Source organism: Megalobrama amblycephala, linkage group LG5 (assembly GCF_018812025.1).
Source record: "Megalobrama amblycephala isolate DHTTF-2021 linkage group LG5, ASM1881202v1, whole genome shotgun sequence".
In the NCBI taxonomy this organism is placed as follows: Eukaryota; Metazoa; Chordata; class Actinopteri; order Cypriniformes; family Xenocyprididae; genus Megalobrama; species Megalobrama amblycephala.
In genome coordinates this window covers 14,060,984-14,133,072 of record NC_063048.1, presented here as the reverse complement: position 1 = coordinate 14,133,072, position 72,089 = coordinate 14,060,984, and the positions used below count along the sequence as shown (strand labels likewise).

Sequence of the window (72,089 nt, the reverse complement as noted above, 5' to 3'; positions counted from 1 at the left end):
CAAACATCTTGGATGTGTGTTTGCTTGCAGAAAGTAAAGTTACTAAAACAAATGTGCTGACAGAAGAAACCGAGAGGGACAAAATCTCCCAACATTTCAAATCAGTTTTTGGAATTCAGGAACAAAACCTAAACTAATCAACTAAAAACCACAATGAATATGAATACACATCCAGCATATCCTCATCATAGAGCTCATTAGGATCAGTCTATGAAGATTCATCTTATTTCATCTGTCCCCAACTCTCTCTCACCCCTGCTATGTCACCATCAAGAGAGAAACATTAATCTAGTGAATCTGAAGGAACGTCAGCCTTAATTGCTGTTCATTGGGGAAAAAAGAGATAAAATGGAAAGACATGGCTTTGTCAAGCAATAAAAGATGTGAGCGATAAGACTGTCTGATAAATCACATCTCAGCCTCCTGTCATCGCTCAGCTCAAGGCCTGGTGGCCATCTTGTGGGCGGCTCTCACCTCAGGCCTGCAAATGAAACCAAACAGTTTTGTTTCCGCCCAGAGGCTTTCAGGACGTCTCCTATCACCGATCCCTATTGGGACGGCACATCCCCTGCACTTTCCAGGACCCGGCGAGTGGGTCCGGGGGGTAAAACATGACTGTTTGAAAAGAAAAATGGCAACAGAGTGTGACTAAATCGGTTTGCTTGGCAGCCGGACAAAGGCTTGATTCCACCGCTCCCGAGAGAAAACGCGGGGCCCGCGAAACCTGGCATCAGATCGGAAAGTTGAATGTTGCCAAAGGCGCACATTCACAACAATTAGCTACCTTTTCAGTCCCAGCCCCATGGTTATCCATCCCCTAGGTGGTTATCTAATCGCTTGCTTTTGTTTAGAGGAACAGCTCTCTTTCACTCTGGGCTGACATCATTTACGGCTGCCGGCTGGCGCTTTTCTAAATCTGCAGAGGAGCGCGGGAGTGGCGGCCCATCAAGGAGTCTAAGTAGATAAACAGGGACGTACCCAACCTCTTAATGCAACTTCATAAGCCTCTAGTGCTCAAAGAGCACCACAAATGGGGCGATCGTCTAGTTTCCAGCATGCATGCAAGGCGAGCTTTGCGGGGAAACTTTCAGAAGAGGTGTAAGAGTGCCGGCCTGTCGACTTAAAACCACCGAGGGGAGGGAGAGCTGGCGTTTGAGGAGACCACAGGGATTAAACCGAAGAAATGTGAAGAAGATCTCGTCTTTATCCTTCAGCTTCTTGGCTGATGTCAGGCTGACTACAGAGTTTTGCTCAGCTGTCCCTTTTCAGTTTTCCCCTGGCAGCACATTTCATCACTGTGGTTTTTGTAGCATAAAGCTGTCCATCATTAAATCTGCTGTATTCTAATGGCCCATATCCTCTCCTTACTCAGTGTCGGTCAGATGACCGTGTGTGCTGAGGTTACCGCGAGGTGTGCGTCTTTACAGTGATGAATAGTACGGTCGCCATCTCCTGCCGTCCTTACACAGAAGTCACTCGCGGTTCACACCGATAACGCCGTTCCAGCCGTAAATACGGGGCTCGTTTACATCAAGAGATGACAAATGCGTGTGTGTGGGATTGCGTGCGCGCGTGTCCTCCCACCGAGAGCTCGCGGGATGGTTCGGGGCTGTACCGTATCAAAAGGCCTGACACGCTTTAAACAAGAAGACCAGGCGCAACTGCTGCAAAATATAAAAATGATGACACAAATTAGTTCTTATTGTTTTCTTGTGGGCATGTTGCAATGATGCAATCATGAGCAATGCTCACACTGCCATTTTTGAAGTGTCAGGGTACAAGAGAACGTTGGCAATCCAGTTACCTTGCTATCATCCCTTCAGGAACGACTGAGAAACAGCTTTGCAAAATTGAATTAATAAAGCAGTAAGCGACAAGAGGTCATGCATTGCAATGATTTTACCAAAGTTAAGCACAACTTAAAGCTTAACTGTGCAATTCCTTTTATAAAACAACATGAATAAAGATCCCTATGTTCAACGAATCATTTCTGCATCACTAACATCAAACTGATTTGCAAAAAATAATGACCATCACTGTATTGAAGTCAAAACAAATTATTAAAATATTATCTGGAGAATATTTACTTTGAATTTTGACAGTGCATCTTTTTTCCACCCACTAATCAGGTAATATGAGATGTCTAAATTGAATAAATACATGTGGAAAACAATGAATTATTAATTTATACATAATTTCCAGATAAAAAATAACAATACAATTTGAAAAGAAAGAAAGAAAGAAAGACAGAAAGGCTTTTCACAATGCACTTAACCCCAAGTCTTCGTTCTAAACACCGTTTTTAACCCCAGGTAAAGGAACGTTTTTTTTAGCACCGCTCCAGAGCAGGGTTAGCACCGGTTTTTGGTGTTAACTCTTTACTGCGGTACCAAACTTGTACAGTGTGAAACGATGCGGTGTTAGGCCTAGTCCACATGTATACAAGAGTTTTTCCTCCTTCGTTTAAAAAAAAAAAAAAAAATCACGTACACATGAAAATGCAAAAACACACAATTGGCAAAAGCATGCCAAACCTAACAGGTGGCGATATAACCCTAAGCATAAAGCCATGTTGGCCAATCAGAGGCCTACAAAAAAGGTCCTGGTTCCGACGTCACAAGCCAAAATCTCCGGTTTCACCATCTACATGACAACACTGCAACCGGAGTTTCTAAAAATCTTCAGCCTGGCAGGAATTTTCAAAGAAGTTCAGTTTCAGTGACTGGATACTGCGTTTGCATGTGGACGAACGGCCAAACCGCAAAGAAAAAGCTGCGGTTTTGAAAATACCCATGTTCATGTGGAAAGGGCCTTAGAATGTTACAGCACGTATCTCATATTCACATGCTTTGGACAGTCACGGAAACACAGTTCTCGCATTGTATATAAACAGTAAATTCAGCGTTTGAGAGAAAAAATGTCAAATGCTGAGAGAAAACGCAACAATTTGAGTGAAGAGGAGACCGTTTCATTCCAAAATGTCCATTCAGTACAAACCCAGGATTCATTTTACATGGGGTTTAGAATAACAAAGGGGTTATCTATTTAAATTGCGAAAAGCCCTAAAGAAAGAAAGAAAGAAAGAAAGAAAGAAAGGGCTCTTCACAGTGAGCTTAACCCCGGTTAAACACCGTTTTTAACCCCGCGAAAAGAACGTTTCGCGCTTGTAATTTAGAAGTGGGGTTAGCACCGCTTTTTACTTATGAAAGTAAAAAGCACTGGTTTTGCGGTGTTATCCCCGCATTGCGGTGCCAAACTTGTGCAGTGTGAAACTATGCGGTGTTAGAATGTTACAGCTAGACGCTTAGCAACAGACAACCAATCGCGCGCCTCATATTAGCGTGCTTTAGATAGTCATGGAAACACCTCGCCTTGTATAGGCCTATAAACAGTAAATTCAGTGTTTCAGAGGAAAAATGTCAAATCCTGAGAGAAAACGTGACAATCTGAGTGAAGAAGAAACCGTTTCATTCTTACCTTTACAGTTCGAAATGTCCATTTAGTATAAACTTGATAGTACAGTCTGCAGTATGAGGATGCGCAATGCTAAAGCTTTAATGTAAACAGGTCGCATGCTGTGTTCATCCACTGAAAATATGCAAATAACAACATTAATCCAAGGTTTAGGAAGGTACAGTGTGAAATGTCATTTTCAAATATCCAGGATTAACTGTTAACCCCGGGTAAATTTTGAGCAGTGTGAATTTACCTAGGGTTAAGAATAACCCAGGGTTAACTATTTAAAGTGTGAAAAACCCAAAAGAAAGAAAGAAAGAAAGAAAGTTTCGTTAAAATGGTTGCGTTAAACAGATTTAATAAATATCTTAAATTAACATGTTAACTTTGACAGCATAAAAAATATAACAATCTTTTTTCTCCCTCAAATGATCCACAGACCCCAAGCAAACCCTCACAACCCCACTTTGAAAAACTGGTTTGAAGCAAATTTGGCAAATAACATTGAATTCAATTAATCTGTGGACACAGGTGTGCGTACATCAGGACGGCTTTGAATGTGGCTCATCCAATCAGATTGCAACTTTAAATTTTATAGCATAAATCATGTTTTTGGCTATATCATAATGTTCAGACTGCCATTTGAGCAGTGATGCAGATTCTTTCACACCAGACTGTAAGCGGTGGACAGAGTTAATCAACATGTCACACACACACACACAGTGACCCCACAGGCTGAACCTGCTGTATTTGTTTGTCGCCGTGACTTGTTATCAGGAATCAGCGTTTCGAGGGACACCATACATACTTTACACAAATAGGTCTTTGCGCACACACTATCTCTTAGACGCACACACAGGCGTACAATCTTCGCGGGCCCTGCACTCTGATGGTGAATAATGGCGTCCTTTTTTGAAAGCGGCAGTTCCAGTCGTAGTCTTCTCCATCCAGCACCATCAGCACTTTAGAAGATTAAGTCCTACCTTCCCTTATCACGCTACGCTCCCTCCTGCAGGCTCGACACGGGGTCCTCGCAGACTGGCCATGTCCCCCTCTGCCAGCCCCGCATCGCCATCTCGACAGGGCCTTAATTTTGGCCTCTCCGCCGACTATCTTCTTGTTTCACATTTCTTTTCTCCGTGCTCCAAGCTCATCTCTCTCCGGTCGTGTGATTCATCACCCCAGGATCAGCAGCAAACGGCCTCTCCGTCATTGAGCGTTATCTACCATCTCAATGTCAGCCCCTTCAGCCAGACTGTGCCACATTGTACTGGGAGGAACGAGAATAAGAGAACAGACATACAGGCTTGATTAGGAACTTTTAGGCTAGATCTAGAATAAAAGTGGATATTTATGGTTCTGGATGCTGATTGGTCAATACAATGTTCCAGCCATGCAGCTAAGTAAGATGTTAAAAACGTGAGCATCTATCTCAAAACACAGAAAAACACTGTGTTACAGTAAAAGATCCTCTTTCAGGAATGGATAAATCAACCTTTTTAGCCTAATAATGTTTGATAGAGACCACAGAGCGCGCGTCTCGTCTGATGCGTTCGTTAGAGGAAATGTACTGCCTTGTATCCGAGTACGCTTTAATCCCTTATCAATACAGTGCTTGCCCTTAATTATGCAGAGGTGACTGATAAATTAGTTTAGACAGAATTGTGATTATCAGTTCAATCTGCCTCTATCTGGAATTAAAATCGATGGCTCATCAGCACACTACATGCTACACTAGCCCAAAAGGTGGAATACACAATACAGTGCACAGCGCTCGCAGGAACCGTGTGATATCTGTTCACACTCCAGTTCGCACACTCTTTTTCTAAATAGATTTTCCTTGTGATTATTTATGTAATCGGTTAAATGGATGTCACTTTGTTTTAAAAAGTAGTGGGGAGTAATAAAATAATGACTTGTTGGTCTAGAGGTAAGCGTTCTGCTTTGAGCACGAGGAGACCCGGGGACGGTTACATAAACATAGCCACTAATTTCAGAATTTGTCTTAAAGGGTTAGTTCACCCAAAAAATAAAAATTCTGTCAATAATTACTCACCCTCATGTCATTCCAAACCTGTAAGAACTTTGTTCATCTTCGGAACACAAATTAAGATATTTCTGATGAAATCTGAGAGCTCTTGGACTCCTGCCTAGACAGCAATTTAACCACCACTGTTAAAGGAACACTCCACTTTTTTTGAAAATAGGCTCATTTTCCAACTCCCCTAGAGTTAAACAGTTGAGTTTTACCATTTTCGAATCCATTCAGCCGATCTCCGGGTCTGGTGGTACCACTTTTAGCATAGCTTAGCATAGTTCATTGAATCTGATTAGACCGTTAGCATCTCACTCAAAAATGACCAAAGAGTTTCAATATTTTTCCTATTTAAAACTTGACTCTTCTGTAGTTACATTGTGTACTAAGACCGACGGAAAAAGAAAAATTGTGATTTTCTAGGCCGATATGGCTAGGAACTATACTCTCATTCTGGCGTAATAATCAAGGAACTTTGCTGCCGTACCATGGGTGCAGCAGGCGCAGGTGACCCCCTGCTTGCACGGGGAGCGTGCCTTGCAACCATGGAGACATTTGTGAGAGGCGCTGCGTAATATCATTGCGCCTGCTGCACCCATCGTACGGCAGCAAAGTTCCTTGATTATTACGCTAGAATGAGAGTATAGTTCCTAGCCATATCGGCCTAGAAAATCACGATTTTTCATTTTCCGTCGGTCTTAGTCCAATGTAACTACAGAAGAGTCAAGTTTTAAATAGGAAAAATATTGAAACTCTTTGGTCATTTTTGAGCGAGTTGCTAACGGTCTAAAAAGATTCAATTAACTATGCTAAGCTATGCTAAAAGTGGTACCGCCAGACCTCGGAGATTGGCTGAATGGATTCGAAAACGGTAAAACTCAACTGTTTAACTCTAGGGGAGTTGGAAAATGAGCCTATTTTCAAAAAAAGTGGAGTGTTCCTTTAAGGTCCAGAAAGGTACTAAACACATTGTTAAAATAGTCCATGTGACTACAAGTGGTTCAACCTTAATGTTATGAAGCAACAAGAATACTTTTTGTACGCAAAAACAAAACAAAAATAACGACTTTATTCTACAGTCTCTTCTCCTCCATGTTGGTCTCCTACACAGTTGATGCAGTCCAGTGCTTCCAGATTCTGGAGGAGTCCGAGAGCTCTTGGATTTCATCAAAAATATCTTAATTTGTGTTCTGAAGATGAACGAAGGGCTTACAGGTTTGGAATGACATGAGGGTGAATAATTAATGACAGAATTTTCATTTTCTCAGTGAACTAATACTTTAAGAACTAGTCTGACCCATGAGCAATCAGTTAGAGCTAATAAGTCTTACTTTTTGTATGTAACTGTATTACCCGTCTTGTAGAAAAAAAATTGACGACTAAAATGTAAGACTAGTCTAAGCAGTTTACACAACTGGCCATAGGCCCGGAGCAGGAGCGAGACAGTGTCAGGCCATTTGACAAAACTGCCACTTGCACTTCCAACGATCTGCAAACATTCTCTTGCAAATTTTGCTGATGTAAATATGCTATCAAGTTAACATCATCTAGCAGAACCTGATTTTGCCATGTAGAACATGTTCCTGGATCATCAACTTTGTTGATCCTGGAACAACATTCAAATCAACCAATCAGATTTGAGGGACAAGTTTACAGTTTATGTCAAGTTTAGGCTTAAAACCAGGGGTTTGGTGCTTCTACATCAGTGTTATTCAGTATCATTTCTCTCTGATTTTAGGGATAACTTGTGGTTAGGGTTAGGTTTAGGGGTAGGGATAGGACTAAATTATCAGATAGGAATGTTGTTCCAGGATCAACAAAATATGATGACCTGGGAACGCATCTAACTCTGCAAAATCAGGATTTATCATCATCTATGTTAAGACAGATAAGGAACTGTTACAATTGCAAGAGTGAATTTTGCCTTGGAAAGATCAAATAGAAAAAGTGTTAATCAGTAATATTTTGCACATACCATAACTTTCTAGCTAAATAAATATTTTTAATCAGAAAAGTTTTTTTTATCATTTATTATGTATCATTCATTTATTTAATATGAATGAATTTGTGTGTGTGTATATATATATATATATATATATATATATATATATATATATATATATATATATATACACACACTCCTGGGCAATTAAATAAATAAATAAAATCAGGCCAAGCCCAAAAATAGCTAAACACTAAGCTTGTAATTGTCTTAACCATAAATTATTGGTCAGGAAATTGGCAAAATTTAAGCAAATGCTCTACTTAAAAGGCCATTGCTGTCTCAGAAAAACATCAAAGACAGAATGAAGTTATTGGCAGAATATGAGAAGTTGTGTGTGGAGTGATGAATCACAATAAAACACGAGTTGCATGATGATGCTCCAGAGTGGCGTCTTTGAAAATCTGGTGAGAAATATAATAATAAATGCATCTCTACCACAGTGAAGCATGGAGGAAGATGTGTCATTGTGTGGGGAGCTTTTTTAGCTGCTGGTATTGATGAACTACTAGTCTTTTAATGCTCCTGCATGTTCCTGCCTCAAATTGCAAACACAACCAAGAAGTGGCTTGGTAGGTTGGTAGGTGCTTTGAATTTTCCCATGTTTAAAATGCATGCATTATTTCTTTCAACTTTTTCAGCCTTTGAATCAGAATTGAGCTAGACACCTTAATTACAGGATTTGACTCATTAACTACCCGCTACTGCCCTCCTCTGGTTGAATGCTTCATAGTGGTGAAAACGACAAGCTCTACTGACTGTTTGAGAAATAAGAAAGAAGTCGAAGAGGAATAATCATCTTTTAACTCAAACACGCACTCCCGTATTGTATAATTTAGGTATTATAGAGCGATTTGCAAAGGCAACAAGCAATCAGTCCTGTACAGAGCCTTAACAAGCCCATTGTATGATTGCTCCAGCCCATCTAATGCCAGTTGTGTTCATAACTCCTGCTGGCGTGTGTGCTTAGCACCACTCACTTTAATTAACAACAGTCGAGGTAGCACAGTCACATTTAAAAGGTTGCCATTCCACCAATATGAAAGCACAATTAAATATTAATTGCCTACTGAATAATAGATGAAGAGTATCTGTGTACAGTTCAGGAGCCTAATTCCTGTTAAAGTACAAGTCTTTAATCAAGCAGTAATGAGCACTGCTATGTCAACAGGCGTTGTGCCCTATCAGCAAAGAATAGAGAGAATTACCATCGAAGGCTCATGCTGCCGAGAGCCTGTATCAATTTTAATGTAATTATGCTTTACTAATAACAATTCAACTCATTATAACAAGCGCTCGCAGAAATTGATTCTGTAAACAGCAGACACGCACAATTCTATTGTGATTATTCTCTAGAGGTTTGTTCCTGCTGTGTGGTACTTCGCGGTGAGGACTATATGCAAGTTCAGACACAACACAAACTGGCGGTCTCCAAGTCTTCCGTTTTTCTGAGCTATAATTTACCTGTCGGCTATCATTTTACCCATTATTATAATTGCATGTGGAATAGTTCACCCAAAGAAAGTAGCCATTAAACCAGTTCCATTAAAGTAGTCCATATGACTTGAGTGCGCTTCCAATCTGGAGGAGAGAGGGAGTCTCATTCAGACAGAAAAGTGATGTATCTTTATATAAAAAGTAGCAATGTAACACATTTTGTGGTATTTTTAATAAGTAACACGTTTTTGAAAATATATTGTATGTTTAAAGGGATAGTTCACCCAAAAAATGAAAATTATTCCATGATTTACTCACCCTCAAGCCATCCTAGGTGTATATGACTATCTTCTTTCAGATGAACACAATCGGAGATATATTTAAAAATATCCTTAGTCCTCCAAGGTTTATAACAATTGTGAATGGTAGGCCAAATTCTGAAGACAGAAAGAATGCATCCATCCATAATAAAAAATGAATCCATACGACTTCTGAGGGTTAATAAAGGCCTTTTGAAGCAAAGGGATGCGTTTTTGTAAGAAAAATATCCATATTTAAAACTTTATATAATCAAACAACTGGCTTCCGGCGTAAGACCGCACGCAGAATGCGCAAGTCGACTTGCGCCAAATGAGTAATCCTCTGACGCGATGTATGACGAAGGATGTAGGAGTATCGTAAGCTTAGACACCTCTCACGGTTCAAACAAATATGGATTAAATATGGATATTTTTCTTACAAAACTGCATCCCTTCACTTCAAGAAGGCCTTTATTAACCCCCCTGAGTCGTATGGATTCATTTTTTTATGGATGGATGCATTTTTTCTGTCTTCAGAATTTGGCCTACCATTCATAATTGTTATAAACCTTGGAGGACTAAGGATATTTTTAAATATATCTCCGATTGTATTCGTCTGAAAGAAGATAGTCATATAGGATGGCTTGAGGGTGAGTAACTCATGGGATAATTTTCATTTTTGGGTGAACTATCCCTTTAATATATTTTATAAATTAATGTTATCTCTTCCTGTTATGGCAAAAGCATACATCATTCTAATACTAATTTGGTTCTCAACAAACATTTATTATTATCAATTTTGAAAACAGTTGTTCTTAATATTTTTGTGGAAACTGAAACATTTTTTCAGGATTAGCTGATGAATGAACAGTTTTAAAGAATTTATAAATGTCTTTAATGTCACTTTTGATCAAATTAATAAATCCCTGCTCATTAGATTTTTTTAATCAGTGTCAGCAGTATTGTATATTTAATTGTCCATGCTCATATCCCCAATTTTTACATTTAGATTAGACCTTTTTTGTCATCTAATGTTCACTCACAATTATTCTTTGCTAATAAAAACGAATCATTTAATAGCATTAAATGTAATCTTCCGAAAATCCATTTTTTATACTATGCATTATGATGCTGTGATGCCTAAATTCACTCATACACTGTAAAAAAAAAATCCTAAAAAGTTGAAAAAAAAAGTTTAAAACTTAAGTTAAGTTGATGCCATATTTTTTTTTTTTTTTTTAAGAATAATCAATGTCATTTTAAATTAAAGTATATTACACTGACTTTTGAATTTTTTGTATAACTTAAAAAGAAGTTGAAATTACTTAAATTATTATGAGTTAAAGTAATGTAAAAACATGTCGTCTTGACTTAATATTAATATTTTACAAGGTTTTAGCATTTAAAATGATTGATTTTCAGAGCCCCTAAAGGGACATGGTGATGAAAAAAATACAAGATGGGAGAAAAAAAAATTCAATGCATTCAATGCATTGTTTGCATTCCTCTCGCAAAAGTTTTGTGTTCCCCCGAGAGTTTTTGCGTTCTTTCTCAAAGAACTTAAAATGAAAAGTTTCATGTGGGAATGCAAAAATTGCTTCTTATTTGTCCCTTTAGGAGTTTTCAGGCTTTTATTTTTAATTCATTTAGACACAACAGTATAGAACTGTATTATTGCCAATTTATCAGTTATCAGCTATAACATAAAAATAATTATTGGTTTATCGCTATATAGGCCAAAATTTTTATATAGTTGCATCCCTACTTTGTATGGTTTTAGACATGAGCTGCATGACTTTATATGTTATGTCTTTTTGGGAGGCTCTACAGAGTAACTCACCATCCACTTTTGTTGTATGGACAGGAGAAGCCTTGACATTCTGCAAAACATCTCCTTTTATGTTCCTAAGAAGAAATTAAGGCAAATGACACAAGTAAATGGAATTTAAAATTTTGGATGAACTATACTTTTTTGACATAAAATGAAAAATAATGTAAATTACTGAGAGCTTTTGTGATGCGTGACTCTCTGCTGCCCGGTCAGTCTTTGGTCTTCCTGTGAAAATCCATTAAGAAAGATCTTGTGTCCTGCCGCACTTCTCCTTGAGCTAGAAAAGGAGATAGAGACAGAGAGGAAGAGAGACGAGGTGACGCCACATTCACCTTTGATCAACTATGATTTTTCACACCGCACCGGTGAACTGCACTTTTCACAGTCCACTGATGGAAAACAGGAGATGCCTTAGTGTCCAACCATATATGCATCACAGCCACTTTCCCGCCACCCTGACCTAGAAACGGAGGACCCGGTGAGTTGGATGACCGGTGAAGGGGGCGAGGGGCCCCGGCTGACAGGAGCTGGCCGCTCAGGTGGAGGCACCAAGGAGAGGAAGACGAGATGGCTTGTGGCACGCTGGCTTTCCAGCTGGCCAACTTGTCCCACTGTCAGGACCAATGTCTGTGGAGGAGGAATGCAGAGAAAGAGAGAGGGGAGAGAGTTCATCGTAAAGATAGACCTGATGAAGAGAGGCCAGTAGAGCTGAAGTCACACCTCAGGGACTGGTGCTCCTCAGCAGGGTCAGAGTGTTCGACTACAGGGGGTCAGGAAAAGGTGAAGGAGAGTCTGATGCTGCAGCTGTAGCCTTGTATAGCCAGACTTTTTAAGCCTGGAACACATTAAAATAGCCAAAAACTGTCCAATTAGCCAGGAAACATTTAGGGCGAATTTTAACAAGCGCATGGTCTAAAGTGCACAGCGCAAGTGCACTTAGGGCATGTCCAAATCCACTTTTGCTAGTTTAACGATGGGAAAAATGGTCGGCACATGGTCTAAAATGGTTGTTCCTAGTCTCTTAATGAGTCATGGGTGTGTTTTAGGCGTAACGTGCAATAAACCAATCAGAGTCTCATCTCTCATTCAATTTAAAAGCCAGTTGCACTCACGCCATGTCGGATTAGCTATTTACATGGAGGAATTTGCAAGCGGAAAAACTGAACGCTTCTCTAGCGAGGAAACGGATCTGCTTGTGTACAAGGTTAAAGCACGTGAGCAGACCATCTACGGGACAAGCTGGATTCTACCAAAGCATTTTTAACTTTATGCACACAATAATAATCTTTTACATTGTAATACTTTTATTTTTAATATCTGGCATGTTTGTGTGCTGCTGCACATCTCTGTGTGTGTAATAAGCAAAGTGTACGTGCGTTGTGCACCCGGATATAGGCGCACATTACTAATGCTCTTTAAATAACAACAACAACAAAAAATAATATATTGCGCCATTGACTTTAGACCAGGTTTCAGTTGGTCAATGGTGCAGTCTAATTCAGTTGCCTTAAAATAGCAATGCGCCAACAACGCACCTGAACACACCTCATTTTCAGACCAGCACGCCCATGGGCGCACAAATGGACGGAAATGCATTTGCTATTTAAACAATGTGGCGAATGTGATAATGATAACTGCGTCGTGCTGAAACTAGCAAAAAACACTTGCGTCACGCCTGGCGCCGCATTGCGCCGGGTGTATGATAGGGCCCATAAAGTGAACAATCACAGTTTATTTTTATAGGAGTCTAGGGGTGGTTCAATCTAAAATTGGATTTTAAAAAAACACTGTTTCAGCTCTGATTGTTCTTATTGGATGAGCCTTGTTCAAACCTGATGTAAAATGAGAAATGCATGTTTTATTGTTTAAAAGGATTATTATGAAAAAGGAGTATTATTATTAAAAAGGATTATTATTAATTTAATATAATCTAATATATGATCTAATCTAATAATATTAATAATAATAATAATATGATGACTTATCCTCATCTTTTATCATATCATTGCTGTTATTGTTAACTAAAACTATTAAAATTGTTTTAATGTTAATCTTAATGTTAGAGAGTCAGACTGGTAACCCAAAGGTTGCGGGTTTGATTCTCAATACCAGCAGGAAATGACTGAGGTGCCCTTGAGCAAGGCACCTAACCCCCAATCACTCCCCGGGCGCCACAGCAAAAAATTACTGCCACTTGCTGTGTGTGTCCACAGTGTGTGAGTGTGTGTGTGTTCACTACTCACTAAACCTAATGTGTGTGCAATAAGAGGACAAATTCAAGTATGGGTTACCATACTTGGCCTTCACATGTCACTTTCACTTTAATTGATGACGAACTTCCACTGGACTGAAAAACACAAAGAGAATAAATAGAAGTGGGCATAAGGAGGTTAATGAGGGAGAGAAGGTGAACCAATAATCAGGTAAAAAGACAATAGACAGGAGGGCACATGGCACATAGAAACAAACATGACAAAGCCATGTGCTCACACCAAACATGACAAAAACAAGAGCACAAGCCATGTGCTCAAACAAAACATCACGCAACCAATGAGAGCTTTCACTGACTGCGAGTCTACACAAAACATGACAACATGAAAGCACATGGCTGATGAAAACACAAGCCGCGTGCTACCCAGAACAAAACAACAGAAGAAGGCTGTGTCATCGCATACACTCGAGTAGGTACTTATTTTGAAAAATAAAATACTCTGCGACGGCTAAAAATGTACGTTCTAGAATGAATGTGTGTAGTATGAATGTAATCTGGACATGCTACATTTGCCATGTTGTCATTATCATATGACCTACCAACGTTACCTTGTTTCACTGCCATTCACAAATCCTTTTCCGTGGCCTCATGGGATAGTAAAGTGTCCATCATATGTAGACTTCAGAATCTCACCAGGAGTAGTAGGTCATCCATGTACTTTTGGCCTACTCTTTTATGAGTACTGTGAATTTGGACATACTTCTGTCACATACTGTTTTTCGCCTACTATATAGTATGGAAGTATGCGATTTCAGATACAGCCAAACCCATGAAGCATGAATGTCTGAGCATTAGGGCTGTAACGATATGCGATATAAAACCGAAATCGCGATACGCAGGTCCACGAACCTGTATCGCGATGTGAGAAGGCAGAATCGCGACACACCCCTTCCAACTCCCAGAGTTATCCTGTCTCAATCAGCTCTCTAGTTCAGTAAGTGTTTCGCGCACACATTGAATCTTGCAAGCAGGTTTAAACGTTTCTCATGTCAGTCTCTTGCATGGTCGCGTGAGAAAAGTCGTGGCTTTCTTTCACCGCAGTGCCACAGCAACAGCTGTGCTCACAGAAAAGCAAAAGACGCTTGCGATGCTTTGCTTTAAGAAGTTCTGTGGGGCCGTTCACATATTGCGTCTTTTCCGCGTGCAAGTCAGTTATTATTTTCAAATGTAGCCGCGTGGCAGGCGCGCTCATAATGGGATCAACGCGGTCGCGACGCGCATGCAATTCTCAACTTCTCAGAATGCCGCAAGCGCACCGCAGGTCGTGTGACAAGAATCAACCGATCAGCTATGGCCTTTCCGTAACAAAACATCAAAAGCTCAGCCGAACAGCTGATCATAGCTGTACATGGTGGTTTTTATATCTTATCTCCATCAATATATCTCGTAGTAAAACTAATGCAAGGGCTAGAAATCATTTATCCTTTGCAGAAACATCCTGTTCCTCTTGGAGAGCTCAGTTCATGGTTGCATAGCAACGACCGACGCCACGGGAGCGCGAGCGCTTTGGAAAGAAGGAGAAGCGGTGCGGCCGCGCCTTCCACGCGTTTTTAGACGCGATATGTGAACGGCCCCTATTCATAATTCATAAAAGTTCATGTTAAATTTAACATTTTTTTTCAGTGACAGACAGCCCTATTCAACTGTTAATTTGAATACAGAAGGTTTTTATTAAATTTTTATATTTATTTATTTTATTGAAATGTGATCTTGTATGTACAACAAGGAAAATTATTGAAATTTGTTCATGTTTTTTTAATAAATCTTGTTTGAATTTCAGTTTCATTTTGTTCAAAATATCGTGATACGTATCGTATCGTGAACTCCGTATCGAGATACGTACCGTATCGTGACCTGAGCGTATCGTTACACCCCTACTGAGCATCGACAATGAACTGAAACCAAACTAGACCAAAGTGCCACGATCCGACCGAAAACAAAACAACTCGAAACCGCACACTCACAACGACAAGACAATAGGAGTGTCAGAGCTCTGTCACCAAACCAAGAATATACAGACCGAAGTGACAGAACCCTGACATAAGACACACACACATACACACACACACACACACACACACACACACACACACACACATACATATATATATATATATATATATATATATATATATATATATATATATATATATATATATATATATATATATATATATACAGTGTTTCCCATACATTGACTAGACTGTGGTGGCCCGCCACATTCTAATTTGTCCCGCCTCAAAATGAAACGGAAATTAGGCTTGTCGCGATATTTAAATAACCGACTGATAATTGCGCTCTTTTATAGCAAAAGTGGGAGTCATAGAGCAAAATAAGTACGCGCACCAAGACTAGCACCAATTAAGTTTTCGTGCACTATATTCAAAGCCATCTGAAGCCATTCCATAACTTCATGTGAGGGAGTACATCGTTAAGTTCACGGTCAGAAACTCGTCTTCCCTCAGCTACAGCTGTCAGTCAGCACTCAAAGAGCGCGTCGCGTTCGGTAACGGCAGTCAGCACGGTAAAACTCTCCAATACGATGTTATTCCCATTATAATACTTGCTATGTAGACAAAGGGCTGTGGATTTGCATAAAATGACTATATCTTGCAGGAGTTTATTGGCGTTTCTGAGATCGCACAACACAAGGACTATGAATTGGCGTCACACGCACAATAACTGGAATTTAAAAGTGAGAAGAAACATATGATTAATAAACTGTTGGATGCAGTCAGATATACACAGGGATTCTCTTTGTACCGTGAACTTTTCAATGCGCAGCACAACTGCGAGTTGTGACTCCATATTGCTTCAAGCACATCATTCTGCACCCGGGATGCGCATTAGCGGTTTTTTGCTGCTGTTTTGAAGCATTTCATATCATGGTTTTGCACACTGAAATATTATTAATAACCTATTTTGTTCTGTCGTATCTATCATATCTTGTTGCCCCATTAAAAATCTGCACAATACATTTAAAATATCGCCTTTTAATCTTACATTAATATAAATATATATAATTCTTTACATATAAATCTAATAGAAATCGTTTTTCTTCATTTCATAAGAGTACAAATAGTAATTTTAAAATTTTTATTAACATTTGGATTTATAAAATTACTAAGCAAAGTTGTTTTTTTTGTTTTTTTCAAGAATTAGGCTAGCATACTTTTTGCTGCTGAATTATATAGGCTACTCACCTAGTTTACTATGTATTTATTGGTCAGCTTATGATTATATATTTCTATTGTTATTTTGTCTCTATAATGAAGTGGTGTTTAGTGCATTCTGGATTGTTTAACAAATCAAAGAGTGACCATTAGTTCCACAAATACAGATATATAGATACAGGCTCCTACTAATAACTTAATTCAACAAAAGTAACCTCTTTTGCTACATAATAATGGTTTAAATGTATAATCTACATGTTTGACCACTTATGAACTATCATTTAGCCTATATGTTGTGTACGTGACTAATGTGCCCTACCATCACCAATAAATAAATTACTTTTAGAGCACAAAATTGTTTACAAGAGAACAAATTTCTTCATTGATCTAGTCACTTAATTTTGCTCTCAGAATGCACCAGATTTATCCATTTAAATTTAAAATGTACAAAATTTTCCTACGGGGGGGGGCATGCCCCCGGACCCCCCTAGAGGAACGGATGTCCACCCACCACAGTCTCACAAAATCCTGTGGGAAACACTGATATATATATAAACTTTTTAAAATACATATCCGTCTTAATATTGGGCATGTAATAAATAGATGCCATCTTTGAGCTGACTTCAAATTACATTTCTTACTGATGTTAGGGGTGATTTATACAACAAGTAGGTATACAACAATTCTCTGTTGTCTGAAATGCAGTACAAGTACAATATATTTGTAAAACAAATTCCAATGCCATGAGCCATGAGTGTAGCCTTATATGACCTTTGAACCTGAAATTGTGTACAAGCCAGCCGAATCAGATCAGACCCAAAACTACCCCAGCAGTCTCTACAAAGCTCCTTAAACTACTCTCTTTGCATCAGACATATTCTACACCCATTTTGTCATATGATACATTATTTTGGGTCAAGTACTTGAATAAACAGCTGAAGAAAACCATGAAAGTGAGAAACGCTGATGTCAGGACCATTTTACAAAATGTGAATGGTGTAACACAACATCTCACCTGTCTTGTCTGTACAGTTCCCGCAGAGGCCCTGTGATTGGCATTGGTGACACTGGTCTCTTGAGCAGTTCTTTCACCAGGTCATAGTATCCACCTAAAAGAGAGCATGACTTTTAATATGTATATTCTCTCCAGAGAAAGAACACGAGTTTGAAGACAAGCCAAGGTCCTCAAAGCCACATACCGGAACTAAGACATCCATTTTCTCTTTCTCTTCTCTTTATGTTTCTTCATGCAGTCATATATTGATCTCACAAAAGACAAAATTCGTTTTCCCCAGCACAGAAATGTTATTCTTTTATTACAGAAATGTGTGCAGTGAAAACAACACAACATACTCTCTATCACTTTCGGTGTGTCATGAGCCAGAATTCTATTATGGGAGAGCTTGCACCAGATACAATGAAGTATTTTCAAGGGATCTTGAGGCAACAAAGTATATAAAATGCCATAAATAAATTATGGCAGACAATTTTAAGAGCATTAAAAGTTTGATCTCCTTCAGGGGAGGCCGAAAGGGACTTTTTGAAGCAGTAATTATTCATAAAAATGAAATGTCATATTAGTTTGTCCCGGTCTAATTTGATTTCACGTTGATAAATTTTTTGCGCTTCGACAGGATTCGGTGGGACAAATGTGGTGCTCTCCTCACATCATTTTCTCTAATAAAGACACATTTGTTTGAATATACAGATGATGAGTTCCGAACAATGGCAGTAATTAAAACTGTGGAGCCAATCGCTGATGTTTAACGATTAGGCCTATGTCTGTTATTGCATCTGATTAAAGTGATAGAAAAAAAAATACATGTTGTATTTTGTATTTTGCTATTTTGAAATTTGATGTATTTGGTCCCACTCTCAAACCTCAGTCATTAAGCTAGCAGCCTTACAAATGTTAGCATTAGAAGCTGAATATTACAATTATTAATTAAATAAGGACCCTACAAACAAAAAAAGAACCAAAACAAAACAACATTAAATGTTTATGGTAAGAAACAACAACAAAACAAAAAAAAAATTTAATTAATTTAAAAAAATACTTGCTTAGTTAGCCTACACTTCGTGGTTTGTTGTTTGACTAGCAAGAATTTGTGCTTGTACTTAAGTTACCTTACTTGAGTCTTTAAGACTTTTGCAGTGAAAACACACATATTATATCAATATTCTATTTGTGTGTGTGTGTGTGTGTGTGTGTGTGTGTGTGTGTGTATATAAATAAAAGAAATAAATTCATAGCTGATTTGTAATATTTCTCAACGTTGTTACCAGCAGCCCACAAGGTACAGTATGTAGTATGGATGAAATGAAGTCTGAATCATCACCTTTCTGATCAGCATGAAGCACCGGAGGACACTTGCATGGACAATTTATTCCAGCTTGTAATTCTCCTTATGTTTTGTAAACACATAGTAAACTGACTTACTTCCAAGGCCTAAAATTAACACTTGCCAAGCACCAAACACGAGTAAAACTATATGAAACTATCAGTCGCCAGATGGCCGGTAACATTATGAATTCTAATAATGCAGTGTAAAGAGAACATGAACGTGAACAAACGTGACCGACACTCGGGACAGTTGACGGGTCAGTGCTGCACCATGACGAAAAGTTAAGCCTTTCTAATGTAAATATTCAAACGAAAACGCAAAATGGCGCGCTGTGGGAAGTTCAACGTCCGAAACATTCGAATTGCGCGCCCTGAAAGCGTCTTCAGACAGCGCGCAAATACTAAGTTGAGCTCTCTTCATTCCTTCCTGTGCTTGAACAGACAAATTCACACAAAATTATGTCAAAAAATGACGTCTCAGTGAGTATCCTTGTAAACACAGTCATGCATGTCTTCAGTTGAGAAAGAAAAGTCATGATTCGTGTGTGCATTTGCTCTTAAAGAGACAGAATCCTAATACTCCTGCTGCTGTCTGCGTTTTTAAAGTTAAAGGATTAGTTCACTTTCAAAATTAAAATTTCCTGATAATTTACTCACCCCCATGTCATCCAAGATGTTCATGTCTTTCTTTCGTCAGTCAAAAAGAAATTAATTTTAATTTTCTCCATATAGTGGACTTCAATGGCCTCCAAAACAGTTGAAGGTCGAAATTACAGTTTCAGTGCAGCTTCAAAGGGCTTTAAACGATACCAGACAAGAAATAAGGGTCTTATCTAGCGAAAAAATCTGTCATTTTCTAATATATATATAATATATATATACATTTTAACCATAGATGCTCCTCTTGAACTAGCTCTCTTCTTCTTCTTCTTCTCTATTAGAATTCCGGCAGTGAAAACACTGCTAAGTGTATTACTGCCCTCCTCAGGTCAGAGTTTGAACTAATTGTTATATACTTGCACTAGCATATTGTATATGACAATTTAGTTCAAACTTTGACCTGTGGAGGGCAGTAATACACTTAGCAGCGTCTACACTGCTGGAATTCAAATAGAGAAGAAGAAGAAGAGAGCTAGTTCAAGACGAGCATCTATGGTTAAAAGATAACTTTATTTTTTTTTTTAGAAAATGGACGATCGTTTCTCTAGACCCTAGACCCTTATTTCTCATCTGGGGTCGTACAGAATGCTTTGAAGCTGCACTGAAACTGTAATTTTGACCTTCAACCGTTTGGAAGTCCACTATATGGAGAAAAATCCTGGAATGTTTTCATCAAAAACCTTAATTTCTTTTCGACTAAAGAAAGAAAGACATGAACATCTTGGATGACATGGGGGTGAGTAAATTATCAAGAAATTTTAATTTGAAAGTGAACTAATCCTTTAACCAAAGGGGGGAAAAATCACTCACTGCTCTTGAACTATAAAAAGGATATGAATAACACAGTCTTGCAGTGAATGAATATGAATGACATAGTCATGTTGTGTTATTTATTTGATTAGCTTACTTTATTAAATTTCTGTACCAGAAAACTACTGTTAGACCTGCATGAAAAGCACTGTTTATTCATTGTATCTTTGTTGTATTATATGTATTTGTGCTATTGCTTGTAATTTGATTATTTGTTCTTATTTTATTACTGAAAGTTTACTTGTCTTTAAAAATATAGGCTATTAAAATTATTTTAGTTAAGCTAGTAGTTTTAGCCGTGGCATCGAAATTGGAATATAGGAATGTGATTTTTCTCATGACTGCCTGTTTTTTGTTTCATGGCTGGTAAAAAAAAAAAAAAAAAAAAAAAAAACTGGTTTTGGCAGGTTTAAAAAAAAAAGTTAGTTTTAGGCCCTGCACATCCATTTAAATTTTTGACATTTCTAACACATCTTCATTCAAGATCTGGCCTGTTTTCCATGGTGGACCACTGATATTGGCACTGGCACTATCCAAAGCAGATAATGAGGTGAACATGGACCTGCGCTGCAGTAAAAGGACACAAAGAGTACAAGTGAGACAGAGAGACACTGTAGTGGGCTGACATGTCCTCTGAGTCCCAGACACACCTTGTTAAGGGTATTAGGATCAACACCGTGATTGATCTACATGTCAGATCGGTAAGTGAAGGCGTGGAGTCAGCTGTCCACAGCTCATTTTCCACCTGGAGGTCAATTAAGACACAGAGAGGTGAGGGAACCACTAGGACGGGTGCCTTACAGTGCATAGACCCTAATATGGAGATCTCAAAACACACACAGCATGCATATAGATACTCAAACCTAGCCTCATTTGATTGTCCAATGTCACTGCATGGGGGAGGGTTCTGTCATGATAGACAGAGTGTCTTTTCTATGAAGGTACACAGAGAAACAAAAGGAAGGGGTGGTGGATGAAAAGATAGATGAATAAAGGTAGAGCTTCATCTTTGACTGGGCTGAATACTGTCTATAGTCATTCAGTACTGCCTCATTTCCCTGTAACGCACAGGGCTTTTTTTCATTAGCGGAGCTCGGAGCACACAAGGAGTCAACCGTGTGGATATTCTGACACCCCTACAGCACTCTATTTACCACAGCTCTTCAGTGATGTATCAAGGGGAACGTCTTCCCGGCATTAAATATAGATGCAGTCGGATTAACATATAAGGAGAGAGCATGATTAATGTGAGATTACACTGGATAACGCTGCTGCTTTTTCCATCACTGTTGGAGTAATGGACTTTGATTTGATTCAAATCATCCTTTACCCATCAACATAAGCAGCCGCTCTTAAGAGAGAGACGGGACATTGCTTTTGACCGCACATAATACAAATAATATATGAAAGTTGGAGAATAAACTTGCAATAACTTCTCTTGCTTGCCACAGGTCTAGGTTGGCATTTGTTGCCCAACTTGTGCTGTACTGTTTGTGCTACAAACATGATACATGAATGATGTATACATTTCAATGATACATCAAATCCTTTTGTTGAAAAGGTGTGCTAATACCTTTCTAAGCGATCTTACCTACAATTTTCAACTGGCAGGTGATAAATCAAAGGAAGAAAAATTCAATAAACTTACATTTAAGGAGAGACTGAAGTAATATCTAGAGACTTGCGGACGTAAACACTAGTAAATACCCAAAACACATTAACAGCTACATGCTAACCACTGCAGAATTGTACTTACAACTGCTGACAGACAAGTACTACTCATTATCTTCAGAAAACATAAAAATCTAGCTTGTGAGTACTGAACTTTCTAGAAACCACCATGTAACCACCTAATAATCACATGGTAGCATGCTAACCACTTATAGCATCTAAGCTACCATTCATAACACTTTAGCATCATGGCAGTGACTTGTAAGGTCAAGTCCCACTCACATTTTCTTCAGAAAATGTAAAAAATCTAGTTTGTGAGAAACTGAATATCCTAGCAAACACCTAACATACCTTGTAACCACCCAAAATACATTAAAAACATAGTAGCATGCTAACCACTCAGAGTATCTTAGCATCAATCAACCCACATTGCGGTGACTTTTGCTAAGTCAAGTCCCACTAAAACAAAAATCTAGTTTGTGAATACTGAATATCCTAGCACCCACCCTAAATGCTCCAGCAACCACATAGCAGAATGCTAACCAGAACTTGAAAGTACCACTCACATTCAGAAAATGTATAGAAATCTTGTTTGTTACTATTGTAAAGATAAATTGGTTCAAGATTTTAAAACAGATCTAAAGATAAATTGGTTCAAGATTTTAAAACAGATCTCTTTTTTTTATTAAAGTGGTGGTTAATATCAAGTTGCCACAGTTTTATTTCAGTATTTTGGTGGAAAATAGAGTTATTTTCACCACAAAAGTCCTTTTTACATGAACCATCAATGCTATAGACCATGAAAGGTGCGAAATGAACATGACCCATGTTGTGGTGTAAAAAACCCAATAACCTGACCAATCCATGACCATCTCATTTATTTTAGTTGCTCTCTGCACCTTAAGAGATACATCACAAGTCTAGGTGTGCATATTGAATTTCACACCCTCAATAAATTGCTGGGCCAACGTATTGATATTTTCTGGCCTGGTCCCGTTTTGCCTCCTTTCTCCTTGAGAGCGACACCCGCAAAGGGTTAAACCCTCCCCCCTGTTCTGCCCCGTGCCACTGCGTCTCTCTCGCTCCCTCACTGTGTCTCCCTGCATCCATTTGCAAATGATCTCGCTTGTCTGCATATTGTCACTTGCAGCCTGCCCACACATTCATCAACTGTCGGCCGGCTCGCCGCGCACTCCACGCGCCCTCTACACTTAATTGTTCCCACTCTGACCTGGGAGAATAGAGAATGATGTTTCCCTCATTCGTGCCGGTACAGGGCGAGGAGAATTAACAACTCTGTGGGGATGGCCGGGCTGTGGTATGGTCGGTCAGGCTCTCCCCTCTTCCCCCTCTTTGTGTTTCTGGGGCACGGTCCTACCCTATTACCAGTGGCAGGCGAAGATTCACTAGCTGCATGAAGAAATGAGGCAGAAAAGATAGGTGTAGACGTCTCCTTCCATGGGCCGCAAGTTGGAGATCTAGTCCAGATATATCTGTGTAGACAAATGGACATGGACACTAACTTTCTTTTTCAACATCAATATTTTAGGGTAAACTTTATATGAGAAAATGTGTATTTTTAAATTATGTTTATCTTCATGAGTTCATTAAAAATCATATTTAAAATTTCTAGATGGAGCATAGCCTACTACTCTTACTATTTCTGACATAAATATAAAGATAGCACGAGTGGTATCCTAGCATGCTATTCTGAATTTAGCCATTGTTTCCAACAGTTAGAGGCTGTTCACACAAGACATGGCATTGTGTCAATACATCATTTACTTGCTTTTGCTTGTCAATGTGCTTGTAACGTAGCGGGACTCATGGTAAGATCCATATGCAAGCTTTTATTTACAGTGGTAAGCGTGGTCGTACAGGCAGGGTCTAAGCAGGGGCAAACAGGAACAGCAAGGGCTAGGCAGAATCGTAGTCAGGGTACAGGCAGTAGATCGAGGCAGGCAGATAACATTCACAGAACAGGATGGCAAGGCAAGGGTCAAAGGCAGGAACAGGAACAGACAGGGAAACAGGATAAACACAGGGAAACGCTTAGAATTGACACACAGGGTAATCAAGACTTCGCGATCGGATGGTGTGAGTGAGAGTCCTTTTATAGTCCAGGTAACAAGCTGCAGCTGGGTGTGGTGATTAGTGAGGAGTGTGTGCATGGCTGTATGTGGCGACAGGTGATAGGTGTGGAGTGAACATGTGACTGGCAGGGAGGATTGTGGGAAGTGTAGTCCGGGAACTGACAGGAGCAGACTGTGATCATGACATAATGCCCCCCTCCCGGAAGGCGCGTCCTCGCGACGTAAACGGAACAGCTAGGGAGGGGGGGTGGGTGCATTGGGGACTGGTATGCAGACATGAACAGGGTCCCCAATGCAGGTTCCAGGAACTCGGCCACCATGGCGGGTCAGGTGCCACGGGCAGCCATGGTGGGTCAGGTGCCACGGAGAGCCACGGCGGGTCAGGTGCCACGGAGAGCCACGGCAAGTCAGGTGGCTCGGGCAGCCACGGCAGGTCAGGTGGCTCGGGCAGCCACGGCAGGTCAGGTGGCTCGGGCAGCCACGGCAGGTCAGGTGGCTCGGGCAGCCACGGCAGGTCAGGTGGCTCGGGCAGCCACGGCAGGTCAGGTGGCTCGGGCAGCCACGGCAGGTCAGGTGGCTCGGGCAGCCACGGCAGGTCAGGTGGCTCGGGCAGCCACGGCAGGTCAGGTGGCTCGGGCAGCCACGGCAGGTCAGGTGGCTCGGGCAGCCACGGCAGGTCAGGTGGTTTGGGCAGCCACGGCAGGTCAGGTGGCTTGGGCAGCCACGGCAGGTCAGGTGGTTCGGGCAACCACGGCAGGTCAGGTAGCTTGGGCAGCCACGGCAGGTCAGGTGGTTCGGGCAACCACGGCAGGTCAGATGGTTTGGACGGCCACTGCGGGACAGAGTCCATAGATGACACAAGCTCCCCACCCCTAGGTATACTGCCCCCCCCCAAAAAGTTCTTGGGGAAATCAACGGAGGCATTGGCGGGTTCATGGGCAAGGAGCTCGGGTGGCGCCAGCAGGGCAGATGGCCTGAGCGGCAGCGGCAGGACAAATGGCCTGGGCGGTGGTGTCAGGGCCGACCAGGGGTGCTCTGTGGCCGTATCAGGGAGAGCGGGCAGCTCGGTGACGGCCTCCGTGGCCGTGTCAGGGAGAGCGGGCAGCTCGGTGACGGCCTCCGTGGCCGTGTCAGGGAGAGCGGACAGCTCCGGGACGGCAGCGGGCTCGGGCTGCTCCGGGACGGCAGCGGGCTCGGGCTGCTCCGGGACGGCAGCGGGCTCGGGCTGCTCCGGGACGGCAGCGGGCTCGGGCTGCTCCGGGACGGCAGCGGGCTCGGACTGACAGACTGGTCCATGGTCAAAGGAGCCTGAGTGCATTCTCCAGGCCCGCAAAACAGCCAGAACATAGAACGCGAACACAGTCCTTCTGGCCATGACGGGACTGACAGGAAGCGCATGCGGGACTGGAGCAGACTCACTGGCTGGAGCGGATTCTGGAGCGGACTTACTGACTGAAGCGGGTCCTGGAGCGGACTCAATGGCTGGAACACCCCCTACCTCCGCGAGCACCGAAGGGGCGGCCATCTTGCCCGTAGGCACTGACAAAGCAGCCATCTTGTCCATCGCGTCCAGGGCGTTTGAGTGCGTCGCAACCGGTGAACTTGACTGCGTTGCACCCGGCGAACATGAGTCCATAGCAACCGGCGAACTTGAGAGCGTTGCAATAGACGAACTTGAGAGCGTTGAAACAGACGAACTTGAGAGCGTTGAAACAGACGAATTTGAGAGCGTTGAAACAGACGGGCTTGAGTGCGAAGCGGCCGCCGGGCTTGAGAGCGAAGCGGCCGGCTGGCTTGAGAGCGAAGCGGCCGGCTGGCTTGAGAGCGAAGCGGCCGGCGTGGGTTTTGGAATGCCAGCCGCTCGTGCTGTAGTCATTGGAGGATCATTCATGCTGGAACGCAACCCTCTCCGCTCCCTGACTGATCTAGAGACGTGACGTGACTCTGGGCGATCAGCGGAGAAGTGGCGTTGCTCTGGGCGATCAGCGGAGACGTGACGTTGCTCTGGGCGATCAGCGGAGACGTGACGTTGCTCTGGGCGATCAGCGGAGACGTGACGTTGCTCTGGGCGATCAGCGGAGACGTGACGTTGCTCTGGGCGATCAGCGGAGACGTGACGTTGCTCTGGGCGATCAGCGGAGACGTGACGTTGCTCTGGGCGATCAGCGGAGACGTGACGTTGCTCTGGGCGATCAGCGGAGACGTGACGTTGCTCTGGGCGATCAGCGGAGACGTGACGTTGCTCTGGGCGATCAGCGGAGACGTGACGTTGCTCTGGGCGATCAGCGGAGACGTGACGTTGCTCTGGGCGATCAGCGGAGACGTGCCGTTGCTCTGGGCGATCAGCGGAGACGTGCCGTTGCTCTGGGCGATCAGCGGAGACGTGACGTGGCTCTGGGCGATCAGCGAAGACGTGACTTGGTTCTGTTATTGTGGTAACCGCCATTTTGTGAGTGTCAACTGGCGCGGCGGCCATTACACAACCAGACGAGGAATCGCGTTCCTCCGCGACACCCACAGTAAACAGAGAACCAACAGTCAATAGAGCATAATCCAGAAAACGACTAAGTGAAGAACGGGTCCCTCACGAATCAGCTGTGACTTGAGTGGCTGATTAACGCCTTCACAGAAAAAGTCTATGAGCACACAGTCCGGCAGGTCTGAACAATATGCAATGTCCAAGTATTCCTCAATGTAATTCTCCAGCAATCGTGAGCCCTGCTTGAGCTCTAATAACAAAAATGCAAAGTTCCTACCAGACCAGTGTTCATCAGAAAAGCTGCTGGATCGTGGTGGTGGCGAAGTCTTCTGTAACGTAGCGGGACTCATGGTAAGATCCATATGCAAGCTTTTATTTACAGTGGTAAGCGTGGTCGTACAGGCAGGGTCTAAGCAGGGGCAAACAGGAACAGCAAGGGCTAGGCAGAATCGTAGTCAGGGTACAGGCAGTAGATCGAGGCAGGCAGATAACATTCACAGAACAGGATGGCAAGGCAAGGGTCAAAGGCAGGAACAGGACCAGACAGGGAAACAGGATAAACACAGGGAAACGCTTAGAATTGACACACAGGGTAATCAAGACTTCGCGATCGGATGGTGTGAGTGAGAGTCCTTTTATAGTCCAGGTAACAAGCTGCAGCTGGGTGTGGTGATTAGTGAGGAGTGTGTGCATGGCTGTATGTGGTGACAGGTGATAGGTGTGGAGTGAACATGTGACTGGCAGGGAGGATTGTGGGAAGTGTAGTCCGGGAACTGACAGGAGCAGACTGTGATCATGACAGTGCTAGACCAGCGTTTTTCAACCATTAGTTCTTGATGTAATGCCAGGGTGTCCTTACAAAATTAGCAACCATTCATATGGGATCTTGGAGGAAGTGGGTAAATAATGAAATGATTGGTGGTGTTACAACTCTTCCCATGTTACAACCATACCTGGTCTCCCGATGTCATATTTTTTTTTTTTTTAAATATAACTTATAACTTACGACATGACGTAATACTGAATTATATAAATTACAAAATACATGATTGTATTTGGTTGTCAAAGACTTTAAAGGGTTAGTTCACCCAAAAATTCTGTCATTAATTACTCACCCTCATGACGTTCCACACCCGTAAGACCTTCGTTCATCTTCGAAAAAACAAATGAAGATATTTTTCATAAAATCCGATGGCTCAGTGAGGCCTGCATTGCAAGACAATTAACACTTTCAATGCCCAGAAAGCTACTAAAATAAGTGGTTTGGAGCGTGTATCAAACGGGTACCAAAGTCACGTGAATTCAGTAAACGAGGCTTTGTTACATCATAAGTGTTTCGAAATTTCAATGGTTTACCACTGGGGGGTGTGACTTTGGCAGTTTGATACAGGCTCCGAACCACTGATTTGAAACAAAAGATTCATAAAGCTTCGAAGCTTCGTGAAGCAGTGTTTTGAAATTGCACATCACTAGATATTATTGAATAAAGTCGTTATTTGTTTTTGTTTTTTTTGGCGCACAAAAAGTATTCTTGTCGCTTCATAACATTAAGGTTGAACCACTTTAGTCATATCAACTGTTTTAAAGGTGAGGGGTGAGGGGTGAGCAGGGAGCATACGATTTAAAGGGGCCGCAGCCTGAATCGGTGCATAGTTAATGATGCCCCAAAATAGGCAGTTAAAAAAATTTATTAAAAAAAAATCTATGGGGCATTTTGAGCTGAAACTTCACAGACACATTCAGAGGACACCTTAGACTTATATTACATCTTGTAAAAAATGGTTCTAGGGTACCTATAAATATGTTTTTAGTAGCTTTCTGGGCATTGAAAGTGTTAATTGTCTTGCTGGCAATGCAGGCCCATGCACCCACCCAAATATGTAATGCTTGTAACTTATTTAATACTTAATCAGTTGCTCCACAAAACAATTGTTTTTTTTTTTTAAAGGGGATGTCTAATGCTATTTAATGCATTCTGACTTATTTACACTGTTAAAGAATTGGATTATCATGCTAAACATGGCCAAAGTTTCAAAAAATGAGTTGAACACTCCTTTCAGGGTTTGTATAAGTTTCGGAAAGTTTTTTTTCCGAGTATGGCCCTGTATGACATCATAAAGGGCGGAATTCCTTGAATGGGCACTTCTCCCGGAAGAGTGCGCTGCACAGGACTTGCTCGAGAAAGATTTGTCATTTTGTTTTTAGACCACAAAATCAACAATGTCACCAAAGAAGTGTTGGTTGTGAGGGAAAAAATAACCTTGTTCAGCTTCCCAAAGAACCCAGCGTTAAGGGAACAGTGGATGCAGTTTGTTTTTCCGGGCCAGCAATGGAGTTGCGCAAGTGTGTTTGTTTATTCCTGGCTTTTCGGTAACAAATGTTTTATAAACAAGGCCCAGTTCGACGCTGGATTTGCAGATCTTTTGAAATGAAAAGATCCCAGCAATAAAAGATCCCAGTCATGAGTCAGAAGTAAAACTGCATCAGATGTCTGTGTTTTGTTGGCAATTGTCGTATAAGTGCAGATAATGTAAACAACATGAACGTATAGTAAATCAAAAGTTATCCAGGGATAATACGATGATGTATTGTCCGTGCCATGACTCTTTAGCTCCGCCCAAGGCACGCCTCCAGGAGCTTGACTGTTTTCAGAAAGAATACAGCTGTATCTGTCTTTTAAAAATCTGATAAAACTAAAGACTCTTCAGAGATATGAAGGATGCTATACTACTCTATAGGTACTCAAGATTAAAGGGTTAGTTCACCCAAAAATGAAAATTCTGCCATTTATTACTCACCCTCATGCCGTTCCACACCCATAAGACCTTCGTTAATCTTTGGAACACAAATTAAGATATTTTTGTTGAAATCCGATGGCTCAGTGAGGCCTGCATAGGGAACAATGACATTTCCTCACTCAAGATCCATAAAGGTACTAAAACATATTTAAATCAGTTCATGTGACAGTGGTTCAATATTAATATTATAAAGCGACAAGAACATTTTTGGTGCACCAAAAAAAAAAAAAAAAAACGACTTATTTAGTGATGGCCGATCTCAAAACACTGCTTCAGGAAGCTTCGGAACATTATGAATCAACGTGTCGAATCAGCGGTTCGGAGCGCCAAAGTCACGTGATTTCAGCAGTTTGGTGGTTTGACACGCGATCCGAATCATGATTCGAGACAGAAGAATCATAACACTCCGAATCTTCATGAAGCAGTGTTTTGAAATCAGCCATCACTAAATAAGTTGTTATTTTGTTTTTTGGCACACCAAAAATATTCTCATCGCTTTATAATATTAATATTGAACCACTGTACTCACATGAACTGATTTAAGTATGTTTTTAGTACATTAATGGATCTTGAGTGAGGAAATGTCATTGCTGGCTATGCGTGCCTTATCTTAAAAATATCTTAATTTGTGTTCCGAAGATGAACGAAGGTCTTACGGGTGTGGAATGGTATGAGGGTGAGTAATAAATGTCATTATTTTCATTTTTGGGTGAACTAACACTTTAAAGGTCCCGTTCTTCGTGATCCCATGTTTCAAACTTTAGTTAGTGTGTAATGTTGTTGTTAGAGTATAAATAAAATCTGTAAAATGTTAAAGCTCAAAGTTCAATGCCAAGCGAGATATTTTATTTAACAGAAGTCGCCTACATCGAACGGCCAGTTTGGACTACATCCCTCTACTTCCTTCTTTAATGACGTCACTAAAACAGTTTTTTGGCTAACCTCCGCCCACAGGAATACACAAGAGTTGCATTTGTAGAGTGTGTTTGTCGCCATGTCGTCGAAACGCTGTTATTTTCATCCCGCAGTCCAATCACCGGGTCTGATTCCGGCTCAAATCGATAGGGATCGAAAATTAAAGACATGTTTACAATAACACTGAGCGCGTGCATCTCCACGTTATGGTAAGAGGCGTGACTTTTCCGGGCACGGTGCGCTCAGAGCTGTCGAATCACAACCCAGGAACCGCTGGCACAATCAGAACTCGTTACGTATTTCTGAAGGAGGGACTTCATAGAACAAGGAAGTCATCAGCCCGTTTTATGACAGTGGAAACAGCGGTATACAGATAAGTAAATTATGTGAAAAATACTGTGTTTTTTTACACGCGAAACCTGAACACATGTTATATTGCACACTATAAACACAATCAAAGCTTCAAAAAACCATGAAAAACGGGACCTTTAACTTGAGATTGGCAGAAACTGAGTGTGTTATGTCCCCTTAAAGGCAATATGTAAATGAAATATATATATATGTATACACACACACACACACACACACACTAATTTTAAATGTAATTCTAATAATACTATTTAAATAATTTTTAAATGGTTTTTATTGCCTTTTTTTTCTTTACAGGCAAAATCAATTTTTGCTGTCCAGCTAAATGATTAAATACAAGGGCAATAAAAAATGACCCGCCTTTTTCATGGAGGACAGTAAAATTGCATGTCATGTCAACTGCCCATCCAAATATATAACCATCATTTCCGGTGGGGTCCCTTCTCTGTTCCAGTGGCGAGAGGTCAGTCTGCGTATGCATGTCACAGGCGAGCACTACAGGAAAGTGCCGGCACTGGGAACGTCACACACAATGGATTTATGGCTTCTTATCTGCATGCCATTTGCATTTGCGAGGAGATCTGCAGCACGGGCCCATTTTCTCCGACTGGATAGTGGAGCGGCCTCCACCAGTGCCCAGGGGCTCCTCAATGCATCACTCTCTCCCTCCTTCGGCTGCTAAACATTCCCACTGCATTAGCTAAGACAAGACATCAATTATACATGCTGTGGTTTCACTGTTGCAAAATACTATTTCCAGTTGGCTTAAATAGGATTAAAAATTAAATATTGCTTGCTGAAAAGGAATATGAAAGCAGCTTGAACTTCTGTTACTTTCAAGCAGGACGTTTGGGGCCAGTACAGAGCAAAGGGCTTGTTTTGGGCGAGCTGTATGCGTGTGTTGTCCTTGTGATGGCAAAAAGGAAAGACTTTTAATTAGCTGTTTTTGGTCTAGCAAATATTTACCCAAGCATCTCACAAACAAGTGCTTTTAAAAGTTTGATTTAAAGCAGGCCTAACAGATGGTGAACCAGGCGCTGGCTCATAACTCAACTCATAGCCGAGTTTCAGTGTGACCACAGGGTACCATTGCATATGTTAACTCCGAGGAAAAGACGTTAATATTGGTATCAGTTCAGCCATTAAAATCTTAAACAGCATATTCAGAGCTACAGCATGAGGAAGCATCAAAACTAATTCGCTTAGGAAAAAAGTGCATACACGAACATTTTCACTCCTCCTTCCACATGTCAGTTCCATAAAGAGCAAGGGTTGAAAGTGGATATGGGACGGTCACGCCAGGCCAGGCCTGATGTCTCATCCCCAGACCTTCAGTCCTGCCTCTTCAATAATGAATAGCTACTTCCATTATAAGCACCACATCTGCTTTAAGGGCACACTTGCTCAAAAGAAAGAGCGATCTGGCAGTTGTCTTAGACATTCAAGTGTGTGTGTGTGTTTTTAAAGGGCATCCTATTATGCCCCTTTTTACAAGATTTAAAATAAGTCTCTGATGTCCCCGTAGTGTTTATGTGAAGTTTTAGCTCAAAATATCCAACAGATAATGTTTTATAGCATGTTAAAATTGCCACTTTTGGGGGGTGAGCAAAAACGCACCGTTTTAGTGTGTGTCCCTTTAAATGCAAATAAGCTGCTGCTCCCGGCCTAAGAGGGGAGCTCATTCAAGAGCTCAATCTCCGGTGTCAGGAGTCAGGATGCACTAATAATGTCAGAAATGGTCAGTAAGTGTTCAGTCTGAACCAGATTCTGACAATTATGCCTACAGAGCCATTGATTATATGCAGCATGGAGATGGTTATAACTTATGTTGTCATCTTGCTTTTATGGCCAAAACTTTACTGATGAGGTTTATGATGTTTATTGTACTTCACACAAAAGATGAAGCATCCGTTTTCAATCCATAAATCACTGTAGGAGCTTAAAAAAACAAAGTGATAAACTCTGTCTCCCTTGCATTATCATCAACATACACAGTCAATTACACAGAAACACTCATTACAATTATCAGTAAACAAATATATATACAGACCTTATGCCTTTTTGGGGGGTGCTTAATAAACTGGTAAACTTTAGATCCGTAAATCAACTCTGATGAACTATAATAAAGTGCATGCTCTCCCTTTCATTACTGCCGTATACAGTATCGCTCTGGAGACTGTAAGCTGGATCACGAACAGTTGGTACTGATCCATCCTTGAGTAACAATTTAGCAAAACCTGTGTTCTGTATTGTCCCTTTGTATTGGCATTTGTTCACAAAGCAGTCTGGTGTAAAATGATTCGCACAGACATAAACAAATTTACGGAATATGGGGGTGCATTCCCTTCAAAAATAAAATGTTCAATCTTACATCCAACAACAAAACACCTCAATCACTTACGAGTGGCAACAGCTGCTCCAGCCTAGAGAAAATGGCAGACTGTGTACAACTCAGCAGAGTCCGTCAGCAGTCGTGGGCGGGGCCTGTACAAAGTGATGTCACTTTAACCCAGAATCTGCAAACAGCTTGTTCTGAGCATGGTTCTGAGACACTGCTTATGATTTATGGGAATAAAAAAAATAAAAAAAAATGGGTGTGTGGGTGGTTTTTTATTATTATAGGGTGGTTGTGTACACACACTGCCAACACACATTTATGTTATGTTCAACACCATGTAAAAGTGAATTCTGCATAATAGGTGCCCTTTAATATACAGCCCGAATTCTGGAAATGTTGGGACATTTTTTAAATTTGAATAAGAATGTCCAACAAGAATGTAAAATTTGGACTCGTCTGACCATAGAACACTTTTCCACTTTGAAACAGTCCATTTTAAATGAGCCTTGGCCCACAGGACATGATGGCCCTTCTGGACCATGTTCACATATGGCTTCCTTTTTTCATGATAGAGCTTTAGTTGGCATCTGCAGATGGCACGGCGGATTGGGTTTACCGACAGTGGTTTCTGGAATTATTCCTGGGCCCATTTAGTAATTTCATTGACACAATCATGCCGATGAGTGATGCAGTGTCGTCTGAGGGCCCGAAGACCACGTGCATCCAATAAAGGCCTTCAGCCTTGTCCCTTATGCACAGAGATTTCTGCAGTTTCTTTGAATCTTTTGATGATGTACTGTAGATGATGACATTTGCAAAGCCTTTGCAATTTGACTTTGAGGAACATTGTTTTTAAAATATTCCACAATCTTTTTACACACTCTTTCACAGATTGGAAAGCATCTGCCCATCTTAACTTCTGAGAGACTCTGCCTGTCTAAAACATCCCTTTTATAGCTAATCATGTTACAGACCTGATATTCAGTTGCTAGATGTTCTCCCAGCTGAATCTTTTCAAAATTTCTTGCTTATTTCAGCCATTTGTTACCACATATATACGTGCATATATACAACTTTTTTGAGACTGTATATATATATATATATATATATATATATATATATATATATATATATATATATATATATATATACATATATACACACACACACACACACATACATACACACACACTGTATATATTGCAAATATTATTAATATATTGCTAATTTGCAAAGCCAACTATAAGGAAGAAGTTCGAGCAGCCCTTCAAATCAGCATTGATTTCATTGATAGAGTTTGGGGCAGGAATATCAAGCCGACCAATGGCTTTGTTTTTGTTTTTAATCATTTCAAACAATTTCCTTTGGTGGCTCTAAATAATACTTCAGCATTAAAGCTTCACTGCAATATTCCATAAAAAAGAATCTTTTATCAAAGTGTAATAACTTGCTTTGGCTTTTAAATTACTTTCTTTTTCTGTTAAAATCTTATTCAACCACCTGTCATATAAAGACCACTTTTCACAATCCAATCAATTCCCAGTAGATAAAATAAAATCCTTCCCAACAGTTTTATTTATGAAAACTGACTCTAAATGCTGTGCATTACAGGCCACTACAGGCTAAAGCTGACAAGTCTGGACTCTTGAAAAACAAAGCTCTGTTACAGTTGTGCCTCAAAGCAAATAGCTGTTATTCTGGGAGGCAAGACACATTAGCCATTTAAACGGAGCTGCATGCATCTACAAAAAATACTTTAAAAAAAAACAAAAAACAAAGGGCAAACACAGTCCTAATATAATTTATTTAACATGCAATTGGTTCTGTGGTCAGAAGAAGCCGCAGCTACTACATGAAGTTACACTTCACTTCAGAGGACAAAAAAGAAAAAAGAAAAAAACAGTGACCACTTTAAAGGGTGGGAGAACACAAGACGGTTACTCTGTGATTGTTCAAGGGCACTTTATAAATACGACCGTTAACACTTTCCAGCCATGCATCATCTTAACTAAGCCCAAGCTGAGAAACCACAGACCGGAAGTCATGCAGTCTGAAGTATTCTCATACAAGAACAAAATTGCTATCTCTCACCTGCGAAGCCTTCGCCTCAAGTTCAACTAGAGACCATTTCCCACCACCTAACGTCTCATGTACCTAAACTGTTTGCAGAGGCAGCTTAACGCTTAATTTACAAATAAGAGGATCTTCCCACGGGTAGAGAAGTACAAGGTACCAATAATCCTCAATTCAAGGGAGGTGGTGCGTGAACTAACTGTAGAGCTGCTCTTCTCAAGAAACACGCTAGTCGACAAAGAAACAAGATCTCAGACACTGGTTTAGCATTAGAAGACCTGAATAGCTTAAGAGTCAGATCTCACTGCATGCAGAAAGCTTTCATGAGACAACTTTCCCAATGTGCATTAACTGCTGGGAACTATAACAGAATTTTACCCACACTCTTATAAAACAATGATGTTAGAAACCAGTGTTGTAGTCGAGACCAGCTGATTTGAGTCCAGGCCGGGACGGCAGGTTAAGTTAGGCCCTGTTTCCACCTGGTACTATGATGCATTTTGGTCAATCAGATCACAAGTGGACAATGCTAAATACAGGTGTAAACAGAGTCTAAAATGTTTTTAGCTTGTCCATTTTCGACCACTTCCAGAGGTAGTCGAAAACGCATTCGACCTGACTGCGTTCAAACAGCCCCAAAAGACCACCCATATACTCTCCGCCTACTGACCCAAGACCCAAGTTTGGGTTGAAGACGGAAAACATACCAAGCACAATGTTCTCTCACCATTCGTGGATTTCTAACACACACACGTGCATTTGCCATGGTCTTGCGGCTGTCAGGGCAGAAATGAAAGCTGACGCCCTCCATATGTTTTTCTGTCATCTTCAGGCATGTTCATATGTAAATTGCACAAGCTTATTTTGTCCATTAGACTGAAAGATCTGAAAAACACATACATTTATACCACCCATAGACCCTTCCCTTGAATAAATGAGAACAGAAGTGGTTGGAAGTGGACAAAAGAGATGGATGAAACATACCAGGTGTAAACGGGAATGTGTCTCCCTCATCCACTTGTGGTTAGATCGACCAAAACGTATCTTAATACCAGGTAGAAACAGGACCTCAGAGTTAAAACTGAGATTAGAAGAGGGTCAAGTATGAGTCAAGACAGTCCAAAAGACCATGAAAATAAGGTCTTGGACTTGAGACAGATTTGGGACCAACAACAGTAGGCTACTACAACACTGTTATCAAAGAACCTCCTCATCACAAACTATTTTTGTTGTATTTTGGCTATTGAGTTGCTACATGCTTATTTTTGAGGTTTAAAAAGTTATATTATTCGTTTTGAATAACGGGAGAAATTAAGCACTTCTGGGTTCTTTGAAGCACCAGTGGTGTCCAAAACTCTGAGGCTACTCTATTGCTACATCACTAATCAAAGTCAATTGTGACATTGATCATGTGACTGTTTACAGATGGGCAGATGTTCTTGCTTCCAATGAAACACAAGATGCTCTTTTTGACCATCTCAAATTATCCTGGAGAACTTGATCATTTATTCTTGCATGATCTGCGGTTTAAAAGCATGTTGAAGTCCCCAAAAATTCATTTGAATTTAACTTTTAACTCAACTTTCACTAGTAGTCTCAAACTTTGGACTGCATTGTCTTCTGAAAACAATAGTTTTCCCATGTCTTCAGGCTGTAAAACCCTTTTTGAAACATTTATTTTTAAGCATGCAACTTAAAAAGTCATCGCTTCATGTCAATAGTACCGGCCGGGCCTCCACCACTTAACGTGCATGTAAATGTGACCTCTCAACCTTAGAAAAAAGCCCCCCCTCTCTCAAGTATGGCACATGTATTGGTAAATACTTGCATGACAATGGGCCCTCCGCCCAGGGCCTGACGGCATTCTATATTAATAGAAGTGCTGTATATTATTCATAGGCAGAATTACTTTGGTGGCATGGTCCCAGGCCAAAGGGAGCTCCATGCACTTCTGCTCTCAGCCCTGACAAGAGGAATACTAACAATACCGGACATGTGCAGGGCTGCCCGAGTTTACCACTGCCCACACTATCGCCCATTATAATAATCTATTCAAGGATTAAAGGGGTTTTATCTTGAAGTCCATGAATAATGAATGTGGAATTTCAAAATTTAATTGCCCCGAATTAAATGATTCAAGATAATGTTTCTTTTATAAATTTGTAATGGGGCTTGGGGGGCAAAGAATGAAAAAATACATTAAATAAAACCTTTTTTCCCCTTCAAATGAAACGAAGAATGAAAGGACAATGGACGAGTGCCCTTATGTCTCTTAATGGAATTTTTTTTTTTTTTTTTTAAAAAAGGCCCTCTTAAAGACAGATAGACAGGTCAAAGATTTGAAGAAAAGCACACTCCACCTTATTTGATTCTGGTGAAAAATGCACACAACTTTAATCTTGGACTTGTCATTGTAGACAGACTCTAATGGCTTTTACCTATACAGTTGTACTGATGTACTAGGAGTCCACCGTGTGTCTTCTTTATGGCTAGATCATGTTAAAGATTTGAGAATAAGTGTATTAAAGCTGTTAGCTTTCCAAAGCTATAAATCTATATACAGAAGCAGCAAGAACAATCGGCAGACTTTCATACACTCAAACATCTTTCAACAAAAACAAACCATTCTGAACAGTATATTGAACAGCGCTGTTTATGGGCAGAACACTTTAAACGTAATGCAGTTTCAATTTCAATATATGCATTTTCAATAGGACAACAAAACACTGTGGGCATATTTCGATTAATTTCTCATCACCTAATACAAGTCACTACAGATGGATCATGTGACTGGGTAGAGACTCTTAAAGGGTTCATTCACCAAAAAAATGAAATTTCTGTCATTAAGTGCTCACCCTTTTGTCGGTCCAAACCCACAAGACCTTCGTTCATTCATTGTTTTTTTTAATCCTCAATAGAAAAATGAAATCACCACATTTAAGGTCCAGAAAAGTAGTAAAGACATCATTAAAATAGTCCATGTGACTACAGTGGTTCAACCTTAATGTTATTGAAGCGACGAAAATATTGTCATGTGTGCAAAAAAAAAAAAAAAAAAAAAAAAAAAGAACTTTATTCATCAAATTCGTCTCTCCCCTGAGCGTTTTCATTGCAGCGCTTCCAGGTTCTACGTCAGAATGCTGGCCGAGTATGAGTTGGCCAATAATGAGTTGGCGTTCGGACATAAACACAGAAGTGCTAAACTGCGCCAACTGCATACGAGTCTGACAGGGGAGAGATGAATTTGAAGTTATTTTTGTTTTGTTTTTCTGTACAAAAAGTAGTGTCGTCACTTCATAACATTAAGGTTGAACCACTGTAGTCACATTGACTATTTTAACGATGTTTTTACTACTTTTCTGAATCTTGAATGTGGTAATTTCGTTGTTTTATATTGAGGATAAAAAAAAAAAAAAACCTCTTGGATTTCATCAAAAATATCTTAATTTGTGTTCAGAAGATGAACAAAGGTCTTACAGGTTTGGAACGACATGAGGGTGAGTACTTAATGACAGAAATTCAATTTTTGGGTGAACTAACCCTTTAAGATTTAACAATGTTCACCCAAAAAGCAAAATGGAGTCATCATTATTTACTTAGCCTCATGCTATTCCAGAATTCTGCTATTTATATTATCAGATTATTATATATATATATATATATATATATATATATATATATATATATATATAAAAAAAAATGCAACTCAGATATTATTCATTTTGAAATAATTTTTTGAAGAATTAGTTCTGCATCTCTTTGACAGTTCATAGTGACCAAGAGTGGTAAAGCTCCAAAAAATAACAAAAATAACCATACGATAGCTCTGCGTGAGGAAAAGATGCAAGATTATCAGTGAATAATGACTTAAATTTCAGTCTGTTCCTTACCCAAAGCTATCATATGGCTTCAGAAGACATTAAATATAGTGCACAAGCTGCATGTATGGACCACTTTCATGAAGCTTTTTGGTGTGGCAGCCCTTGGTTATCACAAGCAGATTCAAGGTCCACTAAAAAACAAAAACAAAATACAGATTTGAAACATTTGGGTAAGTGAATAATGGTAGAAGTTTCATTTTTGGTGAAATATTCCTTTAATTAATAGTCCCCAATGTTTTGTTGTTTGACAGGAACAGAGTTTTGCCTTGTGGGAGGTGCACATCTGTAAGTGCACAAGGTCTTCATCCCGGATCAATATTTCTATATCTGGAAACCAACTAAATGACATTCGTTAAGGCTTAAAGATGACCACAATAGTTCAATGACAAATGTGCGAGAAGTTTGCAGCGAATACTTAAATAAAAATACTTAATCCGTTAAAATAAAAATAAAAAGATTTCCCAAAGATCCAGTATAAGAGAAGTTAGTCCTCCGAGATCAGTCTCCAACTGCAAATTTGTCTCATTAGCACATAAGAATTAAAATGAATATACAGTATATATACCATACTGAAGAGTGAATGGTTTTAGAATTACATTCACAGCAAAGAGTAACCATACTCTTATCCTCTAGTTCAGGTTACAACATTCAAAACCGGAACTAATGTTCACTTTGAGAACGCACTGACTGTGTCTGAAGTGTGTTAAAAAACGAAACGAAACTGTTTTGGGACTAAAGTCTTATCAGTAACCTTACTGTTTAGGCGAGTAAAGTAAACTAGCGTGCAGCAGTGATGATCTCTTCCCAGATCAATGTCAGAACATAAAAGAGTAATGATTGTCAAGTGCCACTAAACGTCAAGCATGTTTCTGGCATGATCTACAGCAACGGCTGGTTAGAGAGAAGTCAGCATTTTAGATGACTAAACAGAAACATCCTTGGCAACGTTACCATGTTAAAGTCTTCAATATACATTTTTTTTTTTTCTTTCATTTTGTGAAGTCCAAGCAAGCCTTCATCTAGACAGGAGTCCATATGATTGGTTACTTCCTCACCTTGTTACCAGGAACCTTTCTGGCAGCACAAGTGAAGCTACTACAAAAGAAAACAAATGTGGCACTGATTAAAAACTCAAACGAAACAAAAAATAAAACAAACAGGCTTTTTATAGCTTGAGCTCGCTCATACTTAAGCTGCATTTATTAAAAAAAAAAAAAAAAAAAAAAAAAACATTTAAACTGAAATCCTCTGCTTTTTTGTTTAGAAAGCTTTTGCTCCTATTTGTGAGTCTCTTAAACAAAAATAAATAAATAGCAGGAACTAAGATTGCCACCGTACTCTGGTCGTGACTATTTGCCACCATCACTTGGTTCATCTTCAGTTCGTATGGTACTCAGGTCGTGCTTCTCAAACTCGCTCCCTTTCGCCACCGCATCACTTTCTGGAGGATCCTCTTGAGTACCATTGAGATCTTTACACTGTCCGTTAAGAACAGGGGTTTTGGAGGAGTCCAGGCAGGCAGCGTCTGGCTTGATTTGGGCCAGAGTCATCTCCTCCTGAACATGTTCATCTTCTTCTTCCAGTTTGCGCAGGATGATTGGGAGTTTAGCGTCTGCGTTCTCCAAAAGGGCGATGTCGCTTTCTTCGTACAATGGCAGCGGAGCCCCTTCGTCCAGCTGCTTCTGGAAGTGCAGGCGCTTGGCCCGACCGCAGGACGCGGCACGCTCCAGAATCTCTTTCTCTGCCAGCCGTAGCTTTATAGCAATGCGGGAGTGCAGGGACAGGTCGGGCTTCTCCAGCATGGAGCGATCCTCCTGAACAAGACAACAGCCGATCTTAAAATAATGGCTAACATGATCATTATTGTTAACCAATCAGTGACAAATTAACTGCTGGATTAAAAAAAAAAAAAAAAAATCAGGTATCATAAAATTTTCTGCAGTTTTCTATATGGTTTTAAACAGAACCACAGTCAATGCGGCACCAGGCGCAATGCAAGTATTTTTTGCTAGTTTGGGCGTGCTGGTCTGAAATGAGGTGTGTTCAGGTGCATTGTTGATGCGTTACTATTTTGAGGCAACTGAAACGGACTGCGCCATTGACCAACCTGGTCTAAAGTCAATGGTGCAATATTTGTTTTGTTATTTAAAGAGCGCGTTAGTAATATGCGACTACATGCGGGTGCACGTTTTCTTCCGTTTTTCCGCTTGCAAATTCTGCCATGTAAATATCGAATCTGCCATGGCGCGAGCGCTACTGGCTTTTAAAGGGAATGGGAGATGAGATTCTGATTGGTTTATTGCATGTTACGGCCAAAACACACCCTTTACTCATTAAGAGAATAGGGACAACCCTTTTAGACCATGCACCGGGTGAGCCGACCATTTTCCCTATCGTTAAACTAGCAAAAGTGGATTCGGACAAGCACTCTTGCGCCATGCGCTTTAGACCATGCGCTTAGCTTCCTGAAGCAGTGTTTTGAAAATCGGCCATCACTAAATAAGTCGTTATTTTGTTTTTTTGGTGCACTAAAAATATTCTCGTCGCTTTATAATATTAATATTGAACCACTGTACTCACATGAACTGATTTAAATATGTTTTTAGTACATTGATGGATCTTGAGAGAGGAAATGTCATTGCTGGATATGGAGGCCTCACTGAGCCATCAGATTTCAACAAAAATATCTTAATTTGTGTTCTGAAGATTAACGAAGGTCTTACGGGTTTGGAACGGCATGAGGGTGAATAATTAATGACATTATTTTCATTTTTGGGTGAACTAACCCTTTATATAAAAAATAATGAGCCTTTAATTGCCTATATATAATACATAGCCTAATCAGTGCTCAAGTGCATGCATAAAGCTTGCCACAGCGCACCGGCAAAAGCAATGATTATGAATGTTGTGTGAGATATAGATGTATGAATATATAGATATATTTCTCACGTCTGTGAGGCAAGTATACACTGACCCCCGGTTTCACAGACAAGGCTTAAGCAAGTCCTAGACTAAAATGCATATTGTAGCTGTTTTAACTGAAAGCAACTTGCACTGACATATCTTAAAATATGTAATTGCCATTGTTTTGTCTCAAGATGCACAATGTAATGTTTTTTCTAGGGCATGTTTATAAAAGCTACTTAAATGCCCTAACTGAACTAAGGCCTAATCCTGGCTTAGTCTTAACCGTGAAACCGGGCTTGTGTTTTGGTTTATTTTTTTACGTGCTTAAACCCAGACGGTAGAAAGCTCATCAAGTTTGTTCTTTATTTTACAAAAGTACAAAAGTTTTTTTTTTTTTTACAAAAAACACATAAATAAAAGTAAACAATTTCAGCAGTTTCTAAAGATGCATTACTCTTATCTGTATGACCAAAAATGACTTTTTTAAAGGGTTAGTTCACCCAAAAATGAAAATTATGTCATTAATGACTCACCCTCATGTCGTTCCAAACCCGTAAGACCTCCGTTCATCTTCGGAACACAGTTTAAGATATTTTAGATTTAGTCCGAGAGCTTTCTGTCCCTCCATTGAAAATGTATGTACAGTAGACTGTCCATGTCCAGAAAGGTAATAAAAACATCATCAAAGTAGTCCATGTGACATCAGAGGGTCAGTTAGAAGTTTTTGAAGCATCGAAAATACATTTTGGTCCAAAAATAACAAAAGCTACGACTTTATTCAGCATTGTATTCTCTTCCGGAATCCTTTCCATTGAACTGATTCCATTGAATCCTTTCATCTGTTGGCGTTGGTAATGCACTTTTACGTCGCCATGGTTGTTTTTGGCGATTAGGACATCTGCAACATTTTGAAGCATCGAAAATACATTTTGGTCCAAAAATAACAAAAACTACGACTTTATTCAGCATTGTATTCTCTTCCGGGTCTGTTGTCAATCCGCGTTCACGACTCCTCAGTGACGCTGCTGACGTGTTATCTGGTGCGCCCGAGCTTCGTTTACAAGAAGGGGGCGGTAATGCAGCAAAACGCTGGATGCCAACCACCGAAGAAGAAGAAGAAGAAGCAGCAGCTTCGTTTACAGTCTGAGGGAGACGCACGCTGTATTCAAGCTATTTTACATTGTTTATATTTTGGTATTGCTATATTTTTTTTAAATGGTGCATAAGTGTGCATGTCGCAGATGTCCCAATTGTCAAAAACAACCACGGCGATGTAAAAGTGGATTACCAACGCCGACAGATGAAAGGATTTAATGGAATCAATTCAATGGAAAGGATTCGGGAAGAGAAGACAATGCTGAATAAAGTCGTAGTTTTTGTTATTTTTGGACCAAAATGTATTTTCGATGCTTCAAAAAATTATAACTAACCCACTGATGTCACATGGACTACTATGATGATGTTATCATCACCTTTCTGGTCATGGACAGTCTACCGTACATACATTTTCAATGGAGGGACAGAAAGCTCTCGGACTAAATCTAAAATATCTTAAACTGTGTTCCGAAGATGAACGGAGGTCTTACGGGTTTGGAACGACATGAGGGTGAGTCATTAATGACATCATTTTCATTTTTGGGTGAACTAACCCTTTAAGTTGTTTTCGCTGTGGTCATGAGAAAATCCAAGTGATGGGCGAAAATTTGGATATCCTGCCCGACATACTGTAATTACCCACGGACGGTGTGAGTTCGCCACAAGTCTTTTTTTCTTTCTGTGACTAACCGATTAATACATTTTTGGTTGACTAAGCCTTTTCTAGTCGACTAATGATTAGCAGAATATTAGGGGGCAGCCCTAGTTAGTATACAATATCGGCAATCACATATTAGCATCTGGACAGGAATAGATTTCTCAGAGGACTGTTGGGTTTCCCAAAAAACAGTAGGTAATTTGTCCTGGAATTTTTACCAAGGTTGTGTGAGGAAAAAATACATGGCAGATTAAGACAGGATTAAAATCAAAGTATGCCTGTGAAACACAAATTTCTCTAACATCCTCTATGAAAACTAGTCCCGTCCAAATAGGGCTTTAGTTGACATGTATTTGCAAAGTTACTTATAGTTAGTAGAATGTCTAAAGTGTACTTTCGAAATAAAGTGTAACCGATAATAAGAAATGTTTCTAGAGCCGCAACTTAGCATATTAGAATGATGCTACATTTGTTCCCTATGTGATTAAAATGTTTAAACAACTTAAATATGCTTAGTAATATTTGGGTGAAAAGATTGTTTGACATTGTTCCAGCACCTCTGAGCTCGTCTTGTAGGTTTTGAGAAGCAGCGCAGCCCGTGTTTCCAGGAACGTCCACAGCTTGATTTCGTTCTCCCAGCTGACAGGGAATTCAGTGTTGCCCAGGGTGAAGATCTTGTTGATGGCATGATCGCCCACCAGGTAGTCCCTGAGTTCCTCTGCAATCAGAAATGCACACCTCTCTGGTTAAGGGAGTAATCTGCTGTGCTAGTGAGCTGGCAGGTCTGATCTGCGACGATTATGTAAGGTATGATTACACGGCTGGTAACGAGATGAAAGGGCTTGCCGAACGAGTGCTTCGCACGCGCACACCGCTGAATCCTGTCACACCAGTAAAACAGAAGCCCCCAGCACAGGGGCTGCGCTTAGTTTAAAAATTAACATAAAAATTCTGAATAATGTATTAGCTCAGACTTAAGAGGTCTTGCCAGAGGACATGGCCTTGCTTTATGGGATTTATGACAAAAACTTCTCCTACATGGATGCTAATAAATATTTCACTGTCTCTGGGTCAGTCCTTCCACACATCTGCCACACTGTCTTGATCAATTAAACACCTGAGGGGCACTTGTTTAGGGTCCGTTGTCCTATCTAGTTTAGTGTAAGAATGTCATATGGAATAAGGCATCTCACTTCCTGTTTTATTGCCCACAGGTGTACCTTAGTGGCAAGCTTGATGGTATCAGGAAAAACAAAGATACTTGCCTTCAGTCATGCAGAAGACACGCAGGAAGGCCAGGAGCTGAGCAGATATGGGCGGCTCGCTGCAGTGCAGGGCAAAGATACTGGACCTGAGGAGGAGAAGAACCGGAGAGGGTTCAAAGCTGGGTGTTACACCAACTGACTTCCCCCCCACCTCTCTCAAATTAAACCCCAATTAACTCCAACGGAACGGGCAGGTGCTAATGGAAGCCTCCTGCCTGCAAGAGACCGAGGCGCTGCTCCCCGTCGCATGACAACTGATTGATCTGAAGCGATGAGAGGCCACCGAACCTGATGCATTTTTAAAAACACGCTCAATCATTTATAATTTACCGTTTAATTACTGGAGCATATCTATGGCCTCTTCCTGTCTGACTTATAGCGGGATGAAAAGAAGCATCTTGACTCTGACCTGAATCAAAAGGTAATTTCATATGGGCCTGTGTGCATTTTGTTTTTGAGACTTTGAGGATATTGATCTGTGTGACAGAAAGTTCACTGATAGTATTATACCACAATAGAAGAGGTTTCACAGGACTGTAATTATGTTACACCTGGATGATGATTCTTGCAGCAGTATAACTCACTACTGAGATGTCTAGGACTGGATTGGATGTTAACGTGAGAATCTTACACAATACATTTACAAAAAAGACAAGAAAATGCTTTTGTAATTTCCTTTTATTTTTCTTATTTTTTTTTTTTTTAGTTTTGGTTTTTATTATTAAAAAAGTCCATGTTACAGTGTAGTTATACGTTATACAAGTACTCAGGAATAATAATTAACTACATGTACTTACTACAGGGTTAGGCTTAGGATTAGGGTTTGGTTTAGAGTTAATTGCATGTAATTATGCATAATATAGTAACTACATGCAATGTGTAACAAGGACACTAAAATAAAGTGTTACCAAAAATTCTCATTAAACGAAAACTTGATTACCAATTTTTGTAACAAGTCTTTAAATGCCTATTTAAACTTCCTATTCTCTTGGAAAATAGTTATAATCAGGGCTGGAAATGGTTGAGATTCACGGTGGGGACTCTAGTTTTTTTTTTTTTTTTTAATTATTATTTCAATGACTTTTTAGATGAATTTAAATATAATCTCTTCTATAGTCTATAACATTACACATATTTCATGTTTTCTCCAAACAATTTCTTAAGCATCAAGACAGGCACATGAAGTCAATGAACAACATTTATGAATTGTGTGTGGCACAAACATGTTAATTCAACAGAATCTAAGGCTTGGAGAAAATTACAAATTAATAAATTTGATTTTGGCCAAATTAAATACACTGTATAGGAAACTGGATATGTGGTACATGCAGAATTTAACAGGTCACACAAACCTTTTAAATACGTTTGTCCTCAGGTCAAGGAAAACTGTAGAATGTTTTGGATGGTGACCTCTTAGTTTAGTGCTTTGAAAATCAATTATTAAACACATTTAAAGGTGAATTCAGTTAAGGGAAATGGAGCTAATGTGCATTCTAAAAATCAAAATAATTTTATAATAATGCATCTAGAATAGGCCTATATAATAATTTTGATTCTTCCCTTTTCTTAAACAATGGTTAAAAGGGTTGAAATGAGAGGTTTATCATTTCATAAAATGTTTTGATTTGATGGTGTTACCATACACATGGAGTTTAAAAAAACAAAACAAAAAAAACAAAACAAAAAAAAAAACACATTGCTATCTAAATATGTGATTCTTTTCTAATATAAGAATTCTCTGAAATAATAATAATAATAATAATAACAAAAACAACAACTGCTGATTTTATATTTGTTTTGTTTGTTTTTTTCCCAGAAATTAAAGAGTACCCTATTAATGATTTGGTCTCCCCCTCCTTCTTACAACATGTTTCATCACATGAAATTATGATGCTGTTTCTACTCAATGAGCTGCAAGACTCTGGAAATTGAGAATCACTTTTTTTTTTTTTTTTTTTTTTTTTTTTTTTAAATAGAGATCACAATTCTTCCACGATTCTGAACAGACAATTAAACAAAATAACATGTAATTTAAGAGGTTCTGACAAAATGTTAGTTGCTGCAGTCCATATAAAAAATATATATATTTTATATATATATTTTTATAAAATATAAAATATTTTATATATATATATATATATATATATATATATATATATATATATATATATATATATATTTTTATAAAATATAAATAAATATATACACACACACACACACACACACATTTAATTAATTTGAATGAATTATTATTTTTTACTTTCATAGGCTATTGAGAGAATAAATACATTTTTTTAAGAGAATTTAGATAAATTCAGTGACACTCATAAAGACGTCACTTGTTTCATTACTGGATGAATTTCTTGAATTAATGATTAACACTCTGAGGTCTAAAAACGCGCCGGCGCGTTTTGCAGGTTTTTTTTCACATTGCAGCAAAACAGACTTAAAATACTCTGTCATTTTTTGTCATAGAGACATAAGTAATACATCAATTGAAACTATAGAATATCTCCTTTTATTTGTATACACTCAGAGTAAAAACAAAATGTTGTGCTTTTTGTAAAATAAAGAAAACTAACATGATGCGTGATCTCTCATCTCCCTCTGAACGAAGTCCAATCTGATAGTTCTCAGAAAATGAAGTGTAACTTAGTGAATACTAATCACAAAAAATTCATACTTATGTCTAACAAAACGTTGAAATGTCAGGTTTTAAATCGTGCAAGTCAAATCGAAAACAAACATTCTGTGTTTATGTAATCTGTATGAAAAGAGAGCCATGTCAGAAGTCCGTGATTCAGCTCATTACCCACTAATGCGGCCACGCCCACGGAGCCAGCGCTATTCACAGGCAAATTCAGAGACAACACATGCATTCATCATCTCAATCGTGTATTTATTGCCTTGAAAATTGTTTATCTGGATGAAAAAGCCATGGTTAGCAATCTCTGGAAGACATTCAGTAAATTCCTGTTTGTTTTCTTCTATTGATAAGTTTTAAGTGAGTTTTTGTTTCTTTAGCGCCCTCCGGCTGTAGTATGAATTGGTAAACACCATTCATGGAATATCGTCTTCTTCTTAGGTGAATTTGTGGACTAAAATGCACAGAGCGCCCTCCGGCTGCAGTATGAATTGCAAACACCAGCGCTCATAGAGATAACAATGAATATTAAATAAAAAATAACTCCTCTGTATAGAAAATTGACATAAACATATGAGAATCCTATATTTCTCCAAATGTGCATGCTTTTAAACTAAAAGCCTATATTCAGACTCTTTGCATCACAGAAATACATTATATTTTAAAGTATAATATAAAACCTTTATTTTATATTGTAATAAATTTTTCTGTATGTTTCATATACCATGATGAGCTTGAGACATCACAGAAGTTTTTTTTCACAGCCTACCTGACTGAAATGCCTCATTAATATGCAAGTCTTTTCAGGTCATTACTATTCAATTCTTTTGTCTTCACAGGTGAGAATGAGCCATTATTCATGGAGATTCACGCCTCCTCGCATACCGTGTTTCTTGGCAAAAAGTGTCTTACAAAAACTAAATCAGTATATTGTTATAAATGAAAGAGTAGTCAGCATAATTTTTACATAATTTTGAAGCAAAAACTCTAGTCTACAACCTTCAATACCCAAAAGTCTTGTGAACACAGATTTAATATACTTTTATTGGCCTTATATCAGTGACTTAAGTTTTTTGTTTTTTCAGTAACCACGCATAAACATTATTCCTTCAAAAACACAAACATGTACACACATGTTCCTCACATATTATGGTAGCCTAGTTTGTGCTGAATACAGTGTAATGACACTTGTGTCATTAATATGTTTATGAACAACTGAAAAAAGCACAAATGTCAGGGCATGTCAAAACTTCTCCAGGCCCCATATCAGCCTCAGACTCCAGAGGGTTAAATGAAAAATACATTTTACATTTTTGCCACCTACTGGTGTAACAATGTAATTGATACAATATTTATTTGAAGTGTCAAGTTACTTTCAAAAGGTTATTTACTCTATAGACATCAGTGTTTATATCCGAATTATAAACTTCTATTATTTAACTTTTTACTTTCGTAGGCTATTGAGAGAATAAAAGATAAAACTCCCTTTCATTTCCCTAAAAAAATTTTTTATAACAATTTCAACATGTGGGCTGGATGTCATTTCTGTACAGGATACTCACGCAGGAATCCCTGCACGTGCCAGAACCTCGGCCTTCATGGCATACAAACGCTCGCTCTTGCTCACACCCAGCTTAATTTTCACACGGTCGTGTGCGTTGTCCTCAAAGAAGAAACCGTTGTGGATCACAAACTCTGCATTGGATCTTGTACCATAGAATATGTAGATCTGAGGAAAAACAAAGGGGAAGACCGCTGTAATTCGACATTACTGCAATAAAGCATAATTGGCATATTGCTTAGACATGGACACCTGGACGCACAGGTCTATGGGAATGGATACACAGTAGCAATTTAGACCTTTTAGAACTTCCTTCCCACAACTACTAGCCTTTCAAAACACCGCTCACTTCTTTCCCTCAACAATACATCCACAAAATTTACAGATACTGCTGTGCAGAGAGAGAGTGTGTGAGAGAGAGAGATAAAACATAGTGCTAGAGAGAAAGAGAGGGGTGAGAGAGAAGCACAGTTCAATCCAGTCCTCAGCCTCTCCACAGCGAGTTCCGGCCCAGTGCGAAATCAGCAGCAGGAATCAGGGATCAAACGGCTCTGTACGGAGCGACACTCCTGAAACGGCCCCTCCTACTCCCCCCAACGCTTGTCCGAGTCCCACACGCTGGCCCCCGCACTCTCTTTCTTCTTCCACTGGCTGTCTCTGCGAATCTTATCAAATAATTCACATTCTGGAGAGAGAGGGGGTGTATACCTGGCTTGTCACTGTGTGCCCCGCATATCCGCTCTCCCCATGGCTGGATCTGAATGCCTCTGCTCTGATATTACCCCCGGGCCTTCGTAATGGCCGCTGGCTGATAAATGCATCACGGACGCACAAGCATAGAGCAATAGCACGAGGTGAGAGTGCATGAATAGAAATTGAAAATGTACAAGTGCATTAGGTGGACAGTGCATGGCACAAAGTCCACCCACTGATTTTTGTCAGTCACATGGAGAGATGTGAAATTGTACAAGATATTTCTGCTGTAAAAGACCAATGATCATCCTAATTGTGACCTGAAGATGGTTGAACTCTTGTGATGGCGTTGCAAAACTCACCTGTTCGCCCTCTTTGTAGTCTTTGAGAGCTACGCATTCGCATCGGTCATCCTCTAGATTGTAGCCGGTCGTAATCTAGAGCAGAACAGAAAAAGTCTTGTTAACATTTGAGTCACGCCATATTTTCTTGAGGTATATTCATACACTTCTTGAGGTATATTCTCACTGTCGGAAACAATCGACTACTCAAGCATGCATTAACCATAAATGAATTAAAATAGAGAGAGATACGTCACAATATTGTAAATCTGTCTGTTTTAAACCAAAAAGGGGAGCCAATGGATATCACACAAAAAGCAACGTGCAAACTTTGCGCAAGTGTTATGCAGGTGAAAGCTTAACCTCGGTTAGTACACTATTCAAAGTGAAAGTAAAAAAGTGACGGAGCCGTCTGACGCTGCATTAACAGACCATATTCTCTCAGAGACGAATTCCAACATAATATGCTGATAACCGTATATATCCGTCTTAATTTATTCCATTATTTCTCTTGTGGCCGTACATATAGTGAAACAAATGAGATTAATAGTATTTCGTGTTAAACAGGTTGTATTTTTAAGTCGGTGCTTGAAGTTGCTCTTAATTTTCATTGATGACTGCAGTCAGTGTTAGGAAATATTATAGACTATTAATAATTTTAATTACAGGCCTATAAATTTAAAACATTTTCAAAGAGGAGCTGATAGCCTAATCTTTTATTATACTCACAGCACGTCAGTTATGTGGTGATGCGCTATGAAATTGTTGCGGGGCAAATTTATTAATATTAATTTAATAATAAAAGTAGTCTAATCTAATAGTAATAATAATAGATTAGAAGGCCTACATTAATTGTAAACACCAAATCCTCTTAATATTGCCAAAATTTGACGCTTTTGACAATATCTCTGGCTATCGTTGATACATGATCATCGTCTGTTGATGCAACCCGGGTTATCGTGGGTTTATTTGGCTTTACATATTTAATTTATGTAACAGAGTAATGACATAATTATCATGTTTTGAGAGTTTACTTATAATTGTTGCATTAGGCTATGAATTAATAAACATTTATTGATAAGAACTATTTCATGTCTTCATTTACAGTAGCATGAACCACAAGTAGTTGAGTAACTCAAGTATTGTTTTGATAAGAAATCGACTAGCGGAAATCAGTAGTCGTGCAACCCATAGTGTATATATATATATATCTTTTTAAAAGAAATGAATACTTTTTTCAGCAAGGATGCATTAAAGGTCCCGTTTTTCGAAGCTTTGATTGTGTTTATAGTGTGCAATATAACATGTGTTCATGTTTCGCGTGTAAAAAAAAAAACAGTATTTTTCACATAATTTACTTATCTGTATACCGCTGTTTCCACTGTCATAAAAACGGGCTGATGACTTCCTTGTTCTATGAAGTCCCTCCTTCAGAAATACGTAACGAGTTCTGATTGTGCCAGCGGTTCCTGTGTTGTGATTCGACAGCAGTTTAGCGCATCTTGCCCGGAAAGGTCACGTCTCTTACCATAACGTGGAGATGCACGCGCTCAGTGTTATTGTAAACATGTCTTTAATTTTACCCTATCAATTTGAGCCGGAATCAGACCCGGTGATTGGACTGCGGGATGAAAATAACAGTGTTTCGACGACATGGCGACAAACACACTCTACAAACGCAACTCTTGTGTATTCCTGTGGGCAGAGGGTAGTCAAAAAACCGTTTTAGTGACGTCATTAAAGAAGGAAGTAGAGGGATGTAGTCCAAACTGGCCGTTCGATGTAGGCGACTTCTGTTAAATAAAATATCTCGCTTGGCATTGAACTTTGAGCTTTAAAATTTTACAGATTTTATTTATACTCTAACAACAACATTACACACTAACTAAAGTTTGAAACATGGGATCACGAAGAACGGGACCTTTAAGTTGATCAAAAGTGACAGTAAAGACTTTCACATCGTTACAAAAAATGATTTTCCAATAAAAGCAGTTCTTCTGAACTTTCTGATAATCAATGGATCAAAAAAGTGTTTTTAACATGGATAAGAAATATGAGACCACAAACTTTTGAATGGTAGTGTATAGGAATGATATTTCACATGAACAAATGGAAAATGAGTTTTCATTTTTAACTTTTCTCAGTTCCAGTGTTGGCATGGTTACTGCTTTTTGTCTTTGTGGGGAAATATTCTTAAGCGTTGTATGGAATAAATACATAAAAACCCATTAGTGCTTAAACTACAAATGAGATGTGCTCCCTGAATGTAATTTGAGTGATAAAAACATTTGACCACGTTTACACCTTCACAGTCCATTTGTTACCAGATCACTGGAGACAGATATAATTAATATCAGGTGTAAAACAGAACTCGAGTCAACTAACAACCTGTACCTTTCTGGGTTTTTCCCTACTTTAAAATGTATAAAATGTGTTAAATACAAATAATCTGTAATCATTTATCTTTAATTCTTCTTTTAAATCTTTAATTATTTGTAAATAATAACAATAACAATAATCTTTAAAATGTTAAACAATTAGGAACCAAAACTGCAAGGCTATTTCATGAAATACTTCTGTGGGTGGGAAAAAGATAAAATGAAACAAATCAACAGGACAAAACTACAAATTAATGGCACTAATTAATGGTTATAGAGCCAACCTATAAAATAACACACCCTTAACAAATACAATCCTTCACCATTAAATCTCTCAAAATCTTCAGAAATCAACTAAATCAAATAAACTGAGTAAATTGTATGAAAAACACTGCTACCAAACATACAATATGTTTTTATTAAACCTTAACCAGGGGATTACCAGAAAAACATTTCATTACACATTTTAATGACCGTGATTTTCAATGCACATGATAATTTGAAACAAAACTTCATTTTAAGATATAAGTGCATTACAGTCATATGAACGGAGGCGATATATTGCTCTGTGGCAAGAGCTGCTGAGCACAATCAAAGACAAATTATCCAAAATAAATATAAAAGATCCCTTGGGATGAAGGCATAATCTACCGAAAAATCACATTAGACCTTGCTCCCGCATTCCTTAAAAGTAAATGTTTTTTCCCCTCTGTGCTTCAGGATTGCAATACAAGCGAAAGCACTGTAAACATCCGTATCATGCAGGAATATATACATACATTTAAATGGCTGAACTGAATTGGGTGCAAAAGCCTTCTGCTACCCATAAATGATTTGATGGGTAGCTCTATATGGGTTTTGCAGCAGTGCTGCGGACTCACCAGGCCATTGGTGTGGTTGCACATGTCCCAGAGAGGGATGAGGGCCAGTGTGACCCGACTTCCGTCTGCTGTGGGAATCTGGTTTTGACGAGTCATCACAGAAGACACTGCCCACCTGATATACAAATGGCTTTGCTTCATTACAGATTCAAAACACTACTAAAATAGCTGTACATCTTAAAAAGGTAAATATAATGGAAAACAGGAATCCTCTTGCTCTTTTAGTTAGGGTTAAGTTCACCCAAAAAATGAAAATTCTGTCATTTATTACTCACCCTCATGCTGTTCCACAACCTGTAAGATCTTTGTTCATCTTCAGAACACAAATTAAGATATTTTTGATAAAATCCGATGGCTCAGTGAGGCCTGCATTGACAGCAAGACAATTAACACTTTCAGATGCCCAGTAAACTACTAAAGACATATTTAAAACAGTTCATGTGACTATAGTGGTTCAACTTTAATGCTATGAAGTGTTGAGAATACTTATACTTAAATAACGACTTTATTCAACAATATCTAGTGATGGGTGATTTCAAAACACTGCTTCATGAAGCTTTGAAGCTTTACGAATCTTTTCGTTTCAAATTAGTGGTTCGGAGCGTGTATCAAACTGCCAAAGTCACATGAACCATTGAAATTTCAAAACATTTCGAAACACTTATGACGTAAACGAAGCCTTCCGTTTACTGAAATCACGTGACTTTGGCAGTTTGATACACGCTCCGAACCACTGATTCGAAACAAAAGAGTTCGCAAAAGCTTCGAAACTTCATAAAGCAGTGTTTTGAAATCGCCCATCACTAAATATTGAATAAAGTCACAAAAAGTATTCTTGTCGCTTCATAACATTTAAGGTTGAACCACTGTAGTCACATGAACTGTTTTAAATATGTCTTTAGTACCTTTCTGGGTATCTGAAAGTGTTAATTGTTTTGTTGGCAATACAGGCCTCACTGAGCCATCGGATTTTGTCAAAAATATCTTAATTTGTGTTCTGAAGATGAACGAAGGATCTTACGGGTTTGGAACAACATGAGGGTGAATAATTAATGACAAAAATTTCATTTTTGGGTGAAGTAACCCTTTAAAATCAAAGAGTTTAATGTATATCTATGTTATAATTAATAACACAAAATAAAATTCTATTTCCAGTCTACCCATAACATGTATGGACACTAAGCCGCAAAAACAAGTAATTTAGATAATATCTTCATGGTATTTACATCACAACCTTTAAAGTCCATGGGAATTGGAAGTTGCGACCGATTTTTCTTCAGTATTGTGATGTGAAATTGAATATTGAATAAGAGAGGGGGGAGGGAGTTACCTGCGGACGGGGTTTGATTTAGCGCAACTCCTCGCCATCTCTTGTTCGCAGCAGACTGATGGTTGGAGGGGGTGGTTAAAGGATTAGATCACTTCAGAAATAAAATTTCCTGATAATTTAATCACCCCCATGTCATCCAAGATGTTTATGTTTTTCTTCAGTTGAAAAGAAATTATGGTTTTTGAGGAAAACGTTCCAGGATTTTTCTCCAGTGGACTTCAACGGCTACCAACAGGTTGAAAGTCCAAATTGCAGTTTAAATGCAGCTTCAAAGGGTTCTACACAATCCCAGATGAGGAATAAGGGTCTTGTCTAGTGAAACAATGGGTTATTTTCTTTAAAAAAAAAAAAAAAAAAATTATATATATGGAGAAAAATCCTGGAATGTTTTTCTCAAAAACCACAATTTCTTTTCAACTGAAGAAACAAAGATATAAACATCTTGGATGACATGGGTTGAGTAAATTTTCAGGAAATTTTAATTCTGAAGTGAACTAATCCTTTAAGGATATTCTGATTACGAAGACTAATTCAAACTAATTTTGGTCCCACTTTATATTAAGTGGCCTTAACTACTGTGTACTTACATTTAAATTAATCATTTGATACAATGCACTTATTGTGTACATACATGTTTTTACATTGTACTTATATTTTAAAAACACCTGCATGTAATTACATCTGTAATTAATTTCTGTAATTACATTTATAATTACACTGTTGACCCAACCCTTACACCTTAACCAACCCTTAAACCTACCTATACCACATAGGCTTTCCCTAACCTTACCCGTACCCCACCTCAATAGCAGCAAAAGTGTTTTGCAATTCAATATGAACCCAATAAGTACATTGTACTTATTTTTGATGTAAGTACATAGTAGTTAAGGCCACTTAATATAAAGTGGGACCCTAATTTTTTCTGTGAACTAATTGTATAGTAATGTGTGTGAACAAAGTAAATGGGGTCAATATTGATTTCTTGTGGACTTTATTGCATCACTGCCCATGTTTACACACCATGGCCTTTAGTATTCTGCACAGACAGCGCTGATGCTCATTTCACATGCAAAAATTAACTAATCAAAACAGGGGTCAATTGCATACAAATTTCCTAAATCTTAAGGCCAGAGAGGGTGGAAAATGGTCATTTAAATGGTCAATTTCTCCTTACATTACAAGCGGACTTCAGATTTAAAATGTACAGAATACAGCTGCTTTATTAGCCTGCATATCAGGCAATATAATGACCTTAGATCTGAATTTGTCCAGAAGAGGAAAAAAAAAAATGTCTTACTTATCTAGTCTAAATAATCTGGACATAATTTATTAAAAAGAACTTGAAGTCCACTGAAGACAACATTAACTGTGACAAGACGCTATTCCATTCTCTTCACACATTACCCAACGGGAGCACAGACTTGCATCATATTCAACAATCTGAAGATGAAAGGGGACCAATGATAAATTATTCCTTCACAGATAATTTGGTGCTAATGAAAGAACAATGAGAACAAACGCCTCATTTTTAAAGGCCATCGCGTAGCCCTACAACTAACCTACGGCTCATCTTCCTGCTCTTTTCTTTTTTTGAATCTAAGCAAAGAAGAGAAGTTCCACTTTTTTTTTTTTACATGGCAGGACATTTCAACCAACCTGTAGTCGTCAAAGGTAAAAGCGTCCTTCAAGGGCAGTTTGCTGGCGTTTGGATGAGTCTGGGAATTGAAGATGAAGAACACAGAGAGTAGAGGCGAAGGAAAAAGGAGAAAAGATAATAAAAGGACAAGAGAGAAGGAGATATAGGGGAAAGGAGGAAAGAAAAGAGAGAGGGAAAAAAAAAAAAAAAAAAAAAAAAAAAAACCCACAAATCAGTCAGTGGAATTTCATTATGTGGCTGCCTAACAGATCCTAACAAGAGTGTAGCCAGGCAAAGAGCGTCCAGTGGTGCTATGCAAGGATCATGGTGGCATTAGCCCCCCATACATCACTGTCAACTTAATTTGTTGTGCCCAGCAGCCGTCATAAATCTGCTTCATCAATTTGTGTGACAGAGAGCCACTGGTGCCACAGAAATCTACATTTAAAGCCACAGACTCGGTCCCTCCAAGGGCTCATTTGCAGCGGGTGTCATGGAGAGGGGAAAAAAAAAAAAAGCTACAATCCCGTAGAAAGGGAAAAAAAGTAGGGAGCAAAGAATGCCAGGGTCTAATTCAGCCGGCCCGTAGCACCCTCCTGAACATGCAAAATGAGCCATAAAAATAGACGTAGGTATGAAGCTGAGAGTGAAGGATATTCTTCTTTTCCCCCACAGGTGCTCTCATGGCTGTGTGTGTGGTGCTTGTCCTGTGAAATGAAGCACTGTACTCCACAATGAGGTACCGCGAAAACCGTAATGGTGCTGATATGTATATAACACAATACATCAAAAAGCTTGCGCTCGAATATCATAATCACGACTCGGGTGATCAGTCCATCACACAGAAGGAGTGATAAAATTGCCCAACAGACACAGGAACCAAAACAACAAAAGAAAATGTGAACTTGGCAGATTTCAAATGATATAAATCACTTACAGATATGAATACAAAATAACCTCCTTAATAATAAAGATGTCTCTTTAACATGAGGGTTTTCATCTGTGAGATGTATTTTTTTTTAAAGAGTTCTTCTTATGTTCGTTGCAAAAGCATTAAATTGAATGTTACATCAACATTACATTTGAAATTGTGTTTTAATGCATTTATCATCAGATGTTTTTACACAAATAAGACAAATATCTGATCAATGCAGACACATTGTGCAAAGTTTGACATCGACACTTCTCACAAATCTCGTAAACCAGGTTTTCCCAAACTGATAAAAGCCATTAGATTAAACCATAAAAAGTAAAATTAAATAAATGCAATCAAAATAAAACAACTACTAAAAAATGAAATACTTTACAGTATTTGTTTACCTGCATGTCCATTAACCTATATCAAAAGAACTGGGAACATGTGAATGTGTTGAATTGAAATATTAACTTAAAATATTTATTTGAAGTACACCCTAAGATTAAGTCAAAGGGGTTTGGCTGACCCAAAAAAAAAAAAATTGTGAAACCCCGCTGGAACCGATCGAGACTCAAAAAAAAGACTTCTTTTATGGTGCTTTTAAATGCATGCTATATGTTATATTGTTGTATGGAAAAGAGCAGCGTGAACACTCTGCAAAATATCTCCTTTAGTGTTCCATTGAAGAAAAAAAGCTATACGAGTTTGGAACGATAGCAAGGTGAGCAAATGATGACAATTTAAAGGTGCCGTAGAACGTCTTTTTAAAAGATATAATATAAGTCTAAGGTGTCCCCTGAATGTGTCTGTGAAGTTTCAGCTCAAAATACCCCATAGATTTTTTTTTTATAAATTTTTTTAACTGCCTATTTTGGGGCATCATTAAATATGAGCCGATTTAGGCTGCGGCCCCTTTAAATGCTCACGCTCCCCGCCCACGGAGCTCGCACTTGCCTTAAACAGCATAATTCACACAGCTAATATAACCCTCAAAATGGATCTTTACAAAGTGTTCGTCATGCAACATGTCTAATCGCGTAAGTATGGTATTTATTTGGATGTTTACATTTGATTCTGAATGAGTTTGAGGCTGTGCTTTGTGGCTAAAGCTAACATTACACACTGTTGGAGAGATTTCTAAAGAATGAAGTTGTGTTTATGAATTATACAGACTGCAAGTGTTTAAAAAATGAAAATAACGACAGTCTTTTCTCCGTGAATACAGTAAGAAACGCAGCTGTGCACATCCAGACGTCCTACCCTTGTGTAATGCCTTGAACATGAGCTGGCATATGCAAATATTGGGGTGTACATATTAATGATCCCGATTGTTACGTAACAGTCAGTGTTATGTTGAGATTCGCCTGTTCATCGGAGGTCTTTTAAACAAATGAGATTTATATAAGAAGGAGGAAACAATGGTGTTTGAGACTCACTGTATGTCATTTCCATGTACTGAACTCGTGTTATTTAACTATGCCAAGATAAATTCAATTTTTAATTCTAGGGCACCTTTAATTTTTTTTTTGGTAAAGGATTCCTTTTAAAGGGTTAGTTCACCCATAATTAAAAAATTACCCCATAATTTGCTCACCCTCAAGCCATCCTAGGTGTATGAGACTTCCTTCATTCAGCCAAACTCAAATCACGGTTATATTAAATATTAAAAATATCCTGGCTCGCCCAAGCTTAATAATGGAAGTGATTGGAGGATGAGTTTTTGAAGTCCAAAAAAAGTGCATTAAACATACTCCATGTGGCTCCAGGGGGTTAAAGGGTTAGTTCACCCAAAAATGAAAATTGTGTCATTAATTACTCACCCTCATGTCATTCTACACCTGTAAGACCTTTGTTCATCTTCAGAACAAATGAAGATATTTTTGATAAAATCTGATGGCTCAGTGAGGCCTGCATTGACAGCAAGATTATTTATTTTCTCAGTGGCCAGAAAGCTACTAAAGACGTATTTAAAATAGTTCATGCGAGTACAGTGGTTCAACCTTAATATTATAAAGCAACGAGAATACTTTTTGTGCACCAAAAAAAACCCCTAAATAACGACTTTATGCAACAATATCTAGCATTGTGCGATTTCAAAACACTGCTTCATGAAGCAATGAAGTTTACGAATCTTTTGTTTTCGAATCAGTGATTCAGCGTGCCAAAGTCATGTGATTTCAGTAAACGAGGCTTCATTGCGTCACAAGCGTTTCGAAATTTCAATAGTTCACGTGACTTTGGCAGTTTGATATGCGCTCCGAACCACTGATTCGAAACAAAAGATTCGTAAAGCTTTGAAGCTTCATGAAGCAGTGTTTTGAAATCGCCCATCACTAGATATTGTTGAATCAAGTCATTATTTTGTTTTTTTGGGCACACAAAGTATTCTCGTCTCTTTATAATATTAAGGTTGAACCACTGTAGTCACATGAACTGTTTTAAATATGTTTTTAGTACCTTTCTGGGCATTGAAATAAGGAAATGATCTTGCTGGCAATGCAGGCCTCACTGAGATTTTATCAAAAATATGAGCCATACACATCTAAAAAGCGCTATCTTCCGCGATGTAGTACACAATGCCATGACGTTCTACACTACGCCATCACGTACTACACGTGGAGTACGTTTTATGATCGATGGATGCCCTTTTTTGGACAAAAACTCCAATATTTCGTTAAAATATTGGAATATTATATATTTTTAATATAACTCTGTGTTTGGCTGAAAGAAGAAAGTCATATACACCTAGGATGGCTAGAGGGTGAGTAAATTATGGGATCATTTTCATTTTTGTGTGAACTAACCCTTTAAATATAATGTGAAGGCTTCCAGGTAGTGTGCTCCCTCACAGACGTCTCGGAGACATGCATGTGCTTACTGGAAAGAGGGCACAAACCCCTTCTGTGAACCAAGCTGCACCATTAGGCTCGCAAACTGAGGAATAGAAGCATTAAATGCAAGCGCTCAGAAGTAGTGGCTAACTTTTACCTTCCACGTCTCTCCCCATTAATCAATTTCCCTGACACTAATTGAGCCCTGTATTCCCCCTTGCTGCTCTGGAACCCACACACACTTAGCGAAGACGGTGATACAGTGTGGTCACATCATATCTTTGCCTGTAACTCAGTGTGTCGGCAGAGTAGAGTCCAGTTTTGAAATTGTTGTAGCCCTACAGCAGAGCGTGAGAACATGTACTTCGGCTGCTCCTGCTGTGAGCAACCGGGCAAAGGTGTAACACACTCAGGTGGATGATGGTCTACAGGTCAGCTGTGATTTCATAAAGCATGACATAATAACAGAGCAAAGCCTGACCACTTCCTTTTTCATTTCAACCCCAATTCTAGGAGCAGGCTGACTTGGAAGCGTCGCTCACGTACGCTGATGGACAACCATTAAAAGATAAGCGCTGGGTAAAGCCGGCAAGTCAGAATTCTGTGTCCTGGGTTTGAGCCTCACATTGCAGATGAAGGGAAGTGGTTCATGTATGGATGGGAGAAAAAAAAAAAAAAAAAAAGCATATTACAGGTTTTGAAGGAAGTAATAGGGCAAATCTCAAGAGAGAGTCAAGCAGTTCTCTGCAGACATCTTGCAGGAAGATATGCTGAAGCCAGCTAAACAAAGTAGAAAAAAAAAACAACACGTTTGAGCATCGGTAACCATTACAGGCCACCTGAAAAGGGTTAAAGCGCAGTTAATGATATTTTCAGTCCTCTGAGAGCCAAATACTCGAGTGCCCAAGTACCGTAATAGATTCAATTAAGGCAATAATTAGTTGAACAGAGTGATAAACCCCGGGGGGAAGGGCCAACCTGGCTGCAGAAAGGCCATGAAGAGGTCTGCCCGGACCCCTCAGAGAGCTCTGGGTTAGGATAAGGCCTCTAATCTGGAAAAACGTAAAATGCGCGCACGTACAGAGGTAGTTTGAGACGAAACGGAGGTAGTTTTAGACGGCACGTTTGATGAGGTGTAGTTTTCGGAGATAAAGGGCAGCTGCACCGCTGCAGGTTCAGCTTGTGATGCATTAGCATCACCAGAGAGAGGTAATTCATCATGTGCCACAATGGCACCGCGGCTCAGAGAGAGACGAGGGGGGGAACGGCCCTGTAAATCAATTAGAAAACAAAAGCTCCCACCACGAGTGCCTGCTCTCCTTAACGAGGACGGCGGGAAACGCGGCTAATTGGCCGGTGGCCTCCAGGAGGTCTTTCTGGAGCCGAGATTCCCCAAGCACCCCATCCGCGCCCTGGCCGGTATTAGAGAGCTTGTCATCAGTGCGCATGCTGAGGTTCAAACGGGATTGATTTTGCTTGTAACTTCCGTTACATAGACGGTTTCAATGCTCGACTTTGTGTACTTAATGCTGAAAATTATGAAACAAGCGCATACCTACATCGTCGTTCAACATCGCAAACTCTCCCTCATTTTCCGAGCTGCATCAGGAAGGTCAGACAGATATCTTCTCAGGTGCAGGGAGAGGGGGTGGGATGAGAGCGTACCACTGGGACCCTGTTCATTTCTCATCAACAACGGCAGATGCAGCACACCAAGGTTACTTTGCATTCGCTGCATACCGGGGTCACCTTATGAGGTTCACCTCCCCCACACACAAGCACGCATCCAGCCCCAACGAGGAAGGCACGGTTATCATTGGTCCCCCGCGGACACGGGAGGCGCCTGGATACTCCTCAGAGGGTGCTCGGCATTGACAACAGCCTATCCCTCTTCACACAGGCAAATATATATAAAAAGCTCCTCAATTCCAGCAGGTGAAGGGCCTTGCTTTCTCAGTTCTTCCTGAGGAAAAGCCAGGAGGAGGGGGGAGGCAGGGACCAGATAAAGCAGGCGGTGGGAGGAAGTAGAAAGGGGGGGCTGGGGTTGTCAGTCATGTGTGGAAGGTACATTCAGGTCAATTCAATTCAAAGCCAATGCGACAAGCTAATTTTCCAGCCCGGTCATCTGCGGCCGCCTCAGAAGAGAGGCTGACATTGACAGTAGTCATTACAGTGACACTGGCTCCCAACCTGAAGAGCCGAGAGGAGAGGAGCGGACAGGACACTCACCAAAGGGCCGGCAAGACAACCCTCCCCCTCAACTGAACCTCTTTGGGAAAAAAAAAAAAAAAACAGAGCTTTATATGAGCAAAAAGAGTTACGTTCATTTCACTCTGAACTCCTGCTTGAATGCACAGGGAATGAATCTTTCTGTTCATTAAAAGGTTTACACGGCATGATCAGTGTCTAATTCATTACGCCAAGAGGTCATAAGGTCCTCCAGCTTTGCTCTAGCAATACAAACTTTAACCAAGTTCGTTTCAGAAGAAGTAACGTTTCATTTAGACCAGTACCCTTGGAAGCCTAACTCACTTCTGCCACCTAATGGACTACATATTCAAATTGAAATCATTCACTACATATACATATTGATTAACTTTCTGATGACTGATGCCTACGGCTTAAAGTAGCAGATGCATATATTTCAGTTTATTGTGTTTCCTGTTATTTATCTCAGTCGCTGTATAGAAAAAAGTATAAATACACTTGATTAAAGTTATTAACGGAGAACGAGAAACAATAATACCGCTCCTAATTACACTCCCACCCCCTTTTATAAACTAGAAAACATTTAATAAAGAAAATGTCAACAGATTTGCAGACAAAATGACAAATACATTAACTATTTGCATGAATATTTGATGCCTTATCTTGACAGTAATGTGAAATATTAGTTTCTTTTCCCTAATTGACAGTCATCTAATGAAAGAAACAAAATGTACCGCTCAAAGATTTAGAATGAAAATTGGGGAGAACTGGGAAGGGCATATTATTGCTTCCTTAATAGCTAAGAGGAGGTCCAAGAACCGGGATAAAATTTATTGGACGGATCACAGTCCCGTTGAAATGAACTGCCGTCTCAATGTGTCATTCAAGATTTGCATCATAACACTGAAATTACATTTTATAGTAATACATTTTATTGTAAACAAAGTGGAAAGTAAATACATTCTAGAACTTACCAGGTGAGGCAACAACTGAATATTAAGCATAGATATTTGACTGGACTTTCAAAATCAAAACTTACTTTTGTTTAGTAGTGGAAACAATGAAATATCTACAATCTGACATTTTTACTTCTGAAGTGACGAGAAGATTTTATAGTCTAGAAGTACATTTCTATTTAATTTCTTATTTCTATATAACTTCTTACATTTATAATTCCTTATTGTAACAGAGCAGAAAGTATCATATATTTATTATCATATTCTTTTCTGCCACTAAAATCTAAAACTTCAGACATGCCATTATTTAAAAGAAAACTAATTTAAGCCCACTTATGTTTTGCTTTGTACACTACTTTGAGGGATAAACATCTCCCCCTGCTGGTCAAAGATGGCCACTGCATCACTGTCTCAGAGCCATGTCAATGGCAGCTTATCAGGGGCCCTGAAATTGGGTGCAAGAGGGCATTATAAAGCTCCTTTTACCCATCTCCAATGTGCCTTCAACGGCAGGGATCCTTTTAAAACTGGATTTCCTCACCTCAGCAGACAGCAGTGTAAAGGACAGCTATTCATGTGGCTAGAGAGTCTGAATAACTTGTCGAGCTGATTGCTTAAAAAACCCTGCACTCAAATGGCTTTCAGTCCATGTATGAGACAGAGATAGGGCTATCAGTCACCGCACTCATCAAAACTGCCATACGTATGAGTACAACTCTATGAGTTTACTGAAGAAAGTTTGCACTTTTGTGTACTTGTGATATATTCAGGGACATCCATAGCTGAAATGTGAGACTAGGTGCTCAAGTTAGATTTGTATTAACAGCTGAAGATATTTTTTCTCTGAAAAAGTAGGTAAATATATGTAGAACAGTATGCAATAGCCAATTAAACACCTGATCACACCACACTGCATGTGGCCATCAACAAAAGGCTTTAATGACTTAATGTTATTTAAAATGTACTTAAGTTTTTCTATGGCAGTGCGATCATTCAGACTCGGTTAAGATTGTGTATGGCTTTCACTTCCTTTTAATTTGTCACTCTCTAATTTAAAAGTCAAGCCAAATGAATGAGTCAAAAGAATATATATGCATGCACACAGACAGTTGAGAGAAGCTGTATGACTTACGTGGATGACTTTGTAGAAGTAGGCGTACTGCCGTGCTGTGTTTTTATATTGACTGAGCACGTCCTGTATGGCTTGTGTGGCCAGCAGGTGGCGCACTTCCTCCTCTTCAAAGTACAGGGGGGTGTCGTAGTCAGCAGGCAGGGTCTTAATGTAGGGCAGCCAGGGAGAGCTGGGATTGGCCCGTTCACACAGCAAGTGTAGAGCCAGAGTCACATTGCCCATGGCCTGGAGAATCCGGTCCTGACTGTACAGCGGCCCTGTGAAAAAAGGTTAAGTTAGGGGTCTGTCTGCAAATGGTTTGCAGATATTAAAACACAACTAATTCTTTTCACTTAAAATTATTCTGTTCTCAAGTTAAGGTTTTGACGTGGTCCTGTGTTTATTTGAGCAGAAAGCTTGCTTGAAAGTTAAAAGTTTATATCGGGTCATGTAAACCACAGTATAGCTACATTTTGAAAATGTACCATTATGCAGATGGTTTGGATAACAAATAGTGTTAAAACTATTAAAATCCATTTTCAGCATTAAAAAAAACAACATTAGATGAAAAACTTGAAAAATTTAGTTTAAAAAAAATTACTAAAACTAATAAAAATAAATAAAACTAAAAAATAATTCAAGCTAAATAAAAATATTAAAAAGACAGAAGCACATAAAGTACTAAAACTTACACTAAAATTAAAATAAAGAATGCAAATATAAAATAAAAACTAATAATATAACAGCACACAGTATAAATAATACTAAAAAAACGGCACTGGTTTTGTATGTTTTGTAAGTGTGAAAATGACAATCAACATCTAAATGATAGAAGGACAATTTTTAAATACAACAAATTATAAAATAAAAATAAACATAACATTATAAACAAACAAAAGAAGATATAACAACAAAAATATCATAGAAAAAAAACTGTTGTATGTTTGCTCCACACACTTGCATGTTTTACCAACTGCTGAACAAGTCAAATTCATTTTCTATGGTAATCAACAGCAATTCACAGTCTAAGTCACTGTCGATGGAGCTAAAAGCTGTATCTAACCTGGAACATTAAAGTAATAATTCTATAAACGTGGTCTAAATATTCTAAATGAGGAGAGAAACATTTGCACATTTCAATGTGGCATGTCATTATCAGAGTTTAAGGTCAAAGACTGACATTGCAAAACTAAGCGAACTCACCGAGGACAGAGTTCTTGGCGGATTCCACAGTCATCAGCATTTTTCTAGGGATCCACAGGAACAGCTCCTCAGCCTGAAATGGACAGAAAGCCTGGTATGGTCATACATTCAAAAGCACCAATTGTTACAATGTAGAGTTGAATAAAAATTTTGTTTGATTACAGGGCTAGTCCTTTCCTGACACATTCAAATTACATTATTTTAAATAGAAACCTTTGAAATGCTGTGTTAAACTACATTTTATAAACAACAATTAGCTAAAGAACCTCAAAATATGACCATCAATAACCTCTATAAATCAGCACTAAAAATATTCCATCCTAAATCACTAACAAGGATAATGGTTATTAAAAAAATAAATAAAAATAATAATCACCAGATAAAGGCATTTAATTAAAACTTGGTCAACAGCCATCAAAAAGGAACACAAATAATTATGTACATTATCTACTGCCGACATACAAGTTGGGTTACTTGTTTCATCCTTCAACAGAATATATGACAGAGCGCTCTGTAGGTGGCAGAAAAAGCCAGCACATCACACACATAATTTGCAATAGATCTAATCTCGATTATTTCCAAGTGTGTGAGATGCCAAGAACAATATCAGCATGAAGCTAGGTTTATATTGTAGCTTATTTTGGCTAGGAACAGCCCATTAGGGCTACGTTCACACTGTCAGTCCAAATCCGATTATTTGTGTATCTGATTGGAATCTGACCTAAAATGATTGACTGTCCACATTGACTGTATCACAACTGTTCAGATGCGATTTGTGTGTCCCATGCGGCTCTTTCACCTTCTAGAATATCTGCATCGGTTGCTATGGCAATGATGTTTCATTGGTAGGTGTACGGCAAAAACAACAACTGCAGCAATACAGATGTTGTCTTAATTACCACATGACAATGAGTAACCGCCGCACTGGACTACTGCATCTTATGATGAAGCAGCAGAAAGTTAGGAAGCTGGTATGTGTGGCTTTATTCCGTGCTGTCGTCTCCACCGGTTTCAAAACATGTCTCTGTTATATCGTCATTTTCTGCTCATCCAGCACTTTGCAACAACACAACCCTGTTCCTCCAGCAACTTTCAGCATGTTTCGTATAAACACGTTGGATGTTTATGTTTTACGTGGCACGAGACAGTCACATACACCACACAAATTTTCACGTGATTTTTTTGCCGTTCACACTTGCTAAGTCTGACAATCAGATGTGCACAAAAATCCGATTTGGACTGACAGTATGAATGATGCTTCAGAGACAAAGGAGCTTTCAGACCAACTTGTAAAAACAATTAATCAAAAAGAAAAAAAAAAAAAAAAAAATGATTATAGAGTCTCAACTCAACCATCTTTTCATCAAACAGCATGTGGACTAGGTGAGAAAGACACCAACCTTGATATCTTTGGTAGCCTTCAGACCATATCCTTCATCTGCAAAATTGGAGATCTCAAAACCATCACAAGAAGCCCCACACTCTGCGGCCCAGGCCATCAGCTCAGAGAAAAAGTCTTCCCTGATTCCCTCAAATGATACCGACATCCCTGAGAAAATAATACAATCCCATCACAAGCTGATTTAACTATTGCATGTATATTGAACATCAGCATGAGAAGTTCTCTCTCTAATGATTTCCATTATTCTACTGTATTATGTTGCTGTAACACCACACAAGTGAAACTAAACGGTGCTAACTATTACGCTTGTGTATCCTACTGCATAATGTGCTGCCTAACATTTATTCTAATGGATATTTATGTGTTCTAAATGCACATCTCTGAGACTCCCACTGAGTATTTTATTAAGTAATTTGATAGGATCCTTCTCAAGTCTTTGTAACCAAAGCTACTTCTGTGTTTGCTACATTAACTTACTGCATATGTGCAGTTTGTTATCAATTGTCATTCTATCAAATAAAGAAATGTATAACAAGTAGGGGTGTGACGAGACGGGTATCTCACGAGACGAGACGAGACTCGAGATTGAGTTCACGAGACGAGACGAGACAAGATTTTTTACACACTATTTTTACGAAATCATCAATGGCGAAATACATGACTAGAAAAAATATTCTGCAGGTGTATTTGAAATGTTTTAACTAATCATCTTATAATGAATGTCATTCAGTTCTACTTTCTGAGTATGAATTATCATATGCAGTAAAAGACAACAATACTAAAGCACTGTAAAAGGTTTTGCCACTAACTTAACTGACTGACTTCTCTTCTGTATGATTTCAATCTCTTCAGACATTACTGTACATGATTAATGAGCTTCTACAACCTTTGACCTCCTAACTGAACTCCTTTCCACAAACTGATCATAGAAATAAAAACAGTATAAATAAAAATGGTAACACTTTACAATAAGGTCTCATTTATTAACATTAACACATTAACAGTATTTATTAATCTTTGTTTACCGGTATGTTAGTTAATAAAAATAGTCATTCATTGTTAGTTGATGACAGTTCACAGTGCATTAACTAATGTTAACAAATGAAACCTTATTGTTTGTGCTTAATGAGATTAAGAGAAAACTGTTATTCATTTTTATGTTAACACTTTACAAGTTGAAACCCTAATCACACTCTCTCAATATTCAAAGTGCAAATAAGACCAATTTTTTCTTTGATACAGAGCTAAGAGATGGTTACAGCTACACTGCCCAGCCTAAAATAGCTTTCATATTGAGAGATATTTGCATTAATCAAGGAGCCGCTTTCAAAATGCGGGTATTGAAATCGCGTTTGAATGCGCGCGCGCGTTTACTTTCACTTTCAGCGATCGCGCGTAACTCTTTAAATATGGAGCGGCGGCGACCGTTATCCAACTGAATTAAATGTTTTTTATTTAAACACAAAGTAAAAGGACAGTGGAGGTGTAATGTAAACGTAGCGGTGGCATATTCTTTCCTAATCATCCTAACACTCTGTCATGGCAACATCACGAGACTACTTTTCGCCTCGACGAGAAATCTCGTCACACTTTAGTCTCGCGAGATCTCGTGACACGAGATCTCGTCACACCCCTAATAACAAGCCATCTTTTATGCTAATAAGATTTCTTGTATTCTTAAGTTGCTGTTAAGGAATAGTTTACACACACACACACAAAAAAAAAAAAAAAAAAAAAAAAAAAAAAAAATCAAGATTCTGTCAATATTCACTTATCCTCATGTTGAATTAGTTCACTTCAGAATTCAAATTTCCTTATAAATTTACTCACCCCCATGTCATCCTAGATGTTTATGTCTTTCTTTCTTCATTTGAAAAGAAACTACATAATGTGATTACATTATTATGTAATGCATTGCGCATCGAAGAGCTACTGCAAGATGATCATTTGTGGTTAAAAAGAATTTGCTAGAGAAGACCCTTATTCCTCGTCTGGGATCATGTAGATCCCTTTGATGCTGCATTGAAACTGAAATTTGGACCTTCAACCCCTTGGTAGCCATTGAAGTTCACTATATGGAGAAAAATCCTGGAATGTTTTCCTCAAAAACCTTAAATTTCTTTTTGACTGAAGGAGGAAAGACAAACATCTTGGATAACATGGGGGTATTCAAAAAAAAACTAAAACTGTGGCCAGTTCCTCACAAAAAAGCTATACTCTGCCTTAAAAAGTGTCAAAATATGGTGCATGAGCCATATGGACTTTGAAGCTTGACAGCATCCATCAGGTTGGACATTTAGCAAAAAATCTAATTTTGTGCTCATCCACAGAAAAAAGTAATGAGAGCAAGTAAATGACAGAATTCATATCTGGGTACACTATTCCTTTAAGTTCCACACCATCTGTTTTTTCCATCCACTTTATCCTTGCAACAAGGACAGTTAAATACTTAATTCCTTATAAATGGCCAATGGAAAATCAAAGGGCAAACCACGCAATGTAAAAAGCTTGAGAACTGCTAAATCATATTCATGTGAAGCAATAATGTACCTTTTTGTTTCTTACGGATCTTCTCCACCAGAGCTCGGATCTGAACATATTCCTCCCACTCTTTCCCAGGAGAGGGAGCAGCACTGCTACACTCTGAATGGGAGAAAGAAAATATAAATTATTGGAATGATTTATTTATCAATCACTTATGCTTGGATCAACAAAATCCAGCAGGGGAATGTGGGGAAATAGCTCAGTGCTCTATATTAAGTAGAGTTCCTAGAGTAACCAAATGCTGGCTGATTCATTTTCTCTTTCGGCTGTTTTTGTGAAAAGTTGCGGCATCCGTCGGCCTAGTAAAAGTCCTTGCACAACAACACAGACCGCAAATTGTCTTTGATATAAACAAGTGCATGTCCTTCCTGAAAATGACATGCCATTTGGGAGAGATGTTTGATGTATTGTTTAAAAATCTGGACTGATAACCAAATTATTCCATCAAGTACCACCATACCCTTGAGCACAACCTCAGGAGGCTCCATTTGGATAAAAGCTTCAGATGATTAAATACTAACTAGATTTACTTACACATAAAGAAATCATTCACACTGAAATGTATCCAGTTGTAACTTTAACACCACAACAAAAAAATAACACAATCATGTAATGTGATTACGGCATAATCACAAAAGCCTTTTGTGTAGCAGTGATGAGAGCAATTCATTGCGACAGAATTCAGAGCAGGAATGCAGTCGTAGAGAATGTTTTTTACTCACTCTGCAGAAGTTCAGAAATTAAATTCATCATCTCTTTTGGAGAAACCGCAGCTGTGGCCCCGGTCCCCGATTTCTGGGTCTTCACTCGGCTCTTTTTGCCCATCTTGCTGGTCTGGGAGAGAGGATGGCTGTGAAAAATGCAAGTTGAAAGCAAATATACAGTAATTACTTTTAATTACAGTAAAATTTAAAGTAAGAATAAAGCTAAAATGTGACCAGGCTTCATTCTCCTTTAGGCAGCCTAGAAGTCTGTACAGTAAATGAGCCAATAGTCGGAGAAGTACTGGACTCTACTCTTCTTATAAATATTTAGGTCCAGTGGACTAGGGATAGTATATTTATAACTAAATGGTAGAAACATGTGAATGTTTCACATCCAAATAATCTCTGAAACTGGAATTACTGCCAAGAAAGGTTAATGGTCTCTGTGAGGGATTAAACGGATGGCTACATCGAGCTAAAGGCCACTAAATCAGGTTCTTCACTGTAAACAATGAGCATGTGGCTTACATGAAACTTATCAAATGCATGTATGTAGTTAAATTCAATAAATAAGTCCTAAGGCAGCTGTTACAATATTTCAAAAGTGGTCTGGCTGCTTTACCTGTACAAATTTGGGCAATGCACATTTCTATGGTGAACCATAAGTTTTCAAAAACTACACTGGAGCACTTTTTTGTGTTTGAACTCTCAGAGATGAATCCAGAAGATGTCAAAGAAGCAATCTGGAATATTTCCATCAAATCACCCAACGCCTACTATTCACAAAATGATGACAATTGTATTACTGAAGAGCAAATTGGATTGAAACACTTAAAAGTAAGCTACTTATGCCTGAAACCATTCAGAAAGCTGCAAGTACACTGGCTGCCAGCAAAGACATGCATCATAAAACAAACTCAAGAGGTCAATATTCAGAATACAGATCAGTTTATTAGATAATGATCTCAACAGCTTGATGCCTTAAAATAACTGGCCTGGCCCAATGCATCCATTCAAACCCACCAGATGAGCACCTGCTTCACATTTCACACTACTGCACTACATGTCAGGCTTCATTTTAAAGAGAGGTCCAATGATCAAATGCATGAATTAAAACACCAACAAACATATTCATCCATTCATTCATATTTATATCCATCTAGCTATCTGTCTGTTCATGGCCCAAGTGTCTCAAAACCTGGTTAGCTGCCTACATAGACATCATTTTAGAGTATCATAGACGCGTTTGAAACGTTCAACAATATTTTAGGCAGCGTACAGATGGATTCAAGCACGCATACGACGCCCAGATATGCTGTCTAGGTAGGCAGCTCACTAGGTTTTGAGGCACATTCAAGCATGCCTGTGTTTCGCAATTTGCTGAATTAGACACCATTTACAGCGTATGTTTGCAAAACATTTGCAGGTATGTGGCGTATAACATTACAAACACCTCGTGGACACTTGCGAACATTATTAAATCAGAATGAACGCCAAAACTACCTTCCAATTGACTGCAGGGATCCTCCTGTCAACCTGGAATTCAATCCTCTTCAGCTCGGTTTACTGGTAAAACCTAACTTACTTCAGAGGCAAAGCCACGCCCTAATAAGATTTCTAAAAAGCGGATTGGTCCATTGAAGCGTTTATCCCGCCCTTAGCTCGCCCAGAAGCGTATTTTAATTGGCTAATGCTGCATACGCAACTGCGTACGTGTGAGATAATTGGTTAAAGCGTACATATATTTCACCTCACTAAACTGTGCGTTTCTATTGGTTTGCGCCAAGGCGGTACCCGTTTGTAGTGATTTCACTGGTCGCGAGAGGAGTCGATCTGTGCGGTCAGATTTACAAGGTTGGTTTGACTACACCAACAGAAAAGGCTTGTGT

General features: G+C 39.1%; 1 protein-coding gene across 3 annotated transcripts; it reads right to left on the bottom strand.

Annotated features, from left to right (window-relative positions):
- Window positions 1-38,731: 38,731 nt before the first annotated feature.
- Window positions 38,732-71,859, bottom strand: setd3 (SET domain containing 3, actin histidine methyltransferase). Of its 3 annotated transcripts, XM_048190797.1 has the most exons (14): window positions 71,704-71,859; window positions 70,219-70,346; window positions 69,503-69,595; window positions 66,951-67,099; window positions 65,551-65,623; window positions 64,369-64,625; window positions 56,346-56,404; window positions 53,360-53,474; window positions 50,122-50,196; window positions 49,068-49,234; window positions 44,862-44,947; window positions 44,154-44,314; window positions 40,275-40,750; window positions 38,732-40,031 (listed from the first exon to the last, which is right to left on the bottom strand). In XM_048190797.1, exons 2-13 carry the CDS (start codon window positions 70,319-70,321, stop codon window positions 40,286-40,288), a joined length of 1,803 nt encoding a protein of 600 aa, XP_048046754.1. In that variant the 5' UTR covers window positions 70,322-70,346; window positions 71,704-71,859; the 3' UTR covers window positions 38,732-40,031; window positions 40,275-40,285. The 3 variants fall into 3 exon arrangements, with proteins under 3 accessions (XP_048046754.1, XP_048046753.1, XP_048046755.1); XM_048190796.1 differs by having other exon boundaries at window positions 38,772-40,750; XM_048190798.1 differs by having other exon boundaries at window positions 38,772-40,750; window positions 70,219-70,330; window positions 71,704-71,809.
- Window positions 71,860-72,089: the final 230 nt, after the last annotated feature.

Bases quoted from the DNA above. Each gene is read 5' to 3' on its own strand.
- setd3 (XM_048190797.1), bottom strand. From the start codon at position 70,321: ATGGGCAAAAAGAGCCGAGTGAAGACCCAGAAATCGGGGACCGGGGCC. The intron at 65,624-66,950 runs GTTGGTGTCTTT...TGTCCATTTCAG, and splicing joins AGGCTACCAAAGATATCAAG to GCTGAGGAGCTGTTCCTGTG. The intron at 40,751-44,153 runs GTGCTGGAACAA...TGTCTTGTTCAG, and splicing joins CCTACAAGACGAGCTCAGAG to GAGGATCGCTCCATGCTGGA.